General features: G+C 42.0%; 1 protein-coding gene and 1 non-coding gene across 4 annotated transcripts; both read right to left on the reverse strand.

The window, feature by feature from the left end:
- Positions 1 to 20,337: 20,337 nt before the first annotated feature.
- Positions 20,338 to 20,409, reverse strand: trnac-gca (transfer RNA cysteine (anticodon GCA)). Its single transcript has one exon. It is a non-coding gene; the product is annotated as a tRNA-Cys (tRNA).
- Positions 20,410 to 27,707: 7,298 nt separating this feature from the next.
- serpinh2 (serine (or cysteine) peptidase inhibitor, clade H, member 2) lies at positions 27,708 to 50,599 on the reverse strand. 3 transcript variants are annotated; one of them, XM_086287601.1, is made up of 6 exons: positions 50,195 to 50,599; positions 49,648 to 49,870; positions 48,352 to 49,002; positions 43,408 to 43,500; positions 42,574 to 42,806; positions 27,708 to 29,193 (listed from the first exon to the last, which is right to left on the reverse strand). In XM_086287601.1, the coding sequence occupies exons 3-6, from the start codon at positions 48,998 to 49,000 to the stop codon at positions 28,888 to 28,890; spliced, it is 1,281 nt and encodes a 426-aa protein (XP_086143727.1). In that variant the 5' UTR covers positions 49,001 to 49,002; positions 49,648 to 49,870; positions 50,195 to 50,599; the 3' UTR covers positions 27,708 to 28,887. The 3 variants fall into 3 exon arrangements, with proteins under 3 accessions (XP_086143727.1, XP_086143725.1, XP_086143726.1); XM_086287599.1 differs by having other exon boundaries at positions 27,709 to 29,193; positions 48,352 to 49,007; positions 50,195 to 50,596; XM_086287600.1 differs by lacking the exon at positions 50,195 to 50,599 and having other exon boundaries at positions 27,709 to 29,193; positions 48,352 to 49,007; positions 49,648 to 49,954.
- Positions 50,600 to 72,089: the final 21,490 nt, after the last annotated feature.

Genomic DNA, 72,089 nt, shown 5'->3' on the forward strand with positions numbered 1-72,089 from the left:
CGAATGACGGGCTTCAGATTGTTTGGAAATGGCTCTATAACCCTCCCCAGGTTGATGGACAGCTACAATTGCTTCTCTAAGATCATTACTGATACCTCTCCTCCTTGGCTTTGTGTTAAGAAACACCTGAAGGCTCCAGAACAACAAACTGCTAAAACCTCTGCTTTTTTTAGAGGTCCTCACACTCGCTCATGATCAGTTAATCAAGTGCATTTGATTAGCAGCACCTGGCTGCTAGTTAGCGTCTTAATTCCTTCAGAAACGGTAAGATTTTCACACCATGCGTCTAGATTTTGTTAAATAAACAGTACCGCAGCGTAACACCTCATGCCTTCGTCTTGTATTAAACAAATACGGAGCGGATCATTTTTATTATGTCCTGATTTAAACCGGTTTGTCCTTATTACCACTTCAACAAGCGCTACAATTACTCCATTAAAATGTATATCATTTCATTTATAGAAGTACTGCGAACGTGTCACATCCTGTGACCGTCGATCATTTCCTCACTTGCGGTAAACCTGTGAGGCGTGCAGGTAACTTTCCTTCCAGGAGTGGAATCGCTGGATGAAATTGCTGAGGTTTTGCTTGCTGGGGATCACATAGCCCTTAAAGATCTTGTCCAGGGAGATGCTTTGGAAGCACAGGCGAATGATCTCATTACTCATCTGCAACATAGCAGAAAACAAACACTGTCTCACACACTTGTCACAAATAATGAGCTTCGGGGGACCAAGTTACAGACACTGAGATTTACATTTATTACACGCTCAAGTGCTGAGCTATAATAACAAGTCACTGTTATACAAAACCCTGGATACGAAGTAGTCTTACAGTACAAAGTCATTAGCTGCAAAAAGGGGGACAAACAGCAAGCAAAACCAAGGTATTAGCTTATTCATTACTCGCTCCAAAGCACACACTTTGGTTTTTCTAAAGCTTTGCTGACGAGACAGAACTATTACAGCGGTTAGACTGGACTAACTCAGTATGAATGTTAGGTCTAGCTCCATTTAGTCTCACTGTTAATTAGTAAGTGATCAGGGTTCCTACTGTTGGCAAAAATGAATAAAAGTTTCCCAAAAGTGACATCACAAAGCGACACGGCTCAAAGTTTGAAAAACAGATTGTTTTGTATTAGAGTGAACATAAGAATGGCACACAGGCTTCACAGGTGACAAACAATGTTGTAAAATAAATTCTACTCGCTAATGCAACTAACAATTTGCCAAAAAAAAAAAAAAAAAATACTGATTCAAAGAAGTAAATCTAACAAATGAAAAAGCGAAATGACAAACAAACTTTGAAAATAAGTCAAAGAAATGTGCCAGGCTTTAATAGGATGCATTCATTTCATTCCTCAGCCACCCTAATCATGTGTGTTTGAGAAGTGTAATAGGCTGACAACAGCACGGTGAAAATACAAATGCAGAAATCTAAGTCGTAAGAAATAAAAGGGATCGGGCTAGCTCGACAGCTCGGATCTGGTACCTCTTGACTTTCGCACTAAAGGTCACATATGGCATTGACTCAAAATGACAGACCTTAAACTTGCTTTACACTTGAGGCCTTGCCGTGTAACACTTAGCTTGAACTCAATATTTGATCGTATTCATGAGTCTCAAGGCCCAGATTGAAGCGGTTAGCTGCAAATATCCCCTGCAGGCTCGGTCGCACCGCCAGATGTGGGCTGCGCAGGGGTAGGCACATCTGTATCGATTCAATTCAGACGCTCGCAAATGCATGCTAATATCGGTGCGCGCGCACACACACACACACATACACACTCTCAGGTGTGGCTTTAAACTACAGAGGGAAAAAGGGTAAGGCTTAAAGTGAGTATAATTCAAGCAGGCGCACATTTCATAAAAGGCCCTATTTGATGTGCCTGGTGTCAGTCAAGCGTGTTGCCTGTGTCACACACACACACACACATGCACACAGGTAGGAGGTTATAAGAGTGGAGGAAGCGAGGCGAAGGAAGGAGAGGGTGTAATTATTGAGGATGATGTGTATAGAGGCCTGTGTGGAATGACAGCTTCCCTTTCATTTCTCTGATCACTGGTTTAATCCTGACAGAGCTGCAGCAGGCCACGGAGCTGCTCTGTCTGCCTACCTGCTCGGGCTCCAGCACGCTGCCTGTGTGTGTGTTTGCATGTGTGTGTGTGTGCGTGCTGGTACACCTGTGAGCGTGCATGTGATAGGGTGACACAAAGCATATGTAGGCGTGCATAGCTTTGCCTTTTCTTGTGTCAAACCGAACACTGTTCTTCTGTTTATGTGTGTGTGTAGGTGTCCGGGATGCAACGGCGTGCGTGAGAGCGCTCGCCGCCCTGAAAAATGTGCTGCACAGGTTGATTGCAGCGGCAAGCAAATGCTGCTTTTAATGAGGGAGGGGCGGTGGGGGGGAGAGGGAAACGCAGGAAATTAAATTGATATGTAAATGATAGAAATTCTCATTTGAGCTGAAGGTTGAGAGTGCTACAGCATTAACCAGCTTATGAGTTAATAATGATTTCTTTTCCTCACCCCCTTCTCTTTTCCTTCTTGGTCTGACTCCCTCTATCTCTCTCTCTTTCTCAGGAAAAAAATAAAGTATGTGTAGGAAGGAGAGGAGGGACACGATGAAGACAACATATGTCCCTGAGTTGTAACTCTCCAGGGATTTCCCCCCTAAGCTCTTGTATAATCTGTTTCCTCAGAATCTGCACCTCTTCAGAAAGACATTACAACAGCCGAGTCTTGAATTTCGCAAAAAAAAAAAAGTACATATCCACTGGACCTTTAGTTCATCCTCCTCTTCAAACCAGACATCACTCCTCTTTGGTTTTTCTCTGCAGAAACAGATGGTGTTGAATACATCTCAGACGGACATGAAGGAGATGAAGGATGTCAGGCAGCTTGTAAAAGTAGCGTCGCTCCGTGTAGAAAGACAACATCAGCCGCAGATACAGAGTGTACCAGAGGCAAATGAGTATAGAATCATCGCCGTGGCTATTATCAACCAGTAGGGTTATTATTTTCTCTCGCCTCTCTTTGGTATTAGCTGGAACGAAACAGCCCAGTCAAAAGTCCTTGCCCTGCAGCCCTTGGTGATTGGAAAATGATATTAAACCAGACATTGTGTTCCCCCAGTGCAAGGAGAGGAGAAGGGGAAAAAAAGAGAAGAAACACAAAGCTGCAACAAATGAAGAAAATGGTTGAGGCCCTGAAGGGGAGAGAGGGGCAGTGGCAAGTCTCACACACACACACAAATCTTGGGATACAATGCCGACTCACACAGTTACAGACCTGAAAAAGAAAGGAAAAAACCCACACAGAAAACACACAAAGTGAATGCATTACACACTTAAAAAGAGGCAGATCTCCACATGGTATCAGGGCAGAAATTACCAACCTTGATTAGAAAGTATTAGCCAAAGTACATACATACATATATATCAGACACAAATGAAAACCACATCAGCAATCTGGTTCTTCTTCAGAAAACATGAAGAGGGCCCGATGCCCTGGAATGGAAATAATTCATTTCAATCACACAATTGGGGGGAAGAGAAAGCCTCCCGTCCACCTGAGGAGATGGAAAACATAAAGTAAGCAATGCTGCAGGAGAGGCTGTTGCTGTTTTAGGTGCGAGCCACACAGGTTTCCATTCCCTGCGTTACAAATAATCACGTGCGCCAGTGCAGAGGGAGCGGCCTGGCAAAAATACACATGTGGTTGTACTTCAAGATCTGCGGGTTTTGTTTTTTTCAACCTGCATACTTCAATATGCAACATGCATAGTTTGGGGTCAGCGGTCGGGAGTAAATACTGCGACCCTGCAGGGCAACTTTATTGCATTTAAGCACAGTCTCTGCAAGGCATCTAAGTGGCTGTGAATTTCTTCCTCTTCAGATATCAACAACTATACGTGAGTTTAAGGACTCGGAGGGCTCAGTAATGCCTTTTGTGGCATCACTGAAGAGCTATAGAAGACATCAAAACATTATGTCAGATGATGAAAATCTAAACGGATGCAATGCTCTCGAGGCTGTGATTCTGATAGACTAGGTTAGAAAGCCAGCGCGTATTCTCGGCCTTCTCCTTTTGAGTAAAACAATCCAACTGCGAGCCATTTAACTCCTGTGGTTAGTCCAAGGTGGCAGAATCAGCAACGTGCTCTGCCCTGATGTACTTTAAAGGTGCGTATCCCTTGGTTTGAAAGGTTTGAAGTCTGGCCCTGTCAGATCAATGAAGCCACATCCACACTTAGAAAATAATTACACCAAATGTTTTGTTTGAACCAGCAAGTCCTGATGTATTATCAAAGGAATAAGAGAGAGAGCGGGGGCAGAAAAGAAGATGATGAGGATGATGCCAAAATGCAGGCACACATAAAAGACTTCAAGAAAAAAAGGAAAAAAGTCATGCAACAGGGCAGCAAATGATTGTAACAATGAGGGTTCAGGACATAATTATTTGAGGTTAAACATTTTTCCCCTGGACTGCGGAGCTGTCAATTGAAATGAAAAGAGCTGGGGTAATGAAAGTTGTGATGGGGCCTTTTATTCGGTGCACTCAGTCGCAGGGTATTGTATCTCTGCTGTCTGAACACCCAGGATGAGCGGGAGGGAGCATCAGTGATGGTGTTGCTTTATCAGAACAAGACAAAACCCTAATCCAAATGGAGAGCTGATCAGCTGGGGAAAGGACATTCTGACAGCGAAAGGTTATCTGCTAATATTGCACCGCCGACTTATCTGCCGCATACAGGGTTGCTCGAGTAAAGAACTTTGAAGTATCACATCTCCAAATTTTCTACAACAGAGATGTTTGAAATATTCATGGGGGGATTGTTGGACAAGCCTGTGTATATGCAAAGATGTCTGTCTGATCTGCGCGGCAGACGTGTTTTAAACTGAGCTCTGTGACAGGCATCGCTGTTAGCATCCAGAGTTCACTGTTATGCCTTCAGTTCACACTATGGGCAACCAAGGATTAGCAGTGCTCGGCGTAAGTGCACGTATGGTCCCAGTGCAATAGGATGGTTAAATGGACGAGGAAGTTTAAAAGTTGTGTTATTTTTCCATTTTCTAAGATATGCTGCTGTCACTATCCATGTTTATTCTTTTGGCCTTTATGTTTCAAAAAAAAGTTTTGCAAATGGAGACTTAAAAAGAACTTTAACTAGAGGTAAGACTTCCTGCTAGCATCATTATTTAGTAGATAATGAGGTGTTTCTATGTCATGTAAAGGCATATTGTGTATATGCATTTATAAGATGAAATGTTTAAGTGTTATATCATTAATAAACATTTATTATCACATAACAATGCATTCATTAACATTATTAACACTTTTTTCTTTTGAAGCAGAAACAATGCGAGCAATCCTATTTAATACACATTCCAGGTCATCTGAAGAAAACATTATTCTCAGTTCAGATTTGGTGGCTATAAAAAGCTTAATTAAATGTTACTTAATGCATTGTTAACTGGTAATAAGGAAGGCACATGGTGGTCAGGGCTAAGCTGGACATGCTTTACTGGAGGGCTGCTACAGTATAAACAAGGACATGTTTGACTGAACCAGAATAAGACAGTCCTGGCCATCCCATTAACACACACACACACACACACACTCACACACACACATGCACAAAATCCCTCAAAGGTGAGTACACAGAGTGTTGACCTACCCACTCGCTGCACTGGATGGTAAAGTCAACAGCAGAGTAAGAGTAAGATTTATTCATCCCCATCCGTCGCTCTTTTCTGTAAACTCGTTTCTATATAAAGTTCCCGTATATACAATAATCTACAGGTTTTCTGTCTGAGAAATGCCAAATGTCAAGTTCTGCGTAACACTTCACATAAAAGAGACCTCACTGATAGAGTCTAGGGTCCTTCTGCTTCTTCTGAGCCTTTACCTGGCATCTTTGTACTGATGCACACTAAACGTTTAAAAAGTAAGGAACACACTGGTATTCTGTAGACACCGAGCCATGTGTATGTGATTTGACCATGAGCCAGTGTCATCAGTCATGCAGTGCCTAAATTCAACATCCAAGCAGGTGCTGTTGGGCAGAGTTGGCCCTACAGTGTTAAATGGACTGTTTAGCTGGCTAAGCCAACCCAGAGCTGTAAAGCGCAGCGGCTAAAGCCTCAATATTCTCAGTTTGCCCATAATTCATCATACTGTGCTTCTGTGGTGGCTTTACACCAGCCAATATGCTTTGCTGTCCGAAGCCATGTGTTGTGTCACACTGCCCCGAGCAGAAAGCCACACTCTGCATGCACTTTGGTAGCTGTCCTGGAAATAAAGCAGCCTATCACTAAAATGTGATAGCTTACCTACAAGTTAAAATGAAGGCAGCTTCAACTCAGCTAAAGCTGCATATCATTTGCAAAACTAAGGATGATGGGAGCCGTTTTCTGCAACTTACAAACTGACTTTCCTTTTGCATTGAAGTTAAAATGTTTTGGTTGCTAATTTTGTTTAAATCAATTAGTTTACTGCTAAATAACACTGTCTTTTCACCTGGGCAACCTTAGTTGTGACTCTACACTGATCAGGCACAACATTTTGACCACCTATCTAATATTGTGTTGTTCCTCCTTTTGCTGCTGAAACAGCCCTGACCCACTGAGGCATGGATTCTAGTAGACTCCTGAAGGTGTGCTTTGGTATCTGCACCAAAATGTTAGCAATACATCCTTTAAGTGCTGTAACTTGTGAGTTTCTCAATGGACTGGACCTGTTTGTTCACCGTTTCCCAATGACTCTTGATTGGATTGAGATCTGGGGAATTTGGAGGTTGTTGTTGTGCTGCTCATATCATTCCTGAACCATTTTAGCTTTGTGGCAGGGTCCATTATCCTGCTGAAAGAGGCCACAGCCATCAGGTAAGACTGTTTCCATGAAAGGGCGTTTATGGTCTCCAACAATGCTTACAGTAGATGGATGGAAGGAGCCAAGGTTTCCAAGTAGAGCATTGCCTAAAGCATCACACTGACTTTGCCAGCTTGCCTTCTTTCAACAGTGCATCCTGGCTCCATGTGTTCCCCTGGTAAGCAACGCACCCAACGCACCCATAATGTAAAAGACAATATGATTCATTAGACCAGCCACCTTCTTCCATTGCTCTGTGATCCAGTTCTGATGCTCATGCGCTCTTTGCCCACCCACGCTCCATATGCAACAAACTACAATGCACTGTGTATTCTGACATCTTTCAGCATCACATTTTTTGGCAATTTCATCTACAGTAGCTGGTCTGTTGAATCGGAACACACGGGCTAGCTTTCATTTCCCACAACGAACCTTGGCTGCCCATGACCCTGTCACTGGTTCACCAGTGTTCCCTCCTTGGACAACCTTTGATAGATAATGACCACTGCAGAGTGGGAACACCCCTGCAGTTTTGGAGATGTTCTGACCCAATCATCTAGCCATCACAATCTGGGCCTTGTCAAATTCGCACGATGGCTCTCAATTGCCCATTTTTCCTGCTTCTAACGCTTCAACTTTAAGGACAAAATGTTCACTTTTTTCCCTGATATATCCCATCCACTAACAGGTGCTACGATGAAGAGATAATCAGTGTTATTCACTTCACCTGTTAGTGGTCATAATGGTATGCCAGATCGGTGTGTACGAAATATGTTTTACACCCTTTGCTGCACCGTTCATGGAGCTCTTTGGAGAATTTTGATGCGGCATCAAACTGGCAGTGTACTCGACCTCTGGCTACACTTTACCTCTCGCTACCGCAGCTGCTCATCCAACAGACTGGCACAGCAGAAGGCCGCTTCTTGCACAAAAACAGATGTGTCCATCATCCTCATCAATTTCTGGCCATTAAGCGTAATTCTTTCAAATGTGAAAATAGGGAAACGTAAGAAGTCGAGACAAAGGCAGTAAAGAAGAAGGCCGGACCGACTTTAGAAATGGCGCACAATGGAAGGTTAAAATAAAAGCATGGACTGAAAAAGATTGTTTAGAAATGGAATTGAAGAGATGATGGAGGTACAGAGAGAGGGAGAGAAGAAAAAGAAAACAAAGAATGTGGATAGTTGAAGGTGAGAGGTGGCGAGCCCAGTGCCTCATTAAATAAAAACTCTCAAGAGTCAGAGTCAGGAAGCTGATGCTAGAGCTTCAATGGTGTTTTGAACAGAGAATCACAGATCAAAAGATAAAGTCTGTGTGACCTTTCAGACAACGTCCCCGGGGAGGCGAACGGAAAGACAAAGGCACCCACACACACATTCTCTGAGCTGGCTTCTTATCCTCTGTGGCGTCCTCAGGGCTGTGCTGTAGGCCTTCCATTGGGATATACAGCGCTACGTTGCCCACCAACTTGCACACACAATATCTGTTCAAAAATAACATACAAGACATTCCACATCACAGAGCCGCATCGAGGCTTTCACTGGATTACGCTTAGGCGTGACATAACGCAGATCATGCAGAAAAAAGGATTTCCTTTCAAAACACAGCAGATGCTGTAAAATCATATATCTCATCTCGAGAGAGAACTGCTCTCTGATGTTTGTGTACCTACAAAGTGCAAGAATGGGAACGGCAAGAAAAAGAGAGAGAGTGGCACTCATAGGTTCTCTGTGTCTATAAAGCTCATGGAAAACAGCTGTTGAGTCACTTGGAATGAAATGTATACCCTGCTCTTTGCACTGAGATTAAATACATTTCAATCTGCATCCCTAAGCAGGACAAGTGTGTGTGTGTTCAGTATATGCCGCTTGGGATCTGAAAAAGAGGTGTGCAAGGTGAGAAATAACTTCATGTAGGAAAAGGTATAAAGCGACCGGTCATAAATCAAGAGCAAGTAGGTGGTTGAAAGCAGAGGGGAACGGTGTAGGAGCTCATAATGGATAATGAGGGACTTTAAAGGCCAGCGTACTGGTGAGACAACAGCTTCACGGTTCACTTCAAATTTATCAGTTCTAACAGCAGGAACAGTCAGGCTCAGCATAGAGCAGGTAGCTGGCCATCATCAAAACACTCTTTCATACCCAGTGGCAGCAACATGCAGCCCTCCATTAGCCTTTAAACAGAGAAGATAAACAAGACAAGGACAGAAAACGATGGAGGAAAACAGTAAAATAATGAGCAGTTTCAGAGCACTGAAGGTTAAGTGTGCGCCAAAGAAACCTGCGTGCTATTCTTCAAACTTGTGACGCTGTTTTCGTCTCAAACCTGATCGTGCTGTATGCGAAACGATTTTAGCGTGCGCTTCAATGCGTATGCTTTCGTGGGTCAGCTGACCTTTTTAGGAACCTCAAATGAGGGGATGTAAGCAGCGTTTGAGGCTCAGCCCTGCTCAGAGCAAAAGTGCTTTGCATGATTGTTACCACTCACTCTGGCATGGGAGTGAAATCTGTATGCCCAGGAGCTATAATAAAACTTGTGTTCTCTACTTACATCCATATTTATGCTCTAACTCTCCTTTTCCACAGTCACGGAGAGTAAATTATTGTGACTTCATTGTTAGTCAATCTGGAAAGTTAAGAATACAGCTTTTAAAAAAAAATGTTTACCCCCACAGGCCAGACTTGACAGTCTAGGAATTTTAAATCCTTGAAATGCATTTGATTGTTGGTGTATTGACTGAAAATGATATTGCAAAATGAGAATTTGCAGGGGGCTGAGGGAATGAAAAGGATTTCTGTCAGGATTATCCAATCTTTGTCTGATTATCCAGGAAACATGGAGCGGTGTCAGGTAGAGGAGGTTGTAATTGGGGGGTGTGCAGTTTCAGTTTCTGTATGAACATGCATTTGTGCTTCGAGTGTGTGTTTTTTCTTTGAAAAGCAGTGGCATTTTTGCACACTGATTGAAATAATTAGCATGAGAATTGAACCATCACAAAGCAACAGTACGCTGTATGATTACTTCTGCGCGTGTTTGAATTCAAGTTGTCTGTTAGCGTTTACCTTTCGAGCTTTGCGAACAACACAGAGCGTTTCTTTGGCTGCGATGTAAAGAAAAAGTCTAAAAAGGCATTTCGCATGAGGCAGATCAACTGTTGGCTGTCAATGTGACACTTTGTCAGAGAGGATTTCACCATATCCATTATTGTGATGTTCTGTCTTCCTCTAGAGGAAATGTTTTGCACGAGTGAGCGGGTAATTTTTAGGTAGCTATAGTGAAACTGATTAAAAGTGACGTTGTTAAAGTTACAGTATGTTCACCACTAGGTGTCAGCAGATTGCATATTGCAGTGGACTGAGTTTTCTTATCTTTCCAGTTCAAGTGCATGCTTCCTAGCTATGGTTGCTGTAGGTCAAACACGTTTTAGTCAGCCAAAAGAGATCAAAAACAATCCATTTAGACTGCATAACGGATCCGCCTTCACGAATTTGCATATCTGTGCATACTGTCAGTCCACTGTTAACCTCAGCTGTCAATGCAAGTGTGAAGCATCAACCTTTTATTCACTCGGCAAGAGGCTGTAAAAGGATTCCACGAGTCAGTGAATCTCACTTGTGTTTTCAGGGTGTCCTGAACTTTTCTGTTGGCCCTGCTGTTAGTGTCGCTGTTAGCCTCTGCTAGCTACTGTTAGCTACTGTTAGCCGGTATTAGTAAAACTTTCTTTGAAGTGGATCTACAGTTCAGCTTTGATGCTTAGTTACTCATACAATATAAAAAAATGTAGTCTAACTGTTTATCAAAGGCAAAGTGTGACTTTAAGGATATTTGAGCCTAACATCAGCTGGCGTAATCTTAGCTTATAATCAGCTGTTGTTGTTTTTGTTTAGCCAGCTCTTGTCAGCTGTCTGGAAAATGGATGGCTGCTAGTCTAAACTGCTGACAATAAGCAACAATATATGAAATAAATAAACATGTTCGCACTTTTTCATGTGCTACAGCCCTGATTTGAGTTCAGGATATTAACCTTTATTCCACCTTTATTTACTCTGGAAGTATTTTTTTTTTATCTGATGCTGCTAACTGGCTAGGTCTCATGTGTATGTCTTGCTTTTCCCTTTTTGTTAGTTATGACCAGGCTGCTATTTTGGTGATAGCTATTGCTAAATTAAACAGTCTGTTGGCAGGGTGTAGCCTTTACTTGGATGCAGATGGGAGAGGTGGAGCTGGATGTTTTAGGGGGCAGCATCATGTCAGATGGGTGGCACACCTGTTGTGCATTGGCTAATCACTCTTTTGCCCTATTTCAGTAGCTCGTCGGAGGAGAAATGCATTACAAGTCAGTCTGCAGAAACCAGGTAAGAAGCCTTGAAAGTGAACTCAGAGCCGAGCTGAACAGCAGGGCATCTTCGTTAACATGCTGCATGTGTGTGCATAAAGAAAAAAGTGTGAGAACTGCACAACCTGTGTTGGCATTCAGTGCTGGAGAGCCCACAAGTGATTAAGTATCATGTCACATACAACTCCTTATTTCTTTCCTTTATCTCAAAGTCATTGCACTTTTGCACAATAAACAAAAGCGATGATGCACAGAACCAATATCTTCTCCTGCATGGTTGACACAATGATAAAAGAGAAATCTGATTATTCAGTTATAATAACTTTGCCATGCACGTGTAAACAGTAAAGTCAAATGGCAGTAATGTTTGCGTAGTTACACCCCAATACAAGTATCTCCCAGACATAGTAATGCATATCACAATTGGAGAAGGCAATTAACTTACTAGTGAACAATTTCCCCACTCTTATTTTTAACATTCAGTTGCTTCCAATTAACTAGACCGGCTGTGAGTGACTGTCTTACTTCTCTCAGTGTTAGGCTGACCAGGTTGCTATTGTGGTGATCCCCAAAGATCCTCTAATTCAGCAGTTGGATGGACTCCAACTTCTCCATCATGGCCTGCAGCCAGCGGCAGTAGTTCTTGTCCTGCTCTGAAAATGTGCTGCAAGCTTCAAGCACTCTTAAAAACAAACTACAGCAGGTAGAGAACTGGTTCAAGTGTCGCTACATCAAACTCACTGAGACTGTAGTGCAGAACAATAACTACCATCACAAAATAAGGGTAAAGTTAGAGTCTATTCACAGTGACGAATTTACTCGAGAGACAGCTGTTATGTATTGGCACAAACTGTATATTGTAATATTTATTAGTCTGTTTTGTCAAGAATAATCAGACCGAGAGGAGTTGACCCAAAGTGCATTAGAGTTGATTCCAGCGTATTAACATCTTACATTACAAAATTAGTTGTCTTTCACCGTTCTCAAAGCAATTTTCATTCACTACCTGAGGGTGTGTTGACTTCTTTTGTAGGCACAGAGTTTGGTTTAAGTTGTTGCTTATAAGCAGAATTTGTGAGCTCTTCTGGTCGAAACATCAAACGCACCGGTAGAACAAAGCAGTGGTTCTTTTAGAAGTCTGTCTATGTCTACATGTATTTTCTCACTCTTGTCTCATCTTCTTATCACCAGCAAAGCTTTGAAGACTAATATCACTTCCCCTTTATCATTTTAAGTCAAAATTACAATTACAGTGAAATTACAATGCAAAGCAGTGCGGTGTAGTTTTTCTTTATGCATTATGTATTCACTCCGGGCCATTAGAAGCAGCAAGTTACAATAGCTTTGGAATACAACAATGAAGTATGAGCTATATATAGTCCAAAAATGCTCCCTGTCAAATTTTGACAGCCATCAGCTGCCAGTTTGTCCCATTTCAGCCCCAGCCCATCCAAGGAATCGGCCTCCGTGATTGAACCACTTCCTGTTGTAATACTTTTCATTCAGAGCATTACTGCCAGCTCCTGCATCATCTCAAACTTGTCCTACATATACAGATGAGTGACTGGGGTGTCATGGTCATCACAGGTGTCGTCGAGAGCTAAAGAGAAAAAGCCAAAATTCTCCGCTTTACTTTTTAACTGAAACTCCAGATTTACTACAATGTGCTCGGTCCATCTTGTTACTGAGGGGTGCATTCTCAAATAATTTTTCTCAGTTCATATTAGCACAACAGAGGCTACCAGACACTCTTTGATAAACTCCCCATCAGAGAATAGCTTCCCGTTCTTTGTGATTTTATGGGAAGTTGCAAAGCTGGTCTTGACTGCTCCGTCCTTGGATGTGCAAAGCTCGGTAAATAAAAAAAGTCCTTGTTTCTTTTGGAGCTTTGCTAGCAAACATTCAGATATCCATTCCTGCTCTGCGTCAGTCAAGTGCTTGTATTTCTCCATGTGCTCAGTCTCGTAATAGTGATTCAAATTGTAAAGACAGCAAACTAAGAACACAGCTTTACCTTGAACTTGAGTAAATAAATAGCAAGACGCCCGTGTCTTGCGATCTAACGTTGGTTATAAACTTCAGATGCAAAACATTTACAGTGAACTTGATTTCACACAAAATCAGAAAGAACAGTAAGCCAGCAAGGAAGCTGAAAGAGGGCAAACTGCATGATGTCAGGGACAAAAGAAGGACCTGATGTGGCCTGTTGGCTGTACAAAGCCCGGATCTGCCTCAAATAAAAATGAAAAATCTGCACTTTGAGAATACAATTGTAGTTTGGTTTCAAATCCTCTGTGGTCGTGTATAAAGGAAAAAAGCATTATGCTGATCTCCAAATACTGGATCTATTCCGAGCTGTCTAGATTTTCTGAATCGTTAAATAGCCATATGATTATTTCACATAAACCATATGACTAAATTCTCAGTGCTTTGCAATTATAGACTGAAAAAGCAGATTCTGAAGTAACTGAACCATCTGCCCACAAAGCCTTTCAACGAAGCATCTTGAAAGATTCAGTCTATCCAATACAAAAACTTTTTTTGTTGTACTTGTGCTGTTTCCAATTAATTGCAGGCTTTAAGTGGCCTACAAATTTTCTTCTTTCATTTTACACAGCTGCCAACCTTTTGTAGATCTGCCGCCTCGTGTCATTTGACAGCCAACCGTCTCCCCCTCTTCCCCTGAGGAGCCCACCTGCGTGGCCGTTGAGGTGTGAGGTGAGCCGTCCTTGATGCTCCTTTCCCAGTCGGTGCTTGGGGCAACCCGGGGGCTATCCAAACAGGTCGTCTTGCTCAGCTCTGGGTGGGGTCACCCTGCACTGTGCCAAATTGCACAGCGGCGTCAAACATCTCCTCTGTGATTACTGTCTCTGACACATGGCCATAGTAGGCCAGCTGCTCTGCCACCTGCCCATGTAAAAGAGTGAAGCAGAGGAGGAATGAATCAGAGCACTGGTGGAGAGAGGCAGCAATATAAAAGAGAACACAAGGGTACAAAAAAAGGAGGGGGCCGGGCAAGACAGAAAGGACAGGGGATGAGATCTGAATGAGAAATTTGAAATAAGAAAAAAAAAAGAGGAAAAGAAATGGAAATGAGTGCTGAGAGAAAGTAAAAGAAAAATGAAAGCGTGACGTGGAATGATGGGGAAAGACAAAGAGAGGGACCAGAATGGGGATGCAGAATTTCCAAAAAGGAGCAATACATCCAGAGACACCCTGAAATACATAATTAAATTGTGGCATTCAGTGATTTTCTTTTGTGATCTCTCAAAAGCAGGAAACCACTGCGGCCATGAAATTGGAGACATTTTTATTAATTCCTGTGGGTCTCTTTAGATGCAGCTCACTTGGTATTCAGGGACATCATTACTAAAATCTACAAAAGCTCTTATCAGTTATAATACCGCATAGCACTCTGACTGTGTGCGTGAGGGTGTGCGTGCGTCTTTGACGAGGCTTGGCAGCAATCTCGGCTTCACATCTTTTGGCTTCTGAGGAGAATGGGCAGTCCAGCTTTTCTACAGTGTTTTTGACATTTCCATTAGTCAGGATAAAAGCTAAACAGGTATCAGACAAGCTGGACAAGGCTGCATAAAGAGCCGGAACAAAGGTGTTGGAACACCTTTCTCTGATGGGGCCACGTAGATACATGAATACCAAACTAACTACACAATGCCAATTTTTTAAGGCATCATTTAGTCACTGTTTTCTCTATGAAAGTGTGTTTAGCTGCTTGAACCTACTCCCAGGAATTAAGCTGCTCCTCCTGGGATTTTCAATGTCAGAACATTCATTATAGGGCTCAATGGGGCACAACTCTTTCATTAAGAGCTCCATAACACATCTCACAGGGCTTGAGTCGTTATCTGTTGTTTCCATACTCCGCTGCAGCCACATTTGGATAGGAGGGGGATGGGAGGTCAGTGAAAGCTGTGAGGGCAAAGAGGTTCTTCCAGTTGCTGTTTTGTTATGGCGACCTCCTCTCTGAAGTCACAGAAACGGTTCGGCAGAGAACAAAAGCAGCTAAGTTATGCCATTTCTGCAAGAAACTGAGGTGGGATTGTTTCTACTGGTGGATTTGAGCTCTAGCTTGCTTCTAGCACAGATAAAAAGTTGGAGGCAAAGATGTTGGGTAAGAAAGCTGAAGAGAGACAGCTCATAAACACTGGGCAGCCACTTTAATAGGCCACAAGAGTGCTGTACCTGAGATAGAAGCTAATCTGCTACCACTGGGAATTGATCCAAGTGGTCGTAATCATCTCTGTCATACAAGCTTTTCCACAGTTCAGGGACATTTAACCTGTTATAGTAAAGCTGTCCCTCTGCAATATGGAATGATTTGGTACACGGGAAAATGTTTACAGTACAAAAACTAAATCATGAAAGTGCATGATATACTTGAACTCACGACAGTATGTAAGTGAGAGGTGAGCATGTGGTAATACTGCCACTGGGCCACTAAGGCTACGGTCACACACACGGCCCTCAAAGCGTCCCGCATGCGCAAAAGAAGGCGTCACACGCAACCCGCTCTGTTTATGGAAGTAAAAATAGTGGCTACAGAGCTAGTAGGTGTTGTTGCAGCAGTCTATCAATTTCTGCACAGTTGTAACCGACAGGATTTTGACAAATTAGTTAGAGAAAGAAGGACACTGAGAAAAAAGAGAGCCCGTGCTTTAACAATGGCCGCCATGCTTTCTTGTTTGTCTTCTCCGGCACTGATAATCCGGTCGTTAAGTGATGACATGACGAATCCTGCATCCGGGCCTAAAGTAGTCTGCGTTTAATATGGCTTTTGTGTTGTTAACATGTTTAATGTTTTGTATTTTCTTCTATTTAATCTCAAAAAGCTCCTAAAACAGTCAGTGATCACTGTTGACCTTCCTCGGCTTTTATTACCGCTAATCATTTATTTAAGCTCAGTTTTTAAAACCTTAGGATGTAACTACAGCCCAGCCCATGCAGCAGTATATGAATGACTAACCTCGTATTGTGGATGGATTATCTCAGTTGTTCTCCTGGCTGAAGTGTGGTCCTTTTACAGCATCCTGCCATGCGATTACATTTGTTCCTGACCACCGAGAACACTCACATTAACTTTTATCCAGTGGAAAAAAAGTTAGCTTGTTTATATTATGCTAACATAGCTGTGTCGCTAGCGGTCACGTAGCACATCATTATATACCAGCTAGCCAAACTTCAGTAACCCTACAAACGTCACTGCTGTTTAGCTTTCTGTCTTCATTTATGTTGGAAGTGATAACAGAGCTGTACGTTTTAATTTGTTTCCAAAACCCTGCAGTCAGGACATGCTATATTGTATTTAGATAGAAGCTAGCGAGCTAACTTCCTGCTAACTTCTAACTCCGTTAAATGTCATAAATTCCGTTTTCATGGATGCCTGGATGTTATACTCAACTGTTACACCTGGTAGAGCAGAACGCTGATCATTTTATTAAAGATGAAAGACTTTAGACAGGTTTTCAACTCTCAGTAATGCCATAGTGATTGTTTGATATATGGACCTGCAGCGGAGTTTAGGCCCAGACACGGCTAGTGACGTCAGACTTAACAACCGGATTGGCATCTGTGTGGTGTCAGTGACGTAAAAGACAGATTTAATGCGACATGACCATTCAAACAGCAGTCGCTTTCTAAAACATCAGGTATGTATCGGATTCAGTACCACATACGAAAGTGACCCAGGTCAGATTTGAAAATATCGGATTTGTGCTGTTCGCACTGTCATACCATGATTGGATATGGGTTGCATAGGGTCAAAAAAGTCGGATTTGATGTGCTTTAGCCTGCAGTGTGAACGTAGCCTAAGAGTGAGAGACAACTGGCTCTCCAGTCAAAGTCAATGGGACTTTATCATTTCACTATTTCAGAAACTGTACAAATTTAGAAAATCTGAATGCACGATGGAGCTGAGTGAACGAGTGAGAGAAAGCTGCTTATTCAGTTTATGATGATGTCAACACGTAAGGGCAAACACCGCAGTCAAACGGCAAAAAAAGATTTGCACAATTACACCCAAAGACACGCATCCCCCAATTATAACGATGTATATCATAATTGGAGAAGGTTGCATTCTAGCTCCGTGAAGCCCCACACCCCTGTTCCCACCTGGCCTCCATTTTTCACCAGCAATTTCAGCACAGAAGCAGGTGGCGCCTAAGCTAGCTGCAATATTATCCAAATGATATCACTATGCAAATTACACAGGGAGCTGTCTTGTCCAATAATGCTAACAGGCAGGTACAGCAAAATGTGCGTGTGCCATTGTGTGACTGTAGGTATGTGTGTGTGATCACTGTCCATGCTTAGCAGCTGTTCTTTTCAAGGGTAAGGTGCATGAACACACACAAACGCATAAACACTGCAGAGAAGGGATTATGGGTCACCGCATGTAAATGCCAGCAGAGTGTTCCCAGGCAGAGAGTCATAATTAATTCTGTTAATTCAACTGATGAGAGAACAGTGACTGTGCAGGTTCACTGAGCACATGCCTGCAATCTCAACCTGGCCACCATATTCTCAGAATCTGGCATTTTCTTCTCTGCCGCTTTCTCTTCACTGAAATTGCTTGCATAATTTATGCTAGGTCAAAAAAATGAAGGACCAACGCTGAAAAGGGACAAATATGAGTGAAATTAGGAAAATTAGAAGATGTCAGAGTGTTTTCTTAACTCTGTAAAGCCCGAACCATCAAATAATTTTCTTTTAAAATTTTTAATATTTTTTTTAACCTTACCTTACCAAAAAAAGAATAAAAATAATAATAAAATAAATTTGCATATTTAACTTTAAATTTGTATCTTTTTGCTTAATCTGGCATTTCTGTGCAAGTTGTTGCTTAAAAAATGTATTGTGCAATTTATTCTGGTTTTTCAGGAAAGAAAATCACACTGAGGATGTGGAGTCAAACACTCACATAGTCTCATGTGTCAAGTATGATACAGTTAAACTAGTCTTCTTGCATGGAGCACATTTAGACCAAACACCGAATTATCTTGACCATGTCTATTATTAACCTACACTTATATATAGCCTAAATAGGAACGGAGCTAGTCCCGTCAGTTTTGTGGTGGCTAATTGTTCACAGACAGCGTGATGAAGAACTAACAAGCTTTTCTTAAGTTGACCAAGGTCTTAAAGGTCAACTTAATGATTCATTGCTAGAAAACTGAAATCCTTGTAATTTAGAAACTATGCTTCTTACAAGTGGTGTGTATTGTCAGCATGTAAAAAATTATCATGTTACATTTGACCTCTGATTTCACTTTTATGTTGTACATCTGCCTAAAATGTGTTACATTATTAAATAATTAATCCATTTAAAAAAAAAAAAAAAGAATAATTCTACTCAAAAATTATATTTAAAAGTATAAAATGGATTTCAAACAGGGCAAATAAGAAAAGCCTGTACATTGCATATGTTTCCATTGCACTACAAACTTCCTAAAGTGCATTTAAAAGGTGGAAAAAACAGAATGACTTTACAGAAAATACAATACTATTCCCTCCCTATTTGCGCACTTCTTGTGTTAAATATTAGTGAGGGTTGTCAGAGCATAGGTCGGGGTCGGCACTCGGGCTAGGTATCAGTGTTGGTCAAATTACTTGAAAAAAGTAATTAGTAACTAATTAATGATTACTTCCTGAAAAAAGTAATCCCATTACTTTACTGATTACTTATTTTCAAAAGTAATTCGTTACTTAGTTACTTTTCAAAACAGGATTTACACCCTAAATAAGTAATAAAGCAATAGATCTTTCAGCCCAATTCTACTGTTTCTGCATAATCCATCATATAAAATGTAATAAAATGAAAAAAATCTCTTTTTAAAACTGGTTTTATCAGTTTTAATCTTTTAACTTTATGCATCAAGCAAACATTAAATTATATACAGCATTCTCTGACTGGAAGAAATTTGTTTAACTTTTAAACCTATTCTCTACACTTTCTAGCACATAAAATATAATAGTTTTTTGTGTTTGCACTCACTCTTTCAAATAGATGCAAGTAAAACACAGCAGAAAATAAATAAAATCAAAGACTCAGCGGTCCTGTTGCTCTATTTTCACCTGTATAGCAGGAGTGGGGCAGGCGGAGGTTTACCCTGGTGCAGGTGTGTCGCGGTGGTCAATGGAAGGATACGGCAGTTTCTCTGTGAATTTCACTTTCCAGCGGCAGCGTATTTGGTGCTTGCTCGGAAGTTCAGGAGTTTTTTCGATGGAAAAAGAAGTTTTCTTCCCACGCAGTGAACAGCGGACGCTAATGTTTTTGTCACTTTTTACAGAATCAAACTCAAAGTAAGGTCAGTACTTCCACGCTTTAAACGCTGCACGCTCATACTCTGTCGCACTTGTTATATGATCCATTTTTGATCTGCACACAGCTGTTGCCACGAACGTCGCACTCGCTTACGTCACTGTCATGAGACACTCTCGCAAAAAAATCGCGATTAGTTAGTAACGTAGTAACATAGAGTTCTTACGTGAAAGTAACAGTAATGTAATTACCTAATAGTAATCCCTTACTTTACTCGTTACTTGAAAAAAGTAATCGGATTACAGTAACACATTACTTGTAACACGTTACTGCCCATCTCTGCTAGGTATAATACTTGTGGAAATTTTCTATATTAATATTTAAATGTTGTTTTTTATCATTTGCAGTCATGCTAAGGTGATGCCTGTAGCTGGATTTACGACCACTGCATAAGGGGATTAGTGCAATCTTTCACGAATTGGTTACACTTTTTTGCCTGTTTTCCCTTCATCTCCAAAAACAAACAAAATAAGAAAGAAAAAAAAACAGAAGTATATACTGTGCACACTGTCTTGACCCAATGACCTGCCTGGTATACTGAAATCAGGACAAAGCTACAATAAATCTAATAATAGTAATGATATATACTTTATTGATCCCTGTGGGGAAATTACTTGCTTTTCTCTGCATTTGACCCATTCACTCAGTGAAGCAGTGGGCAGCCACTAAGCAGGCGCCCGGGGAGCAGTGTGTAGGGACGGGACTTTGCTCAAGGGTACCTATTCAGTGGATTCGAAACCCCGACCTTGGGGCGACCACTCTAACTACTGAGCTATCCCTGCCCTAAAACAGGGGGCACCTGGATTTGAACCAGGGACCTCTTGATCTGCAGTCAAATGCTCTACCACTGAGCTATACCCCACAATCCCTATTTATTATTCTATATTGAGATTGAACACATGTTAGATTGCATTTGTATTACTGACAGGTTGGGTGATGATGTGGAAGCAGAAGATATTGTATATACTGCATACAATATTACAATATTGCATATATGTAGTGCATCAGAGGAAGGAAAAAAAAAGGGAAAGAACAGCAATCGCTTTTACATACTGGAAAAAAGTTTGGTTGAACACTGGTATTGTCTCTATTCAAAAATCGCCTTTAGCTTTAATAGAAAACATAAAGCAAACATCTGCCGGCTCACAAAATCTGATTTCCACTCACTAGTTATGAAGCACCGCTGAGGCAGCGAGTCTGCTCGACGCAGCAGGTAAGTCCTGGAAGTGTGCTATTTCTGGCTTTGGATGACAGCTGTTCATGTTCACAAACACTGGCTGGATTGAGGTAGAGCACATACGGTATGTCGTGATTTGAGCGATATCCCAGTCTAATGTTCATCTGCAATCTGAATAATGTTGTTCTAATCCTGCAGAGAGAGTCACTGTGGGTGGCTGGGAAGCCATGACCATCAATTCTTCACCGCTGACAAGGTTTCCATTTCCAGGTTGATGGCTTTACCAACCCAGTGTGAACATTCTGCACTTTCAATTTGTCTGAGGTTTACAGCATGTGAGTGGAAACGCACACACTGAATATGCAATGACAGATGCAGCGAAAAGATTACAGTCGCGCTGTCAAAACAGTCACAGCAGTCCGAACTTTTCAAAACTGAGCTGTGAGCTACTTTTGTACAAATGAACATTTTGACTCATGAAATATGAACTGTAAGAAATGCATTTCTTCCCAACATTATCACAGAGTTCCATATTTATGCATTTTTTATGAGTGATCCTTGTTTAAAGATTTGCTGGGGAACGCATCAGAAGCAAATTATTGGTGACAGCAGTCATGCTGTTAAGTCCTTGAGCACCTGAAACGACTAAATAAAAATAGATAAATAAATAAAAACAAATAAATCACTCGGAAAATATACAATTAAATGCACCAAAATTAATAGTACATGTAAATTTACATGAAGACTAAATCGTTCATAAGATGTGACAAATTCTTGCATTTGTTCAAATTTGCTTCAGTATTCTTTAACCCTTTCATTTTTAATTGTGCTAATAGACCACTCTGCATTGAATCATACTTGTTATTAATCTCTGTCTCTCTTCCACAGCATGTCTTCTATCCTGTCTTCCTTCTCTCACCCCAACCGGTCGCAGCAGGTGGCCCCGCCCCTCCCTGATCCTGGTTCTTCCTGTTAAAAGGGAGTTTTTCCTTCCCACTGTCGCCAAAGTGCTTGTTTATAGGGGATCATATGATTGTTGGGTTTTTCTCTAGGTATTATTGTAGGGTCTACCTTACAATATAAAGAGCCTTGAGGTGACTGTTGTTGTGGTTTGGTGCTATATAAATAAAATTGATTTGAACTGAAGTCTCCTATCCATATATTTATTAATTTTGCGTTTCTCTTTGATTGTGTATTCAGAGTTTGTCTGAAAGTGTAGCTGAAATGATTGTATGGTATTATAATAGCTTTTATAGTTTTATCAAGCTCTTTCTGAGTATGCATGCACCTGATCTCGCGACAAACTTCCAGCTCCCATCTTCCCTACAAACCCCTAATTCTGGGATTGACAGCTAAGGCCTGTGGGAAGTGCGATGAATAATTTGTAGGCAAAAAGAGCTGCAGGCGGGTGGAAAATTCTTAGCCAAAAGTAACAAAATGGTGGAGTCAACAGCTTCATGAACTATTTATCTTTCTGGAACCGATATGTCCTTCTTCAGTCTCTTTCTGTACTCCTCCACTCCATCCACCTTACTTGTCAAAGCCTGCAGCAGTCCAGGCTTTATTGAAACTTTGATTCAGTTTCCCAAGTTGTCACTTTCTAAGGACTGTGTGCAATAAAGTAGACAGGTTATTGGGGAGAAGAACAGAGAAGGGGACTAATGAAAAAAGAAGCTTTTACTGGAAAGAAAAAAGCAAAGAAACTGCACACCCCAGTGTGATCTGAGGTTGGAAGAAACACAAGAGCTGACAATGATCAATAACATTAATATTGGCTGCCGCAGACAGCCTGCTTCGGGCAGATTAACTATCTCCTGGTGAGAAAGACAACAGACAACAGTGACAGAGTAAAGCTATTGTTTTATATTTTGCCTTGAAAATACTTTTATGGGCTTGTGATTTGAAAGGGGGATCCCACCTTTCAATATTTAAACTTGACATATTTTTATATGAAACCATCTAGTTCAAACAGTTCACATATTGACACACAGAAAAGCTCGACTTGACTTACAGCTTCCTCTTGGAATACTGCAGGGAGAGTGCAATGACTATTCTGGCTAGCTTAGCCCCATTGGTCAGTAAAACTCCAACCTGCCTGTCAGGGCATATTACTGTGTATTACCCCCATAGGCACAGGTGTAAAAATCAAGCTCCAAGCCATGCAGCCTGTCTTCACAAACATTTGAGAAAGGATGGGTTGTTCTATAGAGCTCTCTGACTTCAAATGTAGGCAGTTCATGTCATTTTTCCCTCCTGGATATTCCACAATCAACTGTAAGTGGTAATTTTGGAAAGTGAAAGTGTTTAGCAACCACAAGGTTCAAGGTTCTTTATTCGTCACATGCATAGTTATACAAGTATAGCACACAGTGAAATGTAGCCTGACACGCTCCTCGACATGTGCAAAAATTGGGGGGGGGTGTAGAGGAAGAACATATATATATATATATATATATATATATATATATATATATATATATATATACAGTATATACATTGGGTGAATGTGTAGTAGTAGCAGCAAGCAGGTGAATTCTGTACATTAATATGAATAGACATCTGACTATTTTACAGGATAGACAATATAAACATATTTAAAATTAAAGGAATTGAAATGTACATTGTGCCTTGGTTTAGTGTCTGGAAGAGTCCTGTCTCAGTCAATTATAGATGATGTGAGAGGGCGGGTGTGTGTGTTTAGGGCACGGATGGCTTGGGGATAGAAGCTCCTCTTGAGTCTCTCTGTCCTTGCCCGGAAGATGCGGAACCTTCTACCAGATTGCAGAAGTTGGAACAGTTTGTTGCCAGGATGGGACGGGTCCTTCAGTATCTGCGCTGCTCTAGTTCGGCATCTCCTGGTGTAGGTGTCCTGAAGCGGGGGGAGAGCAATCCTGCAGCAGCGTTCTGCTGTACGGATCACTCTCTGGAGAGCTTTTTGGTCCTTCACACAGCTGTTCCCGAACCACGATGTCATGTTCTGTGTGAGGATGCTCTCCACAGCGCCTGTATAGAAAATCCTGAGGATCTTTGGAGAGACCCTGAACTTCCTCAGTTGTCGTAGGTGATACAGGCGCTGCCTAGCCTTTTTGGTCTGGACCTGAATGTGGGCAGCCCATGTCAGGTCTGAGGAGATGTGGACACCAAGATACTTGAAGGACTGCACCCTCTCCACTGGAGCTCCATTGATGATAATGGGCTTGTAGTCTCTGTGCTGACCCCTTCTGAAGTGCACCACCAGCTCCTTGGTCTTGCTGACGTTCAGCTGGAGGTGGTTGTCCTGGCACCACGATGCCAGATTCTTCACTTCATCCATGTAGGCCGCCTCATCGTTGTTGGAGATGGCACCCAACACCACTGTGTTCACAATGGTGTTGGAGCCATGGGTGGCCACACAGTCTGAAGTGTAGAGGGAGTAGAGCAGTGGCGAGAGGACACATCCCTGAGGTGCTCCTGTGTTGATGGTGATGCTGTTGGAGAAGCACCTGCCCACCCTCACCACCTGAGTTCTGCCAGTGAGGAAGTCCAACACCCATGCACACAGACGGCTGTTAAGTCCCAGATCCCTGAGCTTCGTGAACAGTCTGCAGGGCACTATTGTGTTAAACGCTGAACTGTAATCAACAAACAGCATTCGCACATAGTTACCCTGTTTCTTGTCCACATGGCTGAGAGTGGTGTGTAGGACGTGGGCGATGGCATCCTCTGTGGATCTGTTGGCGAACTGCAGCTCACAACAGCTCAGCTCAGACCGCCTAAAGTCACAGAGGTTTGCAGAGAGATGAGTCAATGACTAAAGACTTCCAAACCTCTTCTTGAGTTAAAATCAGCACAATAAGTGTTTACAGGGAGCTTCCCTCCATGGGTTTCTTGTCAGATCTACTTGTCTGTCTGTGTCAAGCTAATCATTTTGACCTGGAATCCTTCCCTGTAAAACAGACTCCATCAGCTCACCTGCCTACTCACGCTCTGTGTATCTGATATTCCTTTGCTGGTGTTGTTCATGGATCATCATAATTAGTGTTTGCATTGGAGTACATTGGGTGGGTCGGGCTTTTGAATGAGATCAGAGACAGTTTTAGAGTCTTACATGTCTTGCTCCTACAGTTTAGTTTTGGGTATAGAGTATAGCCAAAGTTAGTCAGAGCAGAGAAACCTCTGACCCATGTTGTAAGGGACAGGGTTAGGGTTATGACCTCGGTTGGGTTTACAGCTAGGGTTATAGTTATGTCAGATTTACACAGACAGCTAGTTTCACTGTATGAATCCATTAATTGCCTGTTTGTACCCAAAGGAGCCGCTTAATAGCAGGCTGCACTGACCATGTTGGATCACTTGAGAGCTTAAAAGCTAAGCTGGGTAGGGCCTGGTTAGTACTTGGATGAGAGACCCCATCTGATTGTCAACTGTCTTTTTTATATATATATATATAAAGAAAGTCATACATGTCTTGTTTTTAAAGTTCAGAGTTGGCATCAGTGTTAACTCTTTATTCACAGCAGTGGATCCTCTGACCCATGAGGTTACAGCTAGGGTTAAAGTTGGAGCACATTGGGAGGGTTGAGTTTCTGAGTGAGAGCAGAGATGGCCCAGTGTACCATTTGAGTCAATAAAATGCCAGTCTTTGCTCGACAGAGCAGCTTATGGCCAGATTACCCTGACCACCAAGTAAAGCAGGGTAAGCTCTGGTCATTTTGGATGCGAAAATTGAAATAACAAGCTCCTTTTGTTTTTTTTCTGAAAGCCACACATAACTTGTTCTTAAAGTTCAGTGCTAGTTTAGAGTTAATTCTTTAATCAGAGCAGAGAAACCTCTAACCTGTGGGGTTAGGGCTAAGAAAGCTAATGAAATTTTGAAAGCAACCTTCAGTCCAACCCAGTGCAAGAAACGTGTAAAAAAGTAAACTTTTATTAAAACTGATACACAATCACTTATTCCATCAGTTCCCTTTAAATCCCCATGTGAATAATCTATAAATGGTGTGAAGTTGACCACCTGTGTGTCTTTTCAGAATGTCAGAAAGCCATCCTTCCAGCTCACCACATAAACCTCTCTTTCCATGTACAACATGCCTGCCTCTTACTGATGACCCATCTCAAGCTTTTAACAAGAGCGAGGCGATACACTGAGAAAGTTGACCCACAGTTATAAAGAGTCACTTCTATAATTTTCTCTAAAGGGTAAGTACTGCACCATAACTGGCATGGCTCTACTGTGAGTGCTCTTTTGCTCTAAACGCTCTCTTCTCTGCCACTTGGACTGTCCGACGGTTGAACCCATCGCTTAGGCCAGCGGAGGAGACAGGAAGTTCGTGTCGCTCTAGCACATTATATTTTATTTAACAACGGGCGATTAAACATTAAATGTTCTCAAAACCTTTTTCTGTCACGTGACGGTGAAATGGTTGAAAGGAGACTACCATCGGCAATGGTGTCAAGCTATCAAGTAGTGCTCATGAAGCAGTTCACCTTGACTTCCTGTCCAAAATATTGCTGCTCTGTATTGCCAGAGTGGTCCCAGAGACACTACTCTGAGCCAACTGAACATTTCTTTCAGGTGCTTTTAACTTGAACTAGTTATCATGGACTGTTGCTTTAAAACACTGGAAATTTTTTTGTGAAATAATTGGGCACTTGAAAAATAAAACGAGTCAGAAATGGGACACAGAATTAATTCAGACAGGCAATAACTCCATCTTGCCAGCCCTCACCAGGTGATGGTTTTGATAGCACACTTCTACATATCCATTTGGCCACTGTGTATGAGCATATATGCTATTTGAGCTGATTATACCTGCCCACTTGCACCTTTACAAGTCACTGCAGCCCACCTTCACCTGAGCTCCTTCTTCTATCCCATGTGTGAATTAATCAGTGTCACATGTTGTACAATATATTGTCACTGATGCTGGATCACTTCTGTGCTCGGGGTCTTTATGCCTCCCACTTTCCATGTCCCTGCCTACTGCATTTCACACACAGGAGTGTGTCAAAATAGAGCCATACCACCAAATTTACATTAAATGAGATGTAAATATCAGGTCCTAACTACACTAAATAAATGGAAAATCCTAAAACATCTTTATAAAGGGAGGATAAATATTATTAGTTGGCAGAACTCCCTTCAAATCACGAATTACTACATTGATTTATGCTAAGTTGAATGCTACAGCTCCACATCATTGAGTTACGGCTTTCTTACCCTTTTCTTTAAAAATCTGATTATGTCTGGCTACCTGTGAGCAGATGTGGAACATGCATGCGGTTGTAGGTGCTCCGAATGAAATGTGAAGGTGAGCCAGCAGGGAGCCGGTGTTAGAATAAGCAGGATTGATGAGCTCACAGCAGACGACCACTGATCCATCATCGGCTTGTCTGAATCGAGTCCACGGGTTATTCAGTATGAAGTATACCCGCTATATAGTGCCCTTTAGAAATCTGTGCTGCACAGACGGCCACTGCAGAGAGGATATTGTTATAGGTGCACGGCTTCACAGGAACAGTACACATGCACGCCGTGCACTGTTGCCGAGCAGACCTGTACAGGTGGCTAATTTAGGAACAAGGATGGACTAGCACAGTGGTCCTGGGAGGGATTTTGTTGAATGCTGTGAATCAGACAGTCCAGCTGTGTGCCTCTAGACCACTGCAACAAGACAGATGCATCTCACATTTACATTTTCGGTGTTTGACGCTAGGCTTTTAACACATCTGGGATAAAACCATCACACATCAAGTATTTTGTTTGTGCAGACAGATGGGCGGCCGGTGCAACGAAAAAGTCTCCTAAAATGTTCGGGTGCTTTAAATAAAACACTTCAAACACAGAAGACACCAAAACCCGAACGCTGTTTTAAGAGGAACGGCAAGCAGGGACCTTCGTTTTCTTTTATTCAACCATAGATTTGATTTCTCAATTATTTATCGGTGGAAATGGAAGAAACGCATTTGACCTGAGGTTGTTGGAGAGCATTCTGTGACTGTGTTGACAAAGTCGCCTGCTACACTTTCAATGCACTGCAATTCTATCATGTGTTGCCACTAAAATTCAGTAAGTGATTTAGTTTGGGGCTTTAAATCTACTTCCATAGACCCTGGCGGCGCATGCAAGGCCTTTTAGTTCAGGGTTGAAGTTGAGGAAAATAAATTACCTGCAACAGACATCTGACATATCAACAGGACACTTTTGTTTGTTTTGAATCAGTGATCAGGTGATGAGACTGACAATAAAGAATTCAAAAAATCCCCCCAAAACAGCCCTTTATTCAAACATTGTCCTAAATTTAAAAAAATATATTCAACATGGAGACGTCATTGAGTTTGTGTAATCTTTCTAAATATAAACTTGTTACATTTACATCAAGTAATGTAAGTTACATTTGTTTCCAACAGCATAATGGTGTCATTGATCCCCGATGGCATTAAGAGATTAAAAGGTTCCCCGTCCTCTCCGTGTTGTTGACAAGCGTTGTAACGCATTACAGTCATTAGCATTAAGCTGGCTCATCAATAAGCACTTGGCTGAGCCATCAGTCTTCCTTGGACGTAGCCCTGGGGACCCCGCCAATGGTCCCTGCCAGCTTAGAGACTGGCCACAGGGGTACCCTTGATGTGTCGGTCACTGCGCAAACACACAAACGCGCACCTGCCCTGACAGCAGAGTTTCAAGTGTCACTGCGAGCTTCTGTTTGTTGAAGTTCTTTGTCGGTTGCTTATGTTGTGTCAGTGTAACTACTTGTGCTTGTCAAGCATGTTGGTGTTTGTCATCTCGTATTGTGTTGACTTGATGATAGAGTCTTTGTGCGTGCGTGTGTGTGGGGAAGGAGGGGGGAAAAAAAAGGCAAGTAGTCTCTCAAAGTTAGTGTTTTTGGTGTATCCGTCAACTTTAGTAATGTCTCTTACAGTATTTTTGTTCTATATGCCATGTTGGTGATACTGTGCGAGTGTGACTCTGTCGAGTATGGCGGTGTCGGTGTCAGTGTCAGTCAGTGTGAGACTACGCGGTGTCAGTCTGACAGCCAGACGTAGTCTGATGCGATTGTGTGCAACAGTGAATGACAATGTCTCCACTCAGAAACCAGTGTGCAGTCTTTTGAGAGGGGGATGCGAAAAGAAAAGAAACACCAAAGATGAGAAAAGAAGGATAACGCAACAGGAGGGAGGGTGCTACAGTTCATCGTGTAAGGGCTCTCCCTCCACGTGGTCCAGAGCTCCCATCAGCAGCAGGGCTCCCGTGGCGCTGTCTCTGACGAAGAGAATGAAGGGGTGATCGGCATAGAACAATTTAGGCCGATCAATGTGTTCCTCCTGTAGGTCAGCATCTTCTTTCCCTGCCTGAGCAGCCAGCTCCAGGGTAGCCCAGTGGAGGACGCCACCAAGGTGAAGCTTTCCTTTGCTCTTGGCTGACACCCCAGAGAAGTCAGCCAACTTCTGGTCCCAGGCATCGGTCAAACCTAAAGTAACCAACTGTTTCTGCAATTGGAGGGAAAGAAAAGATGATAAGACTTCATGGCTGCCTTGAGTAAGTTCTCAAACAAGTTCTCAAAGCTTGGTGCCATCGTAGATAAACACGCTCTCCAAGTGCAGCTGCCAGGACGCTGATCAATTATGCACGCGAGGGGACCAAACAAGGAGCAGGAGGGAAAGCAGATTTTAAAATTTCATGATGCTGACATTCAGAAGTTTGGGACGAGCGGTGCCCTAACCAAACCCTGCAATATGATTAACTTGCACATAAAGATGTGCTTAAAAACACTCAATGAGTAACTTTTCACAAGCAGCATTTTCTTTACTTACCATAATATTTATCTACTTTATATACCCAAAAATTTGAGATAGAAAAGAGGCTGACAGTTGCCCTTGTTGTGAGCTGGCAGAACAAAGTGGACGACAGGCAGAGAGGAGACGGAAGGAGGATGCAGAGGATGAATAATTTAAGAGTGATGCCCCGTGACCTCGGCACCTCCTTTGTTTTGCCTCTGATATGAATTCCACAGAAAGTCGTCGCCATGACAGGTAGTTTATCCTCCCATGGCAGAGGGCCACTCACAGTGACAGGCTTCTGCAAGGGCCAGATGAGAGCATGTGTGGGTGTGGACGTGGGGCTGTACGGACTCATCTGTGCGGATGCGCGCGAGGCCACGGCTACAGAATATCTGCAGGGGAAGATGGGTGGGTGACGGTACTGTTTTCCGGCATTCTTTAAACTTTAGCTGACAAAACTCCTTACTGGAAACGTCTTTTACTAGCAGACAACAACTAAGATCTTCCGGCTGTTCTGTGGGTGCTCCCTCGCTGAACCAAAACCACACTGTTTTTGCTCACGTCTTAAAACCACAGACTAATAGAAAACTGCAATAAACCATGTAGAACATCTGCTTTTCGTTTAAAAGCTAAGATGTGCATGCTCGAAAAAAAAACATCACCCCGATCATCACAGGTTAAACCTAAACACAAAACAAGTGCATGTATATACAGTTGTAGGCATCTGTCACTCCCATTCCAGTGTTTTCATGCATTTGTGTCCACAGAGAACGAGCACCACCTCCTTCTCTAATGCACTTCTATTGTCCTCATCCATTATTCCTCTACTCTTCTCTCACCCCCACCCACCCCACACGGTTCCACTACATCACTGTCTTCCTCTGCAGCTCTGACACTCGCCCAGCGTCTCCATACCTCATCTGGCCCACGTGCCTCCATGTTATCCCATTCTTTTTCTAACTCGATCCTTCTCCTTTTTCTTGGGCAGGCCTACTCACCCTGCTTTACAATGTTCTTGCAAACTGTCAGTCTCCATCGGAGATCATTTCAATTTTCTTCCTCCCCTAAGTTACTTAACAAGAAACTACCTGGCATCTCTCTCTGTCACTCACGACACATTCTTTCCACCTATGTGCACAATTGTGGACATATGTATGTATGTATACATATACACACACACACACACATTTTTTTTTATATATATATATATATATATATATATATATATATATATATATATATATATATATATATATATATATATATATATATATATATATATATACATACATATATATACATACATATACATACACACACACATATACACATATATATACAGTGGGGCAAAAAAGTATTTAGTCAGCCACCGATTGTGCAAGTTCCCCCACTTAAAATGATGACAGAGGTCAGTAATTTGCACCAGAGGTACACTTCAACTGTGAGAGACAGAATGTGTGTATATATATATATATATATATATATATATATATATATATATATATATATATATATATATATATATATATATATATATATACACATACATATATATATATATACATACATTTATTTTGACAGCGAATGCGCACCTGCGGACCACTTATGTGCAGCCCTGGTTATTTAGCTCGTCATATTGCAGCCACAGAAATTCTTTTGCCCATGAAACCATAAAGCTGCACTTTCTTTTTGCCTTATAGTCTGATTTGTCATAACTTCTCAGTTTTGTGGTAAGCTTTTCTTTGGCTGTCACTTCTTCACCCTGACCTGTCTTATTTGGCTCAGCAGAACTAAAATATATATCTGTCTGTGAAGGTCATCGTAGTCAAATATAAATCCTGCTGCTTTTACACACTCACTCACATAAGCTCAGCGATTCTCTGCGCGATCAACCTCTCACATGTTTAAGCTTGCTGCGGGAGATTTCACTTGTCATGTTTGCATAGTAAGCTACCAATTAATAAGACGATGTCAGAGGAATTGGTGCACAAATTATCATCACTCACAGATCAGTGCTGTCATTGCAAAGTGAAAGCAAAAAAACAAGCGCAAATTCAAACGCGATTTCAATATGTCACATATTGACAGTGGCTCACCTATGCCAATGACATAATTACCCAGCTACATTTCTGAAAGAATGCAAAAGCATTGACATATATTTTTCCTTCCTACAATAGCCCGACGGGCAGGGCAGAGATAGATTTTGGTAGCCCGACTGAAAAGATCGCTAGCCCCGGGACGTCGGGCTAGCGATATTGCAAGCCCTGTATCTGATTGAGGAATCACTCATCTTTGGAAAAAGAGAGTTTATTACAGAGAAATGTCTCTTTCCAAAATAAAAGCTATACTATCCGCTTCTTCTGGGCTATATTCTCAGCAGCATATTAAACATATAAGGAGAATCATGTGCTAACAGCTGTCTAAATGACTCGGCTAAAGTTAGTAGCATGCTTGCTTGTTTTTTTTCTGCTTCCACTTGTCTTTGCACTAGGATGATGTCGGCGTAAATGTGCAGTCATATTCGTTGTGTTCCCACTAGTGCTTTCAGGTTAATCTCGTTGAAATGACCTTAACGCCACAACACGGCAAATCTCCGTTAACGAGCTACCGCCGATCGCCCCGTGCATGGGGCTAGACGGCCAACACGTTAACGAGCTAACTGCGCTAACACACTAGCTCCCACCCATGTAATTGAGCATTGCATGGCACATCCAATATACTGTTTTACTTTAGTGCATGACTCGCTTACCTTCAGGGTCATACGTCACATGAAAACCAAAATAATTCCAAACGCCAGATCTGAATGAGGGTGCGGGAGGTCCATGTTGTAAGGAGAGCTTAACTTCTGTCTCGCTAGCTTGCCCTGCGCTCTTCCTTCTGATGATGCTGTCTGTGTTGAGCGCTCAGTGAATCTGCGTTCGACTACTCCGCCTAGGCTGCACTGCCGAGCCTAGGCGGAGTAGTCGAACGCAGATTCACTGAGCGCTCCACACAGACAGCATCGTCAGAAGGAAAATTGATAAAATAAATTACAAATGTTGTATTGTTCGATACATATGCGTACCGAACCGAAAGCACTGTATCGAACGGTTCAATATCGATACGAATATCGTTGCACCCCTAATATATATATATATATATATATATATATATATATATATATTAGGGGTGCAACGATACACAAAATTCATGGTTCGGTTCGGTTCGATACTTTGGTGTCACGGTTCGATATTTTTTCGATACAAAAAAAATGTTCATGCATTTTTAATTTGTCATTTATTAAAATTATAAATATATATTTTAACTCAAAAGTACAGTTTTTAAATTTAACACTAACCCTTGTGCGTGTTTTTTATTTTGACAGCGAATGCGCACCTGCGGACCACTTATGTGCAGCCCTGGTTATTTAGCTCGTCATATTGCAGCCACAGAGATTCTTTTGTCCATGAAACCATAAAGCTGCACTTTCTTTTTGCCTTATAGTCTGATTTGTCATAACTTTTCCGTTTTGTGGTAAGCTTTTCTTTGGCTGTCACTTCTTCACCCTGACCTGTCTTATTTGGCTCAGCAGAACTGAAATGCTTTTACACATGCACTCACATAAGCTCAGCGATTCTCTGCGCGATCAACCTCTCACATGTTTAAGCTTGCTGCGGGAGATTTCACTTGTCATGTTTGCATAGTAAGCTAACGATATATATACACACATATATATATATATATATATATACATATACACACATATATATGTATATATATATACATATACACACACATATATATATATATATACACATATACACACACATATATATATATATACACATATACACACACACATATATATATATATACACATATACACACACATATATATATATATACACATACACACACACATATATATATATATATACACACATATACACACACATATATATATATATACATATATACACATATATACACATATATACACACACATACATACATATATATATATATATATATATATATATATATATATATATATATATATATATATATATATATATATATATATATATATATATATATATATACATATACATATACACATATACACATATACACACATATATATATATATACACACATATATATACACATATATATATATATATATACATATATATACACATATATATGTACATATATCCTGTATATGTGTATGTATATACATACATACATACACACACACACATATACATATCTCTATATCTATCTATCTATATACATAAATAAGAGGACCCAGTGGCAGCACAATAAGAAGAAGCAGGCATGTCAGCGGAGCCCACTGAGGCCTTGTGCGCTGCGGAGGTGTGGCACTGCATTATACGGGGAGAAAAACCTCTGGGAGGTGCTCTTTGGCTGCCCTTTCTCTCGGACGCACCGCATGAATCTTAGATGGAACAGCACTGGGTGGACTGCTGATGCCTCGCGCACAACATCAACGAGCTATTTGTCTGCGAGTGGGAGCCACAGGCATTGTCACCTGGAGATTTCATCTAAGAGTGTATGTGTGGCCAGGGCTACCTTTACCTACAGCAGTGCAGTCTAACCAGGCCCGAGGTAGCATGGCCCTGAGGCATGCAACACTCAGCATCCCATTATTTCACCTCGATGGTCGGGCCCACTAAGAAGCTTGTCGGGTGTACCTGTGGGGGGTTTTAAGGTTGTGGCGGACATGGACACGTTACAGCTCTATCAGCGAGCAGTTGTTCTGGATGCTTTAAAAAAAAAAAAAACAGACCAGCTTTAATAATGATGAAGTTAAAGAGGAAAAAAGATGAGAGAGAAAAAAAGCAAAGATCAAAAGGGAGGTCGCTGCTAGGCAGCGCTCCTTTCAGCTGTTGTATGCAAATGATGCTATTTGAACTTGGGGAAAAGACCTTAAGATGATTCAACTCTATGAAGACCTCACACCACACCAAGACTATTTACCTCGACAGTTAAAATGGAAAAGAAAAAAAAGAAACAAGTGGTTTGTCTGTAGTGCTGAATGTGTTCACTGCAAATTCTTATTTTCTTGTGACCTTTTATGTCTGTGAACTGCATACTGTATCTAATATTTCAGAAACTAAATAGTGAAGCCAACGTTTCTCTTCTAATCCTGCAAAAAATGATTTTTTTAGTTGACAATTAGAGAAGAAAAGCAGGTAAAATGGGAAAAAACCCCACTTCATTTGGATCACACAGCAGGTAAGGAAGAGGGACTACAGAAAGCAAAGGGTAGGCGAGAGTGAGGCCGATCTGTGCCTCTGGACAAAAGATAACACACTGGATAATAAAACGATTCTCACTGTGCAATCTAATTTACTTTGTACTAAACTAACAACTTTCACTTTTAGAGTCTTTGGTCTAAAACTGTTAGAACACAGAGAAATAATGAGGTTCACTATTCAAAGTTATTTGAACAACAACAACAGTAGAAAAGTGCTGGGACGACACCGAAATCCTGACAAATGAGGAGCTGGCACAAGCAATCTTTGGCATTTTTCCACCGTAATCACCGAAATAATTCATCAGTTACTAAAACACTAACTTCTGTCAGTCAACTATGCATTAGTGTGTTATTTCATTTCTATTTTAATGCTCCTCATTATCTTTTCACATTGCCTTTTACACTTTCTCCCACACTATAGCAATGATTCCACTTTCCCATACATTTTAAGTGAGTGGAATTGTTAAAAGCACATGCTACATGAACACTGTTAGCTGGAGTGCTTTTTTTTTTTTTCCACATCATCCTCCTCACTCTGCTTTTGTTTCCTTCTTGGCTCAGCTCTATATATAGCTCTATATTAAAAGGCAACAAAGCGAATAAATAAATAAAAACTAGAAGAATTTCTAATTTTCTATCATCTTATACTGTTACAGTACAGTGGCTCCATGTGGTTAACACTTTCTCAATACACCTGAAACGTCTGTGGTTGCACACCAGGAGGGCACACAGACTCACAAGCTAGTAAACTACTAGCTGTTCCTGTAAAAGCGAAGCTTGTGTTAAGAAGGGCAATGGGCATAAAATCTGTGCCAAATCACATGCAGATCCATCTACTATGGCAACCTTGGGAAATAAAGGACCAGCGTTGGTGCTGATTTCCCAGATTTTGCCACCTTAAGTAACTCCAGACACGTTCTGCCTAATTCAGTGCTGCCCTAAACATCCCCACGTGGGTGGTTTGAAGTGTGCAGTGTGCGGCACTGGCATCATCGCAGCACCATTTCATGGACACATTTGATGCAGGCTTTAAAGAAAGCCTTTTCTTTTTCACACATTATCGGCTCTCGAGGCTTCAAAGCCTCACCATCGCTTTATTAAGGTCTCATCAGCATCACTCCTACTGGTATCTTATTTACATGGGCTTTTACCTCTTCTACACAGTCAATGTGCTCTGTGTCTCATTCACACAGACACATGAGTAGCGCTTTATTCTATGAGACCATTTTACTGGAGAAGAGAAAAAAAAAAAAAAAAAAAAGGAAAATAAAGCCTTAGCTTTCAGCGAGATGTTTAACTAATGGCCATGAAACACATCTGATTAATTCATATGATGCAGGGCTATGGTAGCTGTGCTAAAACAGCTGCCCCTTGACACTGTATACTGCAGAGTGCACTCTTGTAAATATTTGATGGCCTTTTGACCTCATTATCCATGACTGAGTGAGCTCTCTGGTGAACACTCATATGTCTTAGTCACCAATCGGAGATATAGCCACCGAGGAGCTCAAGTTTGGCCATTAGTGAGTGTGCGTGCATGTGTGTGGCCTGGTCAGCAGTGGATCAGAGAGAAAAGGAATGAGTGTGGTTTATTCTGTGACCTCTGGGCAAGGCTTGTTAAGAGGGTTCTCCGTCTCTGGCTGCAGACCCCGTCACACTCCTATTCTTCACCGGAGAAAAACGCCACCACCGACAAGACAGAAAGGAAGAGAAATGCCACACTTTGCTGCTCTGTATGGGTCTTCGTGTGCTTCCCACCTCGTCCCCAAGCAATCATTGACCCCTCTCGTTCTCTCCCACCTCACTTTCCCAGCCAGTGTCACTAGGGCTGGGCCATATCATAAAGTTCACGGTAATACCGGTATAATTTTGGGCAACGATAGAAAAATGAAATATCGCGATAGAATAGGGGTAAAACGCGCATGCGCAGTGCCTTTTTGCTGAGCACACGTCGGAAAAAGCATGGCGGCGAAAGCAAATCGTTGAATGAACCAGATGAACCAGAATCAGTTTGTAAAAATGCTGCAACTTCAGTGGTGGAACAGGTTTAGCTTTCGTCCGTCAGACACACAACAAAGCACTATTTTTGGTAGAGCATGCTAGCGGGCCGTCGTTATTACCATGTTTTTTGGAAAATACGGCACACTTAAAATCAATCCTTTGATTTTTCTGAAACTCGACAGTGTCCCTTATAACCCCGTGTGCCTTATGTATGAATTCTGGTTGTGTTTACTGACCTCGAAACGATTTTATGTACACGGTGCTCGAAAATCGGTCAAATGTTTTAGTACGACTTTGCTAAGCTACGAACCCGCACCGCTTGATGGATTGTCGGAGCGTTGCGGCTATTGTAGGCAGGAGCCTCGCGGAGTGATACGTACTGTGCTTCAACATAGTATTACCGTATTGTGTGTGTATAACCTCTTTAAGTTTTGTGGATATTATACATCGTTATGCTGAGGATTAGGGATGGGTATCGTTTAGGTTTTATCTGATACCGGTGCCAAATCGGTACTTTTGAAACGGTGCTCAAACCGGTGCTTAAAGAATGGAGAACACAAACTTTGTCCAAAAACCTCTCATGTTCAGCTTGTTTTTTTTGTAAAAAGATAACAATGTTAGCCTTTTCTGCAGCTATGTGGCATATATGGCATCACTCTTGGCTGGAAGCAGCTTAAACAATGGAAAAAACACAAACTTAAACCCTCTCATGTTTAACTGTTTCCCACTTTTTCTTTGGTCATTTTAGCCTTTTTGGCCAGGGTGAAGGGAGTATCTGCCATCAAACAAGAGGACAGCTGCATGTAGCTATGATGATGTTTGCTAGTTCACCTTACATGCATTAATGTAATAACGTGGTTAGCCTACTCAACGTAAATTACACACGAACAACATGAAGCTACTCACGCAGAGAAGAACAGCTGCTGCTGCTGCATCATCCTCATCATTTCTGCTACACTGGCAGGGCTAGGGGCCAGGACTCTATTCTTCGGGTTTTTGGGGGATGTTGCTCCGGGTCCGATAACAGGCACCACACCCGCAGTAGATGTGCACGGTGTGAGGTCTCGCAGCAAGCTATCAAATACGGCGCATTTCTCGGCTTTTAAAAAAAACGCTATGCGTCGCCAGCTGTTTAATCGGATTCTTGGTGTTACCTCCTTTGACAGTATCACAGTATCAGCTTAAAGCACTTGTTGCAGGCTGCTGAGTTTGCATCTTTTGCTGTGAAGTACAGCCAGACTTTTGACCGCTTCGCCTTGGACATTTTTAATCTGTAGCTCTGCTCTAACAGAACGTACGTACCTGGCCCCGCCTACTATCCTCGGAAACGTAAAATGATTGGCTAGAAGTGTATCACAGCTCAGGAAAAAAAAGCACCGAAATAAAGCACCGAAATGTGCGCTGCTTTTCGGTCTGGTTACTACCGTTTATGTCAGAACCGACACTGGTACCCATCCCTACTGAGGATATGTCGGCCAATTTCCATTGGAAATGCCTTTTGGTTAAACTGTCAGCAAGGAATTTGCATTTGCACTGTTAAAGTTTTATATAACTTTAACGCACATAAAAAACAGCTGCTTGTTTAAGTGAAAATACATTGATGTTTTTTTTTTTGCACTAATAAAGTTGTGGAATTGTAAAGTATTTTGTCTAGTGTCAATTATATCGTCAGTTATATCGTTATCGCGAATTTTCAAATGTATATCGTGATAAATATTTTTGGTCATATCGCCCTGCCCTAAGTGTCACTCCCATTTAGGTCAGCGGAGCCAAGGTTCAGTCACTTAGCGATGGTTTACAAGAGGCACATGTTTGACCTACAAAAAGGATTTAGATCCCTGTGACTGATACGACGGGGAGGACTGGGGTGAAGGAGCGAACGATGCCTTTGGATGTGGCAAATCCGCTCAACATGAGTCAGAGGTGTGCGATTTTGTTTGTGCTCATTTGCTACGCACACAAGATGAAAGTCTTAAACACACACACACACACACACACACACACACACACACACACACACACAGCTAAGATCATCGTTTTTTCCAAATGCTGCCCTCTAATCTAAGGATTCCATGGCCATCCGTGGCACTGACAGACAAAGTGGTAAACAGCATTAACGCAATTGGAAAAATGATTGTCAGTGAAGACACGGAACTGTCGCTGGCCAGAGGGGTTTGGGAAGACAGACGCAATGAGATCAGAGTGGGTAGAGGGTTTTGTTTGGAGCTTGAGTCCTTTCGCAATGATTTCTCAAATGCGCTTATTTTTCTTGAGAGAGCAAACGGAGGAAGACAACTCATCACGAGTCAAACGGGGCCAAAACGTGCTCACCCATAATTAGGTTGCATAATGAGAACACTGTACAGCTACTTTTAGTTATTTAAGACCATTAAAGGTTTTCTGTTTTCTGTTTTTTCTGTCCGTAAAACTGCCTCGGAGAGACAAAGGAGGGTCTGTGCAACAGGATGCTTTCTGCTCTTTCTCTGGCAAAGTCATAGGCGTGTCAGAAGCCATTTCAAGCTTTAGTTCTAGATTACATCCTCCTCCCGAGAGTCTCCTGACAATGTTAATGTCAAAAGCTTGTTCTCCGGGGCGCAGCTAGCAGAATAACATGGTAGCACAGCTCTACAGAGATGTTTGCTAAAGTAAAACGAGGGCAAAGTGGATTTCATCAGTCCATGATGAGGTTACAGCATACATATGGATAGGACGTCGGCAAAGGTTGCAGTCGGTGTCCACTGCCCTGGGGAAATGGGTTTTACTGGGATGCTTCTGCTTCTGTCAGGTTAAACTAACCTCCCCCCGTTACTACTTCTCTCTAGCTCATCCACAACTGTTGTGTTATCAACTGGTCTCTGGGTGTAGTCAGATTGAAGACTAAGCAATTTTTCAAAGTAGAACAAGTCACTGAAAAGATGCAAGAGGAATGAAGAAAAAAATAATTTAAGTAATAAAAGTTTGAAATGGTAAAAAAAGCAACCTCCAGAAAAAATGGTGCCAGAAGCTGCAGTTCCTCTAACGGCCACTTGAGAGTAAACTCCATAAACCGATGTTACCGATGCTAGAAATCCACTACTGAGCTAAATCTAGGAACATTTTAATGGCTATCAAGGATCTTAAATGCCATTCCTTTCTTTACTCTCCTTATTCTTGCTTTGCTGCATGCATACCTAGATCTCTGTTAGGAAATTCCTTTATCCTACATCTCTTGCAAAGGTGCAAAGATTCTTGTAGCAGCCTGTCATTCTGAGCCAGCGCTCAGCATAGCTGTTCTGGTTTCAATGGCAAACTTCTTCTTTGAAAGGCTCCATCAGTTGTCAATAATAATAACAACGTAGTATTAGTAATAACAGAGCACAATTAAACTGGCTGTTTGTCACAGGCTACTTCCTGTGCTTTGCTCAAGATACTTGGAATTAGCAATCTCAGCCATGTTCCTCTATTTGTTTTTTCAACAGTTTACTTGGAGCCACAAAGGAAAATCTGAGTTTGATTTTTTTATAATTACAAGATGCCACGTGGAACATCACATGGAAGAACAGTATTTCACAAAGAGAAGTGAAAAGTATTAAAGTTAACCTATAGAACTGTGACTGCAACTAATGTCAATTCCATAAACCTGACCAGAAAACTTTCCTTCCACTTTCACCCCCTCAGCAGGAATTTCCTGAAGGTGAAAGGCCCGTGTGATTCTAGCAGCTTGTATGTTTCTGTGTCCCTGTTAGACACCTCTCGGCCTGGTAAAATACGTGCTCTTCCACCAGCCCGACAACTCTCAAGCCTCCCAGTCAGCAGCCTCCAGTTTGGCCTGGATGAACCTTAACAACCCTAATGCACTCACATTAGCATCAGCTGCCACTAAGCTGCTTTCTGTCCGCTTGGCTGTCCTATTCACTTCTCAGTACCTCAGACCAGCTACCTGCTGGCCCTGGGAGTAGCAGGAGCAGAGATCCACATTACCAGCTGGGCTGTGGCATAACCTTTGTGCTCTTGCAAAATAAGGCCTGTGGGAGGCACCGGGACCCCACAGAGGAGGTACAGGTCATGGTCATCTTCAGGCCCCTCTTAGCCTCCGAGCAGGAAGGTTTGGGTGCCCAGGTTTGATACACCTGGGCACCCTTCACCTCAAGAGTGAGAAGAGAATAGTGGAAAGGACTGACATTTGAACTCACCTTAGCCAACGTCTGCACTGAGGCTTCAATTACAGCCAGTACTAAAAAAGAATAAACAAAAGCAGTCGAAGAAGGAGGCACAAAACTAAGTAAGACACAGTGGTCACGTTACGAATGGAAGGAGAAAGTAAAAGAAGGAAAATAGAAGCGAGAAACACGACACAGCATAGAGGAAGAGCAGGAAGACCAAAGGATGGGGTGGGAGGGGGTGCCAATATGTGTGAGAAAAGGGTAGACAGATAAGAAGAGTGCAAGACAGGAAAAGCAGCCGGCCAAGACAGAGGCAGGGAATAATGAAGAGATGCGGAAAATCCAGAGAAGGATAAAGCAGGCAAAGAAACAATGAGAATGATGACTGCATTGCTGGGTGAAATGAGAAAGCGTATCAGGTGGAGTGAAAAATGATGCAGTGCGCAGATACAGGGAATGAATGGAAGAAGAAACTAGAATTGAAGCTGCACGCAGGGATCCACTCTGTCAAATTCAACTAGGGTTTGAAACAGCTGCACAGCTCCCACTTCACCGCACTTTAAACTTACTTAAAAAACAACTTGGTCTACTGGTCTGCGTATAAATGCAAAAAAAGAAAGAAAAAAGAATAAAAAAGGAAAACAGCATCGTGACCATAGAAGCTAGAGGAGATTGTGACCCAAGAAATTTGGGCAAAGTTATACCTAAAGACAGCGGTGCCTCCAGAATTACTTTCATAGGGGTGGCCTCTAAATATACTGGGCTGGCACATCAAAAACAGTGATCTATCCAGGGATTGGCACCAGCTTTACCTTTACCTTTTTTTAATTATTACCAACGTAGGACAGGCATCCTCCTTGGTGGCGCCCCTGTCTAAAGAACGTAACACTTGAAAATGCCAGTTCACTAATCATCATCAGCACATCTTCTTCATTCACCCCCTCAATGCATTAGTGTCCATTACAGCAGGGCCACAGATTCCTTCAGCAACAATCTATGGACGGAGGTTGGAGGGTTCTAGCTCCTAACTTTGTAACCAGTTAACATTAGCAAAACTACCAGACCTAAAAATGACTAATATTAGCAGCGGCAGCATCAGCAGCCTTCTTTTCTTGTAGGTTAACATCAACATGCTTGTATTGTATGTGGTTACACACAGCTCCAGTCGGCATTTCCTGTCTCGGCTGTTCATTTTCTAGATCAAAACACTGCCCGGCTATAATGACACAGGATGTCATTCTTCCTACTTCAAGCCTTGCTACCTCGGTAGCCAACGGTAATTAACAATCCATAGCAACGATGACATCACTCGACAACAGCTTTAATTATGAGGTTTTTTTAAATAATGAATAAAATAAACAAAACACAAGTAATGCATAAAAATACAGTTGTGAAATATTAGGAAAATAAGGGAAAAAAACTATCCAAGCCTACTGATGTCTCTTTAACACATGGAAACAGTACAAGGTGTAACCAGGACTCCTACATGCGTTTCCAAGAAGTAAGATTAACTCAACCTTCTATTTAAGCACTTCAGAGCCATACTTATGCCATACTGCATTAGCAGGACCCGTTTGAGACTTATATGACAATGAAAGGCAGTATGAGCTGAATTTAAAGGACCTGACTCACAGCAAGAATCTTTTTATGCCACTGTACTAAAACAAACTTTGCTGAACTAACCTGCAGACTGAGCGTGCTAGTGATGTTTGCCTTGGGCAGAGAGATGGCCACACTGGTTACACTGGCCTTCTCCAGCCACTTGGACAGCAGCTCCAGGGTCAGCAGCTTTTCCAACTTAGCCAGATTTTCGACATGAAAGGGCAGCAGGAGCACGACGCTGGCCCTGCCTCCCCACAGAGGCGCCTCTAGAACTTGCACCATGTTGTCAGTGTCTTCATGAAAGCGGTACAAACCTGTAGCAGGGGGACAGCAGGGGGCAGGCAAAGAGTTGAGCAAAGATCAGAGAGTCAAGGAGAGAAGCAGTGCTGTGAAGTAACGTTTTCTTTTTTAGCAGTAGTTTAATGCAGAAGTTCTCTTGGAAGTTGGTTCAGAGCTGCACTTTCAGCCGTGTCGCTGCAGTCGTTCGGCGCCACCTCCCTCTATCACCGAGTGAACTCGCAGAAGGAATGCTGGAGTTAGTTTCGCTTCATACATAAAGGAAATGCAAGCTGCGACAGGCCGACAACAAGCCAGCCGTAACACAATTCTCACTCGTGAGTTGAAAGTGACATTATAGATGAGATTAAAAGAAATATACATCCGGTCTACGTCTCTTAACTGTTATCCTAGAAGAAACTCACCCTGCCTTGTTGCTGTTTTAAGACAATGCATAAAATATGGAAAATGTGCTAAATAAATCATTAGGGACACACTGATAAATTAGAGCGAGGCATATTGGACCTCACAAATATTCACGTCCCTTTTAGAGCTGGATTCCTTCTCGCTGCATTTATTCCCTGGCAGGAATAGAGCAGTGACAGACTGCGTACAGCTTTTTATTATTATTTTTTTTACCTGCTCTGTGCATCATCACCACTTTGGTGTATTTCTTTCCCAGGAAGGTACGACGATCTGTGCTTTCCTCGCTGAAATCTCTCTCCCACAGCCCTGAGCAAAGAGAAAGAAAAAGCAGTTTTAAATACAGCATGCTTCATATAGATGGACTGCATGGGGAGGGAGAGGATAAAAACAAAATCAATGAAACGGGAGAAAAAGTGAACAATAGGTTAAACAATGCCATGTTCATAAAACACATATACAGCGACACTGGCTGGCACTGCTCATGAATCATCTGTGTGTACTGCCCATTAAAAAATGTATACCCTCCTGAAAGCTGCTGAGGCAGAGTGCTGTACTGCAGCAGTTATGAAGACCTTAAGGCTACTGACCCCTATTCAATGTTCAACACATCCCCACTTGGCCCTGCTAACCTCCTGACAGCTGTCAATTTAAGAGGAGCTAAGAGTGGAGGAATTACCGTTGTAATAACCTCACAACACACTCTGAAAGCTGCTGGTCCATTCAATAGGGCAGGGGACATTGGATGGGGTGTAGAGGTCGGCAGATTATGACTTGTACCCATCGCGCTCTTTGTGAATGACACCTGAGGCCGGCTAGGGCTATAACTAATGATGATTCTCATTATCGATAAATCATTTGAAAAGGTCAGCGCTCTCGTCACACAAAGCTAAGGTTCAAGGAGGCCAAAAACTATGAAATGCCTCAATTGGCAATGTGAAAGCCTGCAGACTGATTGCTTGGTTTTTATTATTAAGCACCTCTATTAAGAACTGTGCACAGACTCGTCTTTTGTCTGCGCTGTTTTTAATTCCTCTGAAGAAAAACAGACCAAGTTCTCAGAGCACAAGGTGACACCTACAAGCACAGGAACTTTAAGGAGAGATCAATACAAGACACAGTGCCCCATAATTTACCTTAAGACAAAAAGATATACCTCACATGCCATAAGTTGTGAAGACAGATGACAGGGGAAAATAAATCATGCTCAGCCTGATTTAGTCAAAACACTCCTCCACACTGCTAAGTATACACTGTACTGGGTTTCACTAACAAAACAAGACACAAGGAAACTGCTTCTGCTCAATTTTGTGCAATTTTGTTCTCATTTTCCCAAGAAACTTGCAGATATGTGTATTTGACAAAAACAAACTACAGTTACATGTGACTAACACACCCAACCAATAAGCCTGCACTCTGGTTTCTGATCATACAGTCTGTAGATGCACCTTTGCCAGTTAAGCTTAACTGGTTGACATCCTGACACGTCACCGTCCTTAAATACGGTGACATCAACTCCAGCTGCCTGACACGGTGGCGGCTGAAACAGGTAGTGCTATCCCACAATTCACAAGGACGCCAATCAAACGATCAGCAAAACTGCCAAAGTGCCAGATGTACAGATTTATCAGTGCATTTTACATGATATGGTCTCAGCAGTCTGTAACAGGCTGTGTTACAGCTACATGTCAACCATCAACATCAGTCTGTTCCAGTAAAAGCATTTGAACTTAGAACATGGGTTTAGATATACGTGTGTAATAAAAATAAGAAATCACATGTTGAGTATTTCAGCATCTGCTGCCCATTTTGGAGAAATTACTTTTTCCTTACAGAAATATCAACACCGTCAACAATTATCTTCTATTCTAAAGACCTTTGTGAGCCTCTCACCTTTTCACCAGCAGCAGGTCAAAATAACAGTGCTGTTTGGTACTAAAGTGTAGCGGAAAAGCTAACAAATTAACCAAGATGAAGCCAGATAAGCAACATAGCATCGTCACTGCGTTACCTCACTGGTAGGGAACACTTATATACACAAGACATATTCAGCCATCATCTATTCATCCACTGGTTTAAAGTCCATTATCTGCAAATCTCTTCTCTAATCACAAGAAAACAAAACAAAAAAAACACTCACTTCATTACCAAAGTGTTACAAAGAAACACCGACTCACTTATGTATGAGGATCACAGAGTTGGTTGGCTGAAACTTATTCTGGAAAAGTAAAATAAGTAAATAATCATAAAAGCAACAAACACCATTATGGTAAACCTCAAAGATGTTTGGCTCCATTTATCTCCAGACTAGAAAGTTACAGAGACGAGGAAGACTGTTTTCACACACTGTTAGGCCTCGTTACACTTTGTCTACATTTGGAGTTTCTTTAAACTGTTTAACTTATTATTAAATTCCACACTTCTTCTTTTTTTTTTTTTTATTAATAGCTGCCTGACTAATTGTTTCAACACCATGGGTGGCATCTCCAAAAGCCAACCAGACTCGAATGGAGCGCAGCCAAACACAAATCGCAGCAGAAAAGACGTGTGATTGTCCCTCCCGGGCATGCTAGCACACATCACAGGCATTCAGTCCGCTTCCTGGGAAACACGCTTTGGAATTCCAAAGCGGCCGGCTGAAGGTTACCTGAAGCGGCAACCGTGTTGTTGAAATGATGTCACGACGATGAACAATTTTCTCCACGGTACACACGTGTAAAAACAAGCACGGGGGGGTTAATGACCTGCTGACCTCCAAACAGACCTGCACAGCAGCAGCAGAGCGACGGCTTTAAACCTGAACCTTTTAATAGCTGTCAGCAACAAACAGCGAGACGACTGCGCGGCGCTCACACAGCTACCGAGTCGTCCTGTTAACTTAAAGCGTAACCCAGTGGAGAATCGATGCGGGCTCGCGGCTCGGTCTCTTCCCTCATCGACTCGTGATGGCGTGCAGTTGTGCTGTTTCAGAAGCTGTTATTAGAGTTTAAATAAGCTGGGGCTTCATGTGCCGCCTCTCCTTTTTCAGTCCCCCAGTGCTGTCGCATTATCTTGTATAAGTTTCACTCCACTGTTTTTTTCCCAGTATTATTTTCCTCTGCTGTCACTGGTGTTTGTCTAAAGCAAAACAAAGCATGAATTAATTAACCAGAGTGGACTGGAACTCCCAAAGGCAGACCCTTTTACAATCCCCTCCACCATGACAGTCCATCTCTTTCACTCTCAGCAGGCCAACCTCTCCCGCTTTACTTTTCTCAGTTTCCTCCAATCACTCCCATCTCTTTGCTTTTCTTCTGCCCCTTTCCACCCAGAAAGCTCCCCTTTTTATTCATTTAATTTTACCCTTTCTTTCTCCCCCCCTCTCTTTGGCCCTCTTTGCTTTTCGCATCTCTCCGCTATAAACATGTTCCGCTACTAATTGGCCCTGACCTTCCTTTTCTTTGAAAGCTCTGTACAGACCGAGGGAGGAGCGACAGCAAAGAGCTTTTTTCCTTTTTTTTTTAAATTCTTCCTTCAATAATTAACTGAAGGGAGGGAGAAGGGAAACAAACAAAAGCGGGGAGGGGGGGGACGGATGGATGGAGATGCCTACTCAGTGCCATCTAAAATAAAATAACACCCGAGACCTCTGAAAACATCCCATTAATAACACATCATCAACTGCTTTAAGTCCTTGGAATCCCAAACATAACGAAAAAAATAAAAGTTGGAACAAAAGCAGGAGCTGCTGGTTTGAGAAAGGAGCAAACTATCGACCACGCTGAAAATTATAAATCAAAACTAAAGGAATCCAATTTTCCGTAATCTAATTTGCAGCTGCAATCTGCTGCATAATCTAATTTGTATATTTGCTCCACGAAATTAATGAACCAACCAATGAGGGTGGGCTCGCAGAAAAAAACAAAAAACAAAACTAATTTTGTAATGAAGTCAAAAAACATCAAACAAAGAGAATTAATTAAATTGCTTATCAATGTATAGTCTGTCAGGGAGTGTTATTTATGAAGGGTTGTCTATCTTTGCCAGAACCCTGTTTTCACTTCAGGAGCCTTGCCTTCTATTTTTTTCTACCTAATAAAAAGAAAAAAAAAAGCAGTACCTGCAGGAGGAAGGAGAAGGAACAGAGGCAGATAGACACCGATAAGGAGGATGTGAACAGGAGACATGTGGGAAGGAGAGGGAGAGGAGACAGGGGTAGATTAGACATGTGATAGAGAGTGACAAAAGCACAAAAACAGAGACCAACGCTGCAAAAAAAAGGAACAAGCGAGACAGAAGGATATATTTAACACATCATCATCATCATCTTTTGTGGAGACCGCAAACAAAAAAAAATGAGAATCTACGTCAGCGGGCATTCAAAATGTTGGCTGTGCTCTGAGACACGAAGGAGGAGATGGTAGATTCAATTCCACAATCACACAAAAAAAGGAAAAGAAATGAGAAAAAGGAAAATAAGTCATTTCCTTGACTCATGATAAGTGCGGATGAACAAATATTGCCGACCCTCGAAAATAAAATGCGATATTTACTGGCACATTTAGCGTGCCATAATGAACCTCAGATAAGGATTTAGATGGATATGTTTTTGGGATGCAACTGTTAAATCACAGATGGAGCTTCTAACCGACTGCGTCCGTGCAGAAATATTGACTGCTTTCCACCACTGCAGCCTGTCACAAAGAGCAGAGCCGAGCCAAGCTGTGCCGCCGCAGACTTGGAGCGCTCCGAGCACAGATGTTAGGCATGACATCGAGGGAGAGAGAGTCTGGACACTTGTTACTCAATTATTTAAGATGACACATCACCCCCCAATGGAAGATGAATAAGCTCTCAGTGATAGACCCCAGAATCATCCTTTATCTGCTGTGTCCACCAGCTGGAGTCCAACGCATGCACGCGCACACACACCCATGGAGATGCAGGGTGCACACAGGTGGGATTGCTGGCACGCGCCACAGAGCGAGCAAAGACTTGTGCGGACTGTCTGTGCTGTGTGATCACTAAAAATGGCACACGCCATACTCTCATCTAAAACGGGAAAAGACATCAAGCTTTTTCGCTCCCACAGTTTTAAAAGCAAAATTGGATGCTCACTGTTATCTAATATTTCAGTAACCCTGCACTAATTTAATTTACAATAATGTTGTTTCTACACACCTTTTAAACGCACTGCATTCGCCAGGATCAAAGCTCCAGCCCTGGCCTTGATTTCGGCCTCCAAAGGAGCGCCTTCCAGTCCACTAAGGCCGGCCTTAGCCCAGTCCTGAAGCTGCTTCAGGTCAGCCTTGGAGTCTCCTTTCCCCAGATTCTGATGCTGCACTCTGAACCTAGCCTGACTCTGCTTCACAAAGGCCTGGTCGACTGGAGAGACCTGCTTGGTAAACACAGCTGAGGATGCGTGCAGGTGAAAGCTGGTTCCGTTGGCTTCACTGAAGCTCTTCAACGCCTCGGCAAGACGTTCGGGAACCTGCGTCCCCGCCTTGTCGGGGGACGGTGGGTTGAGGATACCTCGGACCTGGCTGGAGGTGTTACCGACTGAAGCTTCCCCCAGTGCTCCGAGAGAGGAGGCCACCAGCAGAGGAGAGAAGATGACATTTACGGAGCTCGAGTCGGAGCGGAGGGCCTGGTAGAGCCGCAGACCTAGGGTCCAGCTCGGGTCACCCTGAGGTGGAGGAGGCAGTGGCGGCGGACGAGATACTGGACCGGCCGGGGCATCGGCACTCTTCTTGGATGAATTATTGATGCTCCCTTGCACCAGGAGAACTGGCAGAGAAATTAGGAGACAGAAAGGGAGCCTGGGCAGCATGGCTGTTCTGGAACAGAGAGCACGGGAAGGAGAGTCAGTATGAGGATTTGCTCACACGAGATAATCTGTCTGTGTATACATAACAGCAAGAGGAATGAGGAGAATGCACCCCTCTCATTCTCAAGGCAAGCAAAGCCCCCCTCCACAACTATTCATTGCGCATATTTTGACCTGATTTTTAATAGTGTAATACTCATACTGCAACACTCATAGTTGAGATAAAGCAATATAAACACAGCCTGAGGGCTCCTTTTTTCCTGTAAAAGTGTCATTTGTGTAAACTGCTCCTACAGAGCCACAGCAGTGAGAACTTGATTTTCTAAATTCCTCCCCACTTGGATCCACGGTTATTATCTCACCCGCTGCGCGAAAGAAGCAACGTGCGACAATTAACGCTGATGAAGTTTTCAGGCTGGGACCGAACAAACGAATGAGAGGGGGAAATGTGCGTTTTCAATCTTTCCTTTAAAAGAAAAAAAGAAAAAGGCAAAAACTTCGACTCCTTACTTTTGCCGAAATTCAACAGAAGTGACGGCAAACATCTGTCGTCTACTTCAGCTTATACTCTCTCAAAATTAACCAAAAATGTAAAAAGTCTGGAAGACAGGGAAAGAGAGAAAAATGTCGTGTTCGTTTCATTAATTTACCGTTAATTAATTCACGTGTGTCCCTGTCGTTTTTGCGCCGCGGTCCTGGCTGTGAGCTCCGGAGGAGGTGCTGCTGCTGCTGGAGCTCAGACGTAGCAGAGGAAGCTTACCGTCCCCGCTAACTTCAGCTCCCGGTTAGCTTTCTGCTCTTCCCGAAACTTCCAGGCTTCCACGAGGAGCTGCCACCGTGAGCTTATTTAGCTTTGGGCTGTTTAGGTGCGGGCTCCATGTTAAACAAGCATTTAAAAAAAAAAGAAAGAAATTTAGTTAACAACCTAAAATAGGGCACACTTAGCACACAGTGTGAAAAAGAACTATAACGCTGTTTTCCAATGCAGTTCTATGAATGACATGTAATCCAGTCTGAACTCAGTTTTACTATATATGACAGGTAAATATGCAGCTAATGGTATAAAAACGTTTTAAACCCATTAAACCCTGCCACTTTGTGTCAGTCCTGCTATTCAACTTTCCCCCCCCCCCCCCCACATTTATACTTTACAAAACCATAATTAAATATGGCTAAGTCATTGTTGGGATGGGATACCTTTCAGCGGTTCCCTATGGGCTTTTCAGGGATTATGTGGGTGCAGTGTTGGTCTTGGTACAGGTTTTCAAAATGGACAAAAATCCACCGGTTGCAGCAAATGAGGCGTTTCTCCATTCTAAAGAAACCCTTGTGGGTTTGCCGGGATAATAAACTCTTGTTCTGGACTCAGTGGGGGTTGTAGTTCCCAAAGGCACTCAAGCGGGGTCGCTAATGGTCTTCTCATCGCTCCAGCTCAGTGACCCCGTGAGAGGCTGCCTCATGTGGTCCAGGGCCTCCCAAACTTGACACCCAGGCCTCCCATTGCGCAGGACATAGACCACAGCGCTGGCAGTCAGATTTTTTTTTATTTGGTCAATTTAAAGATGTTTTTTCTTTTTTTAAACTTGTGATTATGTCCTAAATCTGACTTTATCTTGACATGTTGATTACGGAGAGCATTTTATTTTCTTTATAAGTTCAAGTGCTTTAAGTTGAGTTTCCAGGGAAGCCCCCCTACACACATACACACACACACACCTCACTTTTCAGTAGCCTACTATGAAGGAAAACTAGGGCACACTATGAAAGGCTGTATTACAGCTGACCCTTCCGAATGTCCTCATTCTGTAGTCTCCTCATTTCGCCTCCTTAAATTGTACCTGCCCTCCATCTACAATACTACAAGGAGTGGAGAGCAGATAACTTGTAAACAGTGCTTTGGCACAGGGATTATTGCCCAAAGTTAAGGATGGAGAATGACCATATAGGGTCCTAATCAATAAATATAGAGATAGACTAAGGAGGCTAGAGGAGGATCAGAGAGGGATATGGAGGAAGATAACTGCTTGAGACCACCAATGCTTAGCAATCAGGCCGAACATGACAGCTTGTAGACCCAACCAATTATTTACCCCAGCCAAATCAATAGAGCTCTCTCCGAAAGATAGCCATCAGCACCACTATCTGGAACACATTCGCAGCAGAAAGTACAAGCACACACTGAGCACTCTGCTCGCTGCCACTCTCGCTCTCTGTCTCTTTTGAAAACGCACACACGCACTTCCCTCAGAGACACTTAGTTATCAGGCTTCCTTAGAAATAAGACACCAATCAACTAATTATTGAGCATCCTCAGTGAAAACAGAAAGAGAAAAACAGCAACATATCAAACTACATCTGCAGCTAACAAGAAGGTGCATTGGAGGTGCAATGTATGTGCATTTGCACAAACGTCCAGTGAAGCTCCCTCGACGGCCTTGGGATGCACGGTGGTGGTGATGAGTCGACCGGTGCAACCACAAAGGTCGTAACCCTGCCAGTGGCGTCACCACCCATCCCTTGAGACCTCCCAGGGTCGCACCACAGTCAGTCTTTGCAGTAATGAGCAGCGACTTGCGTTACGGTGCGAGTGATTCATAGAAACTAGGGCTTGCACCTTCAGTTAAACGAGTCCCCGGGGATAATGCTTTGGAATGCGATAAGCTGCTCAGTCAGGACATTAACTGCGATGTGGCTGAACGCCTTCCCCTTTACCCGCCTCCAAAAGGCCCACCTCCATGCTGCCCTGCTTGCCCTCACCTATCCGCACCTTGTCCAAGTCCTGAGCCCCGATTCAGTTTCCCAGCTTCAGATGTCAGCGTCTCTAGCAGAAAATGTAGCAATATGCTTAACACATTATCCATTTGTGCTGCTGTTAGACCTGGCTCAAGGGCTCAGCTACAGAAGCTGCACCTTGCAATGAAAGCACTTACGGTCACTGCCAACTGGCCTCGAGCTATCCACTCACCCCACGCGCAGTTCTTGCTCTCATCTTTTTCTTGTGTTTCTCCTCAGCCCCCCCTTTGCAGTTTCACACATATTGTAACATTTATATTATTTTACTACTGATGATAAAAAAAAAAACTCCATTAAAAATTGACAACATAGAATAGTATTAAATGGAAAGGACATAAATTATTGATCAAAAAGCTTCAGTCAGAGTATTTGCCCTGATCCCTGCTTTTATAAACACACCTTTTCATAACATACCAAACAACTCTAAATGCACTGTTTTCTGCTTTGGGTGTTATCAGTGCAGGTCTGGATTGTAATGGTTTGAGGCATGTCATTTTTAATTTCTCTGAGCTGACTTGTGTTGCACATAAGTTTTTTAAATATTTGTATAGCATCAGTTCGCCCATACTGTCACACAGTATGGAACTATTAAAGAACAACACGGTATACAAAATGAATGTAAATCTAGGTCGGCCTATATTTAATTTTTATAGAGTATTACAACACGTTTTGTTTTTACATTGCTTATATTTCATCAACATAATGTCAGAGGTGTTTTCTTGGATTTAGGTCTGGCGAGTGTGGGAAGTCAGTCAGTGTTATCGGTTACTTCATCCTACAGGAACTGTCTGCATACTCTCACCACATGTGGCTGTGCTTTGTTGTTAGAACCCAGGACCCACTGCACCAGCGTAGGGTCCAAGGATTTCATCCTGATACCTAATGGCAGTCAGGACGCTGTTGCCCAGCTAGTAAAGATCTGTGGATCTCTCCATAGATATGTCGTCCCAGATCATCAGTGACCAACCATGAAGACTGGTCATGCTGAGCAATGTAACTTGCTCTCATCTGTGAAAACTCAGGGCACCAGTGGTGGACCTGCCAATTCTGGTATTCTATGGCAAATGCCAATCAGGCTACATAGTGCCAGGCAGTGAGGACAGGGCCCAATAGAGCTTCTGATTGGTCAGAGACACTCACACCACTGGCTTGCTGGAGGTCATTATGTAGCTTTGGCAGTGCTTATCCTGTTTCTTATTGCACAAAGGAGCAGATATTGGTCCTGTTGATGGGTTAAGGATCTCCAGCTCTACTAGAGTAACTACCTGTCTCCTGGAATCTCCTGCATGCTCTGGAAATTTTGCTGGGAGACCGAGCAAACCTGGCAAAGGCACATATTGATGTACCATCCTGGATGTGTTGGACCTGTGCAAGCTCTGCAGGGTGGTGAGTGGTGACACTGACACTAGCCAAATGCAACACTAGTGAAAAAAAATGTCAGTGACCTCCACCTGTAAAACTATTCCTGTTTTGGGGGTTGTCTCATTGCTGCCCCTCTAGTGCGCCTGAGGTTAATTTCATCTCAACAGCAAAGCAGCTGAAACTGATTAACAACCTCCTCTGCTGCTTAACTGACCAGATCAATATCCCAGAGGTTTAACTGACTTGGTGCTAAACTCTGATTAAAAAGTGTTCCTTTCATTTTTTGAGGAAGTGTATTCTACATCAATTCCACGTTATGTTTCACCTGCTCAGCTTCCTTGCGCTACGTTTTGACTTCCTATTGTGCTTTTTGCTTTACCTCCAATGAGGGTTGGATTGGAGACGAGCACATCGACACATAAAGAAAACTGCAACCATTTTACTATTTCGCCAAAACTCAAAAACTCTTTCCTTATGAATATGTGAAAATGTCCTCCCACCTCCACCTTCCCTGCAACATTTGCCACCTCCTCTTACTCAGTGTCAACCCATTTCCCCTCCGCTTCTCACCTCCTCTCATTTCATTCACTCCTACTCAATTCCCATCTCTCCTCTCCTCCGTCTGAATATCACCCCATGCTTCCATGTCTCACATATTTTGGAGTCTGTACAGAACAAACAGCATGTAACATGTGAGCCCCAGTTTTTCAGCTCTGGCCTGCCTGTCTGTCATCAGGTCTGGCCTGTTTCAGCCAATAGAGAGTTGGTTCAGACCCCGTCTGGACAGACCCATGGGATGCTGTTGGTTTCCATCAAGTTCCATTGTGGTCTTTTAAAATTAGGGGCTCTTTCTTAATGTCTGGCTGAGCTGCTAAGCTGCAATTATGATTTGTACTGAAGCGCTGCTTTAACCCCAGCTTCATCCTGGTTTGGGAATCTGGTGCCAAACCTTCTCTGTGAATTAAACCGAAACACATAACGAGCATATTTAAAAGTCACCAAGATGTTGGCTTTTGCATTTTTAGTATGAGTGGCTTCTAATCTTTGGGATTGCTCATTACTCGGTGTAATAGGTCGTAAACGGCCAAGGAGGAGATGGAAGAAACACAAGCAAATGCACAAATATGAAGCTGTAACTTCTGAAAAGATGTTTAGGTTTGCTTCACTGAGTATCTAAAAATACACATTTTCGATGGGGGTTTGGGGAGTGGGATATGTCAGTGTCCCCCCCCCCAACTGGGATGTTCTCCCTCCCCGTTATGGATCTAGGTCAAAACTTTATAAGGCAACAGGAGGTATGGGCGGGCAGATGGAAAGAGAAATATGTGTATTTAATCAATGGAGGGGAACGAGAGGGGCCAGCAGAGGAAAGGTGAGGAGGGCCAGCGGTATTCGGGGTCAGGTTCAACATGTTGAAAAGTGTCAAAATTACAGACGCATCTGGTGTTCATCTTAAAGGTTTTCAATAATCCTTAAAGGTTTCCTGCAACCATGTGAACGCCTGCTAATGCAAAATAGGAGGTTTGATGTTTGACTTTTTTGGGGGGGTTTGTGAGAAAACAGTTCAGAAATTTATATAAAATACTAGAACTTTGGTGAAATGCTGGGAAGTACAAAAGCAAGAGCGAGCAAATCATCTCCGCTGGCACACAGCTACACGGCAACAAAGGCAAATAAGTGGCTTTTAATGTGCTCAGTGAGTCAGACAAGAGAAGCAAATGCCAAGCACCCACAAGAGTACACAGCTGCTTCAAGCAAGTGTTGACAACTATCTTTATTGGAATTAAATATTACTCTGAGCCCCACCCCAAAGTAACCGGCACACCTGTGACTCAGATCACTCAGACTCCGACTCCGTGACACCAAATCAACACGTCCGCTTTTCTTTTTTTTCCACACTTAAGACACCCAAACCTAATCTGCCACACAAACACAACCCCAAGCCTGTCAGAAGTGTGGACGCACACACTAAAAAGACAGATATGTTGACTCCCCCACCCCACCAGCCCTCACCACACACACACAAGCTCATAAACACACACGCACACACACATGCTGCTTATATCCTCTGGCTGTGAGTTTGCCAGGAGCCAGCTGGTACTGTCATGTCTGATAGGCTGGAACAGAGACAGAGACGGAGACGAGGCCGGGAGAGAAAAGAAGGAAGGAGGGAGGCAAGCTGGGAAAAACGTCTACAGCAGAATGTATTAGTAAGACCCTGTCTGTCTGGATGAGTGTGTTGCTGATTTGAGGAAGACTGTATCAAAGCCTGGCAACTCATTACACTGTCTCATTTGGGTCCGTGGGGAGTATCTCCTATCCCTCCATCCCAGTCGTCAGCAGAGCATTTGTCTCATTCTCCTCCTTTCTTAAATGACCTGCACTTTCTGTGCCCCCCTCCTTCCCTCCACCCAGTCGTTATTTTACATAATTCGCTAATTTTTATGCAAATAAATATTAGTGCGACGGCGATGAATGGTGCGCTGACAACCAGCATTAGTGAGAGAAAGTGTTTTTGTAGCAGTTCATGTAAGAAATGTTGTTTTTAATAAAAGGGAAGCGAGTCTGATTTTCGCTGCCCTGCAGGACAAAACATAATTAAAATGTTGTTGATCAAGACGAATCACTCAATTATTCTGCGATGTTCATTCTGGTTCAGAAAAAAAGGAAAAAAACGCTCATAGTTGTAATAGACAACAAAGCTGAGAAGACAAAACCCTACCTCAGTATTTATCTATGTCTGCATTTGCGTCTGGATCGGGCTGTTCTTGCATTTAATCTAAAAATGTGGAGTTGTGTTTGGGAGAGTTAATGGCCACATTCACCGAAGCCAGGAAAGGTCATAGACTTCTTAATGTAAAACCAATTGTCCATTAAAGACAAATCGCCCTTTAGATCCAAAGTCAGTACAACTGTCCTGCTTCAAAGTTTGCGTGTTTTCTTGAAGATCCCGGATGATTTAATGTTCTGCGGTGATGTTGTTGTTAATATTATTATGCCTAACAAGCTTATTCTTTAACTTGGCTCTGTATAGGAAGTCAAAAAGAAACCGCTTCACCCATCATTAAGCCAAAAATTAACTCCATAACTCCTACACACAGCTAAAAACGGCACATGCTCTGCTGTGTTTTTGTAATGAAGATCAAACAACCAAAATCTAACTGTTTCTGAAATGAATCTGGGTCCAATTTGTTCAATTTTCTCATCGTTCCCAGAATGAAAAGTTTTAGGTATTTCTGTAAAAGCGTTTAATTAAATAACACTAAATGCCTCCAGCTGTGCTAGAAGCTCTGCAAACCGATGCGCAGACACAGCGGCGCTTCAATCTAAATCCTGATGTTTCGGCAGGTGCAATGTTTTCATGTTTGCCACATTCACTTAAAGCGTGTGAGATTTAGAAAAGTGCTAAACCAGTCTGTTTACCATTCATCTGGATGTAGCCGTTTCTGTGGGAGACTATAAATGCTACACCCACATGAACAGAATCAGCTTTCAGGGATTTCCTTACCTGGATGATTGAGCACGCATCAAGACAAAAATAACTGCTGAAGGAAAAAAAAAAAAAGAGGATACCTGAATTGACTTGATGATAAAAGTATGCATATCCCCAGAGCACTTACAGTTCACCTTGAGAAAAATGTGTCTGTAACAGCTGCCTCAGCATCCAGGAGTCCAGACAATCACTCAGCACAAACAGCAAACCCATCTGCTTGGCGACTCATTGAAAGTTGAGACAAAGTTAACTAATTTGAGGGCCAACCTGCTGCTTTAGGTCTCCCAAATCAAACGCAGCACCATTGACTGTTAAAAAAGCTCCAGATTCTTTCAAATCCTATAAGATTTTCTCTGATTTCTCTGGTATTACTATCAGCCAGCGGCGGCTATAATAAGAGGTGTTAAGAATGGTAAAAGTTAAAAGCTAGTAAATGGGTTGGTTATGGGACACCTGAAGACACTACACCCTGTCCTGGCTGATGCAATTATTAGTTTAGTATCATCCTGAGAACCAGCATATTTATTTGTGTCTTCTGTAATGGACATTTGTTTTCAGTCTATATCTTTTGCTTTATTTAAGCTAGTCCTGTTTTACTAAATAGACGACATCCTTTCTGTTGATATGCCAATGGAACAATCTAGTTCGATGGGACGAGTCCTTTTTTCTTGGTTCTCAGGGGAATATAAAGGCACAGAAGTACAGGTATCTTCTAGAAAAGAAAAAGAAAAAAAAAGGATTAATTTGTTCCTAATAACTGAAGGTCAGCATGTAGGTACGGCACCTATGTTCACACAGCTGTCAATTGCCCTGACACAACAGGAAGGAAACACTGAAAACGGAGAAAACTGCAGACAGAAATTTGTGAGATGACAACATCCACAACATCGCTACATGAGTTGATCATTTTACGATAAAAAAGCAAAGACCCTAACCTTCCTCCCTGTCATCATAATGAAATTTTAAGCCCGGCAGTGACTGTTTCCTGAAGCATTAAAACTGCTGTCTAAGACACACTAAGCTGTAGTATGTCGTCAGGTTTTAAAAGCTAAGCTTAAAGCCATGCTCCACATCAACATTGCTATAAAACCTGTAGAAGGATAGAATGACAGCTGAAGTGTCGTCTGGGGCTCGTGTCAACTCAAAAAACAAGGGACAAAAACACACTGCAACCCAAAACATGAAAGCCTTAGCCTACGTGTACGAGTTTGGACCTGGAAACAAATATGAAGCTGAAAAAGTTGGGAAACACCAAAGTCTTTAACATATATTATCAGGAGAGCAGCAAAAGCTTCGAGTGGTACATCTACAGGAAGTCCATGCTGACATGCATTATTGTGCAAAAGTCTTGAGCCACCCCTTATATCTTTATATTTTACTTCTGAGGAGCCAGACGTTACCTGGTTTTGAGTTCTCCAGGATTTCTGAAGGGCTTTCAAATTTTTTTGAAGCACTTTTTGATTGCTAAGCCACTTAACACTGACATGTAAATCCTTCAGGCATGAAAAAGGCAACTAACTCAAGTGATGAACTCATGTTGTGTCTCCCATGTGACAGGCAACTTATCAGTGAGCAAAATATAGATTATATCTTTATGCCCTTAAAGTGTGTTGGAAAAAATCAATCATTTGTAGCCATAGTTGGCCTTAAATTGATCAGGAGTGAGGTAGAACAGTGAGTGTCTACAGCCCTCTGTAAAAATGGTGGAGACTCTGTCATGGTTTGGGGATGCATTTCAGCCAGTGGTGTTAGAATTATGAATGCAGAATGTAAAGTCGGATTTTGATTCACAACGCAATAACGTTTGATTGGCAAAAGCTTCATTTTTCAGCTTGCCATCCATCCCAAAACACATTACCAGTGCAGTAAAAACAGATCTGGTTAGAGAAACACACAGTGGATCACAATCAGTCATGTATTGGCCTCCACAGAGCCTGTATATCAACATTACTGAAACAGTGTGGGATCATTTTGACACAGAACACAACAAAAGACAACTAACATCCAAAAAGAAGAGATTTGAATGTCCTTCAAGAAGCCTGGAGAACTATTCCTGAAAACTACTTTAAAAAATTACATGAAAGCTTATCTAAGAGAGTTCAGACTGTTTTGAAGAATAAAGGTGGTCATGCCAAATATTAAACTCTAAGCTCACTGGAAATACACAAACTATACTATATACCAACATATTTATGTTTGGACAAATTTCTTTAAATTGCTGAAGCAAAACATACAAATGGGCGTGGCTTAGGACCTTTGCACAGTACTGTATTTCACAAGCAGAGCAATCATTTGGGCCTGTTTAGACTAGGAAAAGACTAGAACACACCAAACTGATCTAAATCCACTCAGAGTGCCCAAACCAACTTTTGAGGTCAGCCAGATCAGATGGTTGCTGACAGACTTCAGTCTGGGCCAAAGTTATGAACCATCTAACAGAATTGTTAAGTAGGGCCAACATTTTTTAATTTCCTCAACTCATTCTTTCAAAACTAAAAACTAGAAAAGTATGATATCAATATAGATGCATCCCAGATATGATGATCAGGCTTTTCATAACTGGGAGAACATCTTATCTAGGTCATTATAAGCAGGTTATGATGTTTACACGCATCAAGTAAAAAAAAAAAAAGTCTATCAAAACGAGTTATCCATGCAGAATTACAAGTACCTGAGCTGCAAATAAAAATCCTCAGAGTGTTGTTTGATGTCAGAACTTTTTTCTGCCATCTAATAATATAATTAAAACTTTTTGTGGTGACTGTTTAAATAATATCCCTGATATTCCTCATACGCCCAGAGTGTGCACATGTTCAACAGTCATTCTTATTATAATTCTTATCATTTAGTATTTTAGTATTTAGTATTTAGTATTTATTTATTTATTGTCATTGTCAAGAACAATGAAATTGCGTTTGGGGCTTCCATACAACCCAAAAAAAAGAAGAAAATAATAAATACCCCTTAAAACCCAAGTGTACATATTTAACCCAGTGTGACTCCAATGCAATAAGACAATCCTTAGCAATAATGTTCGTAGAAATTCAGACAAAGACCTGAGAAATACAGGACAGTCAAAGAGCACATATTCACTTTAACACAACTCACACGATGCGGTGACATTTGAACAAGATATTGTGAAGTCTTCACAATCACAGGCCGGTAACAGCCTCAGATTAACATCCATAAAGAGTACCATAGGCTGTTCCATGTTTTATTCACAACCCCTCTCTGTGCATTACCATACATATTTATAGATATAACTACATTTACATGTACACAGACATCCCTGGCCATATGTGTGCACACACACACACACACACATACATAAAAAGACATGCATAGAAGTTCAGCATATCCCTGAGGGTTAAAGCTGTCATTTAAGTCCTTCACAGTGATTATGTGTGTATTCTATGGTGCACACACCATTGTGTGTGTGTGTCTGTGAGATTCAGATTGACTGATAGATGATAGCTGCAGGGCAGCTGGGCATTGAGTCATTTGCGGGTGTTGGGAGGTGCATGGTTGGAGGGGAAATCGGTGGAAAATTTCAGAGGAGGGAGGGCTGGAAGAGACGAAGTTAGGTAGAGGTAGACTGTCGGTCAGGCTGCCACTCATGCCTCATGGGAAACTGGTTCCACCGCTGCTTAAGGGCACAGCGATCAAGGCAGGAAACCAAAATAATGTGGGAAAGGAAAAGATCCAAGGCTGAAGGGGAAAGGGTAAAAGGTCGAATGTCGTGGCACAGAAAAGAAACGAGAAACTGGGCATTGCTTTATTATGGGGAAGGTAGAGGTTGTGATAGATGAGTGGAAATCAAAGACACGCACATTAAGATGCAATCTCAAAATGGGGGAATTCTGTTAAACAGCGAGCAAAGTGAGAAGCAGGTGAGTAATGTCACAGGAATGATGAGGTGAGCATGTACGGGCAGAAGAAGAAGGCATATAAAAAAAGGGGGCAGAAAGCGTAAGAAGTGTTATATATCACCGAGGCTCTGCAATCAAATCAACAGGTGATGTCATGTGCTTGAGTGAAACCCAATCGCGCTGGGTTTAGGGTGACAAGGTTGAGATTGGTAGAGGGAATGTAACCGCAGCCTTACAAAAGAGAAAAAATCTGTTCTCTCCATTCTCATTATCCTATCATCTCCCCCTCTCTCCACTTTCTATCAAAGCTCCTCTGTCTGTCTCTCTGCCACTCTCCCGCGCCTCCTAAGCTGCTCTGCTATTCGCTCCGGCGAGGCTTAAGATGGAGGGATTTTGCCCTCTTCTTCCACATGTCAGTTCATTTCCAGCACAGAGTGCTATATGCAGAGCCTGCATCTATCAGCAAGGAGATATAAGCTGCTATGAAGGTCAAGGGTCAACTTGTGATATTACTATGCTGTTAATGGCCCACCATGTTAGAGGGCTTCTAATACCCCTGAAAATGACTGCTCAGACAGCCGAGTGTGAGAGAGAGAGAGAGAGTGTGTGTGTGCGTGTGTGTGTGTCACATCAGCAGGACAATGAGATCACCATGCACAGTCACATGACATCAACTAATAACGATGCTTTGACTCAAAAAGAAAAAACTTTTTGGGGAGTTCATCTGCATCCGGCAAATACACACCCACACTCTACCCCCGAGAGACACACACACTTTTGATCATTCATTTGCACACCAACCAGCCTCGGAATGATTTTGACCTTTAGTTTATAGCTCCGCTTTGGCCCCTTTCTTTCTCTAAAGACTGCAAATACAGTGAGGTTTTTTAAATAGAGAGGACAAAAGAGGGTATTTTATGGCCTTTATTCAAGGTGTGATCATGTGTTTGGGTAAAAACACAAACATGGCAATCCAGTGAGCAATCACCAAACCTACATCAGTTTTAGCTTTGCCCAGCGTGAAGTCAAAGACGTACACCGGGAGGCTTGTAACTCTAAAGCGTCCGCAGGTGCAGGCCTCATGCATTTATTTAAAGTGCATTTGAATTTTTAAACTGTTGAATTACACGGTGTTGTGATGGAGATGTGCGCATCCCGCTCATGTCTCTTCCCTCCTGATGCAATGAGCAATAAAAAGACTCACAGGACCTCAGAATGGGATGCCATCCTCCTTCCGCGGTACATTCAACACACTGCAGGTTTAACCTAAACGCGCACGTTCTCTTTTCCTTGAGAGTGATGGTCCCAAAATTACTGGTTCCATGTGGACATTTAAACATCAATAATTCAGTGTCACACTCATTTTGAGACATAAAAGCCATTACCATAAACAATAAAGACCACAGCTGAGTGGAACAACAGCCTTTATTGGCCTCTGTGCACCATAATACGCTTTCTATGCAACACTATGTGCTGAAATGGAGGAGGGTGCAAGATGGATGGTACCAATCATCTCTGCTTTTGTCTCAGCTGATTGAAGTATTTATCAAATGTGAACGTTAATTGATGCTCTGATGTGGTAAACGTTAAGGTTTCTGGATGCAGCGGTTTAAGATCTTTCTCGAGTGCAGTAATTTATGGGCGCATACTTTTTATTTTATAGTTTCAAGATGACATTGTTCAGCTAAGCTGTAACAGTTGTCACAAGGTCTATCTGACTGGGTGTGATTCATTTCTATTCCCTGAAGTGTCCTTGCATTGTCCTCCTTTCAATTGTAACTTCGCAAGTTATGTTTTTCCTTCTATTAAAGCTTATTGGAAAAAACAGAGGTCAAAAAACAAAACTATTCAGATCGTTCAAATGTGAGTCCACCATTTAAAATAGTTCTTAAGTAAAAGGAAAAATATGTATTAGCAAGTTAATTATAGTTTGTTTGCTTATTAAAGAAGGCTTATGTCACAGCATTAAGTTATTGTTGAACAAAAATCTGAGGAACGTTTTAATTTTGCCAATCAAGGTGCAATCAGTCCTACATATAAGGATTGTTCATCTCACTAACAGCTGTCCAGCAAACACGAGTAGAAATAAGTAGGTTGCACAAATTAAAAAGCCCTTGCAGAACACGTGTCACCACCTGAGTGGTTGAAAAAGAGTGTTGTTGTCAACTTTCTCTATTTCAACCACTCGCCTGCTGTTTGAGACTCAGCCCACGTGCTGATTGGCTTTGCTAGAAAAATTGGGTTCATTTATAGATAGCACCAGTTGGCTGTATCCACCAATCACTTGCTGCTATTTCCGGTTATCCTTTCAATTGTAAATGACATCAGTCATACCAACTTTGAGCCAAGCAGTTCTGTTTTTGTCTTTCTTTTTTGATGGAGATGCATAAAATTTAATTTGGCACCACCAGTGCAAATGGCTAAAACCATGTAATCATGAGAAATAGGGACAAAATTCATTGTTCTCTTTATGCGAAAAATGTGTTCTATAGTTTCTTCTGAAAACTAAAAGTTACATGAACTGGGTAATTCAGACTACTGCATTGATACAAAGCCATTTTATATATGAACTCTGTCTGCAAATTGTCTGGATTGTCTGTGTCAGCTCCATTCTCATTATTAGAAGTACTCTAGTTGAGATGAAAGGTGGAGTAGACATTCAGCAGACATAACACACTCAGTCGCTAAATTATCCAGGCAATAGCCTGCAAGATGTACTAAGAAGCTGGGAGAGTAAAGTACACTTAATGTCTGGTCCTGACTTAGATTTGATTCTGATATGATCAAACCATTGGTGGCTTGGGAGGTGGACCGGGTTGTTTACCAATTGGAAGGTTGGTGGTTTGATACCTGGTTCCTCCAGTTCACATTTCAAAATGTCCTTGGCCAAGATACCGAACCCCTGATACATCCATATGACTGTGAGCATGTGCATGATGGGTACAGGATGAAGTGCTGTGTGCATATGTGTGTAAATATGGTGTGTGATTAAAAAAAACTCTTTAACTTATAGTAGTGATGCTATATACACTGTAAGCACCAGGCTTTATGTATCTCTGTACCTCTGTGAGCAACACAAATTATAACAGAGACCTCTGGCAGCTTGGTTAAGAAGGATGATGAAATCTAACCTGTTGTTGACAAAAATGTATATTCTAACCAAAACTAGTACCGAAAATACTTTTGGTGGCTAAACCAACCAAACAGGATATAAAACAACACCAGAGGCTAAGTGTGATGTCATATGCGCTATTGACACCTTGCCTCAGGTGCCTTCAATAGCTCACACCATGGGGTGGAGCAAGGTCTCGCAGTGGTTTCGATGATGGTAAGTAGATCAGATGATCAGTAGAAGGTCAACAACCCTCACGACTTCAAATCGGAAACCCCCACTAGGCGTTAACCGGATTCTCTACCTTTTGTTTTGGACGAGAGTTGAAATGTGCTCACAAGCTTAAAGAAGTCCAGTTGCCTTTTTATTGCGTCACTCTTGAGAGTCTGCTGAACAATGACCTCCCCACCCTTCCGGCATCCGAATCTGGAATTGTACTAACCTGAAACACATTGCCTTGTACTTCCATTCACCAGGCCTCAACTGCATACATCGAATGAGGTGATAACTATCTACTGGAAGGAGGCCTCCTACTGTAAACGTCTAACAGCATGTAAAAGGGTTATGGATTTGATCCCCCATCTCTTGAATGGCAGGATTTATAATAGGCACTGTGGAGAAAAGGGATTCTTAAAAGCTTTCACGATCCTCAAGTTAACCTCTATCTTAGATCAAGGGTGGTCTCAACCTCCTTTAGGTTTCTACGGTTATCTGCTCTGTCATTGCCATTGACCTTGGCTGTCAGTCAGTCCATTTTCTTGCAGGCTTTGACTGGTTTTAAACAGATAGCTGATGTTATCTGATTTTGGTGTTCATTCTGTTCAGTCTCTGAGTTCTCCACAAATCATCAGTTTCCATCATCTGCTTCGAATATTGCTTTAAACCTCTTCTGCTTTCTTCTGTGGGGTGTGTGGAGAGTTCCTTTCTTTAGGATGCTTTCAATAAGCTTAGTTCCGGACATTCTTATATATGCAAAGATATAAAATGCAATCTAACATGTTCCTGTTTCGTTACGAGCCTAACAATAATTTGCACTGCAGATACACTTACCTTCCTGAGTAGTACATAAGCAAATCTTGACATCACCTACCAGGACATCACACAACTCTCCACAAAAAAAAAAGCAAATCCTTCAGAAAATGAGACCAATTGTAGTTTTTCTTCACCTTTAATAACCCTCATCCTCTTGCACTACCTGGTTTGATTTACAGTCGCCAAGGTAACCACTCCATTATAGGCCTAATAGCTTGCGCAGAACAATGCACATCATAATTTTGACAAATTTCTGTATGGCTTGCTGGAAAATCATTGTCATCGTAATTGCGATTACATGTGTGTACCACAGCATGAACACATACCTGGGCACCTGGTGTATATTTTTTAAATGGTCTGGCTCTGACAGCACAGACAAAGAGGGTAGAATAAGCACCATGCTGAAATCTGTTCTATGCAGCTTTTTTCTCAGACTCCCACTGTTTGGTGTTTTCTTTTTGAAGGCACTTAAATTTTTTTTTTTTCCCCCTTAACAATTTCTTATTCAGACAGCAGGAGGCCGACACAGAGGCACGGGAGAAACATTCTGCACGGTCGGGACTCTACGCGCTAGCATGATACAGACCACTAAAATTCAAAAGGAGCAGCTACTTTGCAGCAGGATCATATTCCCGCTTTGTAGATGCGATGAGAGCAGCACATGGACACGGAAACAAACCGGGAGGCTGCAGTCTTAGCTGAGCAGCGGCCTTTTGAATAATGAACGGTGTAATTTTCTATTTCTGTAATGCATTGTATCGGGCGTTCTAACAGATGAGAGCTCAGGTGGACAGAAGGCAGTAAAGAGCAGAAAGACTGTTGCCGTGTTTAGTGTGCTGTGGCCTCAGCTGTAATGAAGCAGGTGGATACAGAGGTAGAGGAGGGAGCTGTAATCTGAAAGGCTGTCTCCGTTATTACCCTACTGTCTTGTCATGAGGACACCACATACCGGGAAAAAGAGACAGAAAAAGGGCAGAAAAAGAGAGAGAACAAATTTAAATGTGTGAAGTAGAAAACCAGAGGGGGAGGAAGGGGAAGTAATCAGCCGCCTGGTCCCAATCATATTCTTCTCCTTTTCTTTTTAGCTGAAGCCCTGCTCCCAGCTCCGCATTTGGACACATTAAGTCGCCTAAATTATTTCATAAGCATCTCGGCCCTTACCACAAGCGAAGGAAGAATGCAAGGGAATGATGTACAAGGCACTGATTAGACCTAATTATGAATCCTGATTAAGGCTTTTAATTAGTCAAGCCAGCACTTCAGCTGGAGAGGGCGGTAGAGATGGAGAAGACAGCGAGAGAGAGAAGGGTGGAGGATGGGAGGGTTAGGGATTTTATGGAAAGCGGAGAAGCCTGCGAAGGGTACTGGGTGAGGTGCGAAGTGAGAAAAATGCAATAAAGCAAATGAGCTAGATGGAATATTGGCTTATTAATGTGACATTGAAAATGCTGAATATTAATTTGACATTTAACATTAAAAAGAAGAGAGTAGGCGACGCACAAGGGGAAGAATTTGAGATAGGAAGAACAAGAGTTTGACTTGGCTTGATCTAATCTGGGCACAAATATTTCAGGATAAGCCAGAACTTATTAGACACATAGTGGATTTTTGCGAGCGCATATTTTAAAATAGTTGACACTGACTTATGAAAAATACTGATACAAATCTTTTTCAATAATACTCTGCAAGTAATTACTGGACAAAGATGTGCAAGAGGTGACTCTGTTCCATGTCAGCCCAAAGTAGGGCTAAATATACTGTCATGGTACGCCTAATTGAAACATGTTTGGAAATTATAAATTAATATTTGCTAAAAACCAAGCTTCACAAAAAGGAAAGACCACTTTTTTTTTTGTTAGATTTTACATAAAAGGAGCCAGACATTCTTTTCAAAAGATACAACAGCTCTCCAGACTTTCTGGATGGGGTTCAAAGTTTTCTTTGGACATACATTGCTTTGTCGAAGCACTGTTTTGTTAGTTAAGCCACTAAACACTCTCCTATGAATTATTTAAGCAGTTATTCAAACCTGTTTTGTCTATGCATAACAGGCAAAATCGTACTTTCTTACTAAAAGGGAGTTTCCATTTCTGTGGTTGAATCGGTTGAAACTCTGGCGGATGTCAGAAAACAATAACGCTGAGTGTCTAGGGCGATCTTTAAAGCACGGTGGCGGCTCTGTCACGGTCAGCCAGTCGTGTTGGCAATCTTGTCAAAATTGATGGAAATATGAACACAGAAAAGTACCGTCAGATTTTTATTCATCACGCACCACCATCTGATTGTCAACAGCTTCACTTGTCAGCCAACTCTAAACAATGCAGTGAAAGCATACCTGGATAGAAAAAGCAGTCATGGATTAGCCTCCGGGATAGGCTCCAGCGCCCCCAGCGACCCTGAAAAGGACAAGCGGAAGCGAATGGATGGAAGGATGAATTGGCCTCCCACAGAGCCTGGACCTGAACATTACTGAGGCAGTGTGGGATCATAAAGAAAGCTTACCTAAGAGAGTTCAGGCTCTGTCAAAGAATAAAGGTGGTCATAACAAATACTGACTTTCAAACTGCACCTATTTACAATTTTCCTTTCACAATATAAAAGTAAATGACAGGTGGCTCGAAACTTTTGCACAGCACTCCAGTTTATTCATCTGACAAAGAAGAAAAAAACAAATCATTTTACAGCAGCCGTTTTAAACCGTATACTCCAGATAAAGCTGATGGTTCACTCCTGATTTCTTGAAATCAGCACTTACCAGCTTTCAGCTGTGCCCTGTGGTCTTCATCAGTGGATTGTGTTGACGCAGTTGTTATGAAAGAAGTAATGTTTTGAAGCCAGTCTTTTCACCGTTACCATCATAGCTTTTTGAAACCAGAAATCACAAATGAAGGGCAGATCTGGCCGTGAAACAAAGTTATGTATTGTAGGGAATAACTTTTGCTTCCATTTCTGTAGTTCAATCTGTGAAAAATGCCAATGATAACAGTTTAACAGACATAAAATAATGTCTTGTCAGTCACATCCTAAAGCACAGCCTGCTGTTCCATCCTTCTCACCCCTAACAGAGACCATAATTTGCAAAATAAAAACCATGTTGTCAGGCTCAAAATTAAAGATGAAATCCATAAACCTGAGATCTTTTTGCAACTACACCATTCAACCCCTACTGGCCACTATAAAGAATTAGAGACCCTTTGCATTTCAGAAACTCTATCCTTTTTTATATACAGTCTATTGGCTGCAAGTGGCGCCTAAAGTCACGACACACCTGACAACTGACCCAAATGAGGTGGCTGAGTTCAGGTGGCCAGACTTGCTCTGAGTGAACTCTGTCTGTCAAAGAAAACTCAGACAGAGCAGATACAGACCTCGAACATTAAGTGCCATCTGAGTACATAGTGTCTACACAAAAGGTGTAGTATGTGCAGCAAGTTAGTAGAGCAGCAGCAGCAGGTGCTCCTTCTGTAGATGGGCTTTATCACTTAGCACAATGAGAATTCATTACAAATACGATATTCTGGTACAGTAGTTTAAATTTCAAGTAAAAGCCAACACGGAGCAGAAGTCTGAAAAGCACTAAGCATAATGGAACATTTCAACTTCTGCTGTTCTGTGACAACTGAGCAAACTGCTTCTGCTGATAAGAACTATATGACTGATGCCATCCTACAGAGTGGAGTGAGTGAAGCTTGACTTTTATTACTCTGTGAATCGTGTTCATTCAAAATACATGCTGTAATTTTCATTTCTAAAAATGTGCGGTTTTATACTTCTCCTTGTACAAATAAGTTGACCAACCACAATATGTTAGAGGATAGTACACTTAGTCAGGTTCCTCCAATCTGGGGGAAGGTAACTAGCTCAAGGCTAAAATAAGACTGAATGGGTGCAGTGTCGGCCACGCTTTAATAGACCCATGTGATGCCCCAAAGGCATCTATGTCATTTATCTTTTATGTTTGCTTTAAAATATTTCATTTATATGTAAGTTATAATGAACCGTAAAAAGGTTAAAAATGTTAAATGAGAAGATTTTATTTTGAAGGTGAATTTGCTAATAACCTCACTTCCTGTTGGATTACCTGGTTCATTACCTGTTACTGACTCTTCCTGGTTGCTCTGAGAGGGAGAATGACATGCAGTCATGCTCTGGGGCTGGATGACTGAGAACCTTCACAGACATGTTGAGATATACACGACCAACCAAGGTGATACAAGAACCTTCCTAAGGCCAGTTGCACAAGTAGTTCTTCTTCTGCCTAAGGACTGATTTAAGGACTGTTGTTTTGGACTCCTTCAAGTTCGTAGTGGCCTCACATAGGCGGGGAGTGTGATATCTCAAAGGCATTTATGTCATTTATCTTTTATGTCTGCTTTAAAATAATCCATTTATATGCAAGTTATAAAGAACAACAAAAAGGTTAAAAATGTTAAACCAGAAGGTTTTATTTTGAAGGTGAACTTGCTAATAACCCAACTTCCTGCTGGATTACCTGTATTGGTTCATTTTCTGTTTACTGACTCTTCCGGGTTGCTCTGAGAGGAAGAGTGACATGCTGTCATGCTCTGAGGCTTATCCACAGCCATCCACTTTTAAACACTGTTCAGGCAGCGCCATAAGTCTATATATTCCACGACAAAGGTTTAGCTTGGTGTTTAATCAGAGTTGCTACACTATAACCCATTTGAGAATGTTTCATCAACTATAGTCAAGCTGCTGCAATGGTCACAAGGATTCTTCTCAATAAATATACATTTGAATAATTATACTGTAGTGTAGTACCGTGCAAAAGTCCCAAGCCATTTTCTCATTTCTACATATTTTTGTTGGAAAATTGGAAATAGTTGCAGTATATACGACAATTTTTTTTTTTTGATATTTCTGATAAATCTTCAGGAATAGTTCTCCAGACTTCCTGAGGCTTCTTAAATACTCTTCTTAGTTTTCTGAATTTGATTCTGCTTTCTGTAAAGGTAACCCCACACTGCTTCAATGTTGAGAAGACCATGTATGATTTACTGCATTGGCAGTGTGTTTGGGATAATTGTGATGCTGAAAAATGATGTTTCCAATCAAATGTATCCTAGTGGGTCTTAGATGGTGGATCAAAGTCTGACTTTCCAGTTTTGCATTGATATTTCCATTCATCTTGACAAGTCATTCTTCATTCCACAAGTTACCATTGGTTTTCATCCCATTTATTGAGTAATACTTCAGTCTTTTCTCCCTGTTTTCCCTTATTTAAGAATGGTTTCTTGACAGCCACCCTTTAACTCAGTCCATTTCTCAGGAGGCTTGAAGAACAGATGAAAGGCCAGCTGTGTCCCTCAGGTACCGTGTCAGGTATTTGCTGGATGTTTTCCTTTTTCTCAAGAACATGACTTTCAGAACCTGTTTATCTGCTGTAGATCGTTTTTAGACCTGCCACTTCTTCTTTTCTCCTCCACTTGTCCAGTTTGTCAAGGACACACTGCACGCCATGCTCAGATATGCCAAGTTTTCAGCTGATGGCTCTTTGGTAATCATCTGGTTGGTGCAAAAAAATGCTATTTTCTGCCCGTCAAACTGTGTTATCGTTGGCATTTCTCATTCAGCTAAAGAAATGGTATCAAATGATATGTTTTTGCAACAAGCTGCTAGTAACAAACTGCCTCAAATTGGTTCTTTGCTAAGTTTTCTGTTATGTAGACAGAATATTGGCTGAGTTAGGTGCCTTCTTTATCCTTGAATGTTTCATGCGTCAACATCAAATGGCTTAACCAACAAAAAGTGCTCTTAAAAAGCAGCCAATGCTCAAGGAAAACTATATTTCAGAAAGCCTGGAGAACTATTTTTAACACTACTACTAAATTATAACTCTGGCTGCTTGGAAGCAAAATATAAAGAAAGGAGGGCTGGCTAAAGAGTTTTGCACAACTCTATGTGTCATGTAAAAAAAAAACATGTTTTTTTTTTCATTTTTAATTTTTAAAAAAAAGCAGTTTGTAATATAATACAATTGCGGTGCCATTTCTACTGTTAATCTTGGTTTTCCGAGATTCTAATTGTATTTTTCCTGTACGAGTGGTAGAGCTGCTGGGGTTGTGTAAATTAATAAACAGCTTCAATAGTTAAACCAGCACATGCTCCTGGAAATTGCTTCTAAGCTACACACAACCCTACTAATCATCCAAGCAGGGAATAGAAATGTATTTCCATAAAAGACAATCACATGTCAGTCCTCATTCTTAGTCTTTGACCTGACTCGACCACGTCCATTGCGCGTGATATTCCCTGAGGATTTTCTCTGTGGAGTACAGGGACATATGTTAAGTGTGAGAACCACATCTGTGCCTTGCACCAGAGAATAGCAGGCGATGCTGATAGTATCCTTTGACTTCCCCACCAGTGTTTGCATCCTTCCTTCTGATCTTCCTCTGTAGTAGAGCCCCGATTTGCCTGCGCGCTGTTGATCTCCATGTTCTGACAGATCCTCGTTACAAACATAACCTCTCAGTTGTTACATTCTTCGCCTCTCATCTTCCTCCTTTCCTCATTTTCTTGTGCTTTTCCTTTGTTCTACTTCCCCTCAAAGTACTTTATGCGCTCTCCCTCTCTCTCTCTTTCCCCTCTCTACTGTAGACCATTTGGCACAAACCTCATCTCTCCTCCTCTCATCCCTCGCTCTCACCTCAATTTTCGGTTGTTGCATAATTAATTAGCAGCACTGTTCACTATCAATGCAATTACTCCAGAGAATGGGGAAAGAGAGAAAGGGAGAGAGAGCGAGAGGGGAGGGAGACAGGGAAATAAAATGGGAGAACAGGGCCAAAATGGAAATGCCATGAAAAACATGGAATAAAAAGGAGGAGAGACAGAAAGGGAGGGTAATTTCAACCCTTAAAGGGATGAAGTCAATATGGGCTAAAATCAAAGTGGTAATTTTGACAATGCAAAATCCATTTGCAGGCTCTGGGATCCAGACTGGGAGACAACACGGATTTGGTTTAAAAGGGAATATTATACAAATCCTAATATTCTTTTTAAAAAAAGACATCATCCATATATGTTCTCTCCTCATTGCATTTAAGATGTTTGATTAGTAAAATCACACACTTTGTCATCTTTAAAAAGCTGCATAGTTTCCGGACCCACAGAAAGATCTGCATGCACAAAAGCTGACGGCTTCATGGCAGATTTATACGCCTGAGTCATTATGAAAGTGTTTGCATGTGTGCGAGCCTAACGCCCATTGCCAAAATAATTCACAAATTCATGTCAACAGTCTGCTGTTTAATCTTGTTTGGACAAAACCCAGGCTCATTCCAAGTCCGGATACGGCAGATGTGTTACGCACAACCATAGGCTTCGATACACTGTGTACCGTGACCCATAGCAGCCTGCTAATCAGAACAACGGCGCATTATGAAGGTGGGTCACATTTATGAGTTA

Source organism: Aulonocara sp. 'chitande type north' Nkhata Bay, linkage group LG3, assembly GCF_057382095.1.
Source record: "Aulonocara sp. 'chitande type north' Nkhata Bay isolate Kocher_YH1m ecotype deep benthic linkage group LG3, A_spYH_male_GT1.1, whole genome shotgun sequence".
In the NCBI taxonomy this organism is placed as follows: Eukaryota; Metazoa; Chordata; class Actinopteri; order Cichliformes; family Cichlidae; genus Aulonocara; species Aulonocara sp. 'chitande type north' Nkhata Bay.

Bases quoted from the DNA above. Each gene is read 5' to 3' on its own strand.
- serpinh2 (XM_086287601.1), bottom strand. From the start codon at position 49,000: ATGCTGCCCAGGCTCCCTTTCTGTCTCCTAATTTCTCTGCCAGTTCTC. The intron at 43,501-48,351 runs GTGTGTAGAAAC...CTCTTTGCTCAG, and splicing joins GAATGCAGTGCGTTTAAAAG to GGCTGTGGGAGAGAGATTTC. The intron at 29,194-42,573 runs GTTAGTTCAGCA...CTCCAATTGCAG, and splicing joins CTAGCACGCTCAGTCTGCAG to AAACAGTTGGTTACTTTAGG.